The sequence below is a fragment of the Protomyctophum parallelum genome, assembly GCF_964188405.1.
Source record: "Protomyctophum parallelum genome assembly, chromosome: 9".
Lineage (NCBI taxonomy): Eukaryota > Metazoa > Chordata > Actinopteri > Myctophiformes > Myctophidae > Protomyctophum > Protomyctophum parallelum.
The window spans coordinates 15,043,345-15,109,198 of NC_139706.1; the positions used below are offsets into that span (position 1 = coordinate 15,043,345).

General features: G+C 42.7%; 4 protein-coding genes across 4 annotated transcripts; 2 read left to right on the plus strand and 2 right to left on the minus strand.

Annotated features, from left to right (window-relative positions):
* The first annotated feature begins 3,539 nt into the window (after positions 1 to 3,539).
* On the plus strand, positions 3,540 to 4,996 carry LOC310864667 (N-acetyllactosaminide beta-1,3-N-acetylglucosaminyltransferase 2-like). The gene has a single exon (XM_083773370.1). It carries the CDS (start codon positions 3,601 to 3,603, stop codon positions 4,990 to 4,992), a length of 1,392 nt encoding a protein of 463 aa, XP_083629496.1. The 5' UTR covers positions 3,540 to 3,600; the 3' UTR covers positions 4,993 to 4,996.
* A 5,169-nt stretch (positions 4,997 to 10,165) lies between these two features.
* bckdha (branched chain keto acid dehydrogenase E1 subunit alpha) lies at positions 10,166 to 25,988 on the minus strand. Its single transcript, XM_083773996.1, has 8 exons — positions 25,669 to 25,988; positions 22,290 to 22,466; positions 16,691 to 16,777; positions 15,901 to 16,009; positions 15,201 to 15,362; positions 14,559 to 14,765; positions 12,814 to 12,955; positions 10,166 to 10,720 (listed from the first exon to the last, which is right to left on the minus strand). The coding sequence occupies exons 1-8, from the start codon at positions 25,792 to 25,794 to the stop codon at positions 10,360 to 10,362; spliced, it is 1,371 nt and encodes a 456-aa protein (XP_083630122.1). The 5' UTR covers positions 25,795 to 25,988; the 3' UTR covers positions 10,166 to 10,359.
* A 1,943-nt stretch (positions 25,989 to 27,931) lies between these two features.
* exosc5 (exosome component 5) lies at positions 27,932 to 34,734 on the plus strand. Its single transcript, XM_083773544.1, has 6 exons — positions 27,932 to 28,060; positions 30,686 to 30,799; positions 31,272 to 31,393; positions 32,661 to 32,801; positions 33,652 to 33,741; positions 34,537 to 34,734. Exons 1-6 carry the CDS (start codon positions 27,934 to 27,936, stop codon positions 34,630 to 34,632), a joined length of 690 nt encoding a protein of 229 aa, XP_083629670.1. The 5' UTR covers positions 27,932 to 27,933; the 3' UTR covers positions 34,633 to 34,734.
* A 6,203-nt stretch (positions 34,735 to 40,937) lies between these two features.
* On the minus strand, positions 40,938 to 56,189 carry tmem91 (transmembrane protein 91; the record flags this gene model as incomplete). The annotated part of the gene is made up of 3 exons (XM_083773130.1): positions 40,938 to 41,093; positions 45,740 to 45,892; positions 55,626 to 56,189. 3 exons carry the CDS (start codon positions 56,187 to 56,189, stop codon positions 40,938 to 40,940), a joined length of 873 nt encoding a protein of 290 aa, XP_083629256.1.
* Positions 56,190 to 65,854: the final 9,665 nt, after the last annotated feature.

Genomic DNA, 65,854 nt, shown 5'->3' on the forward strand with positions numbered 1-65,854 from the left:
CCAGAGTTTGACTTCACCATGTATAGTCCAGCATCAGCAAGTCCTCCTTAATGTGCCTATTAAGTTTGCTTGGTTTTCACAATTTCCTTCCTATATCAAAATGTGCTTGCTCATACCGCAACAGCAATATAACAATATAATTATACACTATACATTTCCTCTTCTCCAGGTGGGTGAGGGCGGTGCTGATTGTTGTTGTGTGGCTACGCTGTCATCCGTGGACCTGTTTTGCCGGTAAGGCAAAACAGGAGGGTATGGGCGGTAACTATAACGCTACTGTATATATGCATACATTAGATCCTTCACAATGCTTCTCAAAACATTTGCTCAATATGGGAGTCCATATTTAAACATGTCACCTTGCTTTTAACTTTTGATTTATTTTTGTATGATCTGAAGCAGCCTAGTATTAGGTACTTATGCACACACAGGGAAAGGGAGAGGGTGTGCCATGAAGTTGCCATATGCAAATGTGCACGCTCTCACTCTCATCACCTGCACATGGCTGGAATGCTGTCTTACATGCGTGGCTTTGCGGGGTGTCGTTGACATGAAGGTCGTCTCTGATTGGTCTGGAGACCGATGATGACGACTGATACCGGTTCGGTCTCTGTGAAGTCTTGGAGGTCACTTATAAGAGCAGTGCTGGTAGCTGTGGACGTGTGTGTGTGAAGCATCGTATGCTGTCGTTGACCTTTGGGCATTCTCTCCTGATACAGCAGGTAAGACGTTTGTAACTTTTGTTTTCTGCTGGTGAAATAGTTCATTTTAGTAGTTAATCGCAGGTGTTATCTGCTTCATCGTTAGTATGCTGGTCAATGTATTCCGCATCACTTTCAGCTTCATCATGTAGGTTAGGGTTAGCTTGCTTCAGCAATTATTTAAATTTTGAGTACTTTAATTCTGCTCAACTGTAGTACAGTACAGTAGTGCATTGTTATGGTTACAATGACTGGTCCAACGTGTTATATCCTCATTCCATGTAACCACTTGAACCCCATGGTGTCTCTATTCTAGGCATGTCATATTGTAATTATGCAAACATCTGGCACAAATAGCAGATCTATTACCTCGTAGATGTCACAGTACGCTCCTCTGCCCTTGGACTTTGTCCGTGTTTTAGGACTTATTACTTGTATTTGTGTTCTGTACCTTATTTTGTAGTAGTGTTCTGCGATTTCCTGTCTGCCTTGTTTTGTGTCTCCTGCCTCGTCTCACCAGTCTGCTTTGTAATTGTATTTCACCTGTGTCCAGTTTACGTGTCAGCCAATCATGTGTTGTTTGTAGTTATGTTGCACCTGGGTCTAGTTAGTCTTTGTGTCTATTTAAGCCTCTGTGTATTCAGTGTTCACTTGACAGTTTGTAGTTTATGTTAAGGTGTGTATAAAGCCCGTCCGTGTATGTCCTGTGTTAGCCTATAAATATCATTTGAACTTCATCTGCCTGCCTTCCTGTGGTCCGTTCTGCACCTGAGTCCTACATCTCCAAAACCACATCGTGACAGTAGGTCAGTTTATACTGTCACGATGGAGATGTAGGACTCAGAATGCCTCAGAAGGTGCAGAATACAAGTAATAAGTCCTAAAACACAGACAAAGTCCAAGGGCAGATCGAGCGTACCGTGACAGTAGATTTGCTATTTTCGGTGAAGATATTGTGTACAGAGTGGGGGGGAAAGGAGTTTAGACCCCCCTGGGGGACCACAATGGACTAATTATATATATAGGGACATTATGCGAAAATAGCTGATCTACAAGCTCACAATGTCCCATTGTCCTCATGCAGTTTACTAATCCTATCCTCGCCCATTGTTTACTCACTAACTGTATCGCATATCCTCTTTACTGTAAATGATGGTTGCCTAGCTTCCTCATTGCTCCATAGTGTACGGTGTACTGTAAGGTGTCATCACAACCTGAACCTGGTCATCATTCTCAGGTCACGGGGGCATGAGTTCAGTTCACATTACTTGTCCTTCAAAGGACACTTTGGCCACCTCGTAAGGCTATATATTTTCATAAATGGTACTGTATAGGCGGCCGTATATTATCTACTTTTATAGCTACTTTTCTCCAGCAAACACGCATATATATATATATATATAAGTATATTTTTAATATCTCAATATCAAATATTTGTATGTTGTGTATCAGAAATGTACATGCGTATCAAACACAACATAAATCACCCCAGCATGCAGGTTCATATAGGACAGCTGTTTTCTGGGTCAGAGCCATATAGAGTAAAAGATTTACGCAAACTCCGTTCACATTTGTACATGAACCACGTGACCGGGCTGTTTTCTGCCCCCTCAATATCGTAACTCTTCTATTAGATGGCTCTGGCCTGGGTTATCCTCAGATCGTGTAAATCAAATAAGAGCTAAACCATCTACATTAGTTAATTGTTAAAGGACAGGTTTTGATATTCCCTCATAAAAATATTAATACATTTACATTAACAGACTCTCCAAACAAGCCAGAAACAGGATGCCAGGCTGCAGAGGCAGAACAGGTCTGGGGTCCCCAGATAAAATAGGCATATCAGAGTCTAGACTATAGAACACTGTACACAATTTAAACAATTCAGGTGGAATTTGTTCTATAGTAAGGGTAAAATGGATGACAATAGGGCTTGTTTTGTTTTTTTCTAAGGAACACAATGTGCTAAGTGTAACTCAGGCTTTAGCCATTCACTATCGAAGGTATGCAGATACGGTATGTGGGTGGGATGAAACCGGTCATGTTACCTGTCAGAAGCGTTTGACAATGACGATGACACAACTAGTATTTAGCTAAATTGCCACGTATGCAGATACACAGGTTTGATAATAATCCACCCTAGGACAGAGTCAGGCTCATCGATGAGGGAGAGGAGTTAAACCCGTTTTACTTGATATTTCATTTCCATGATGAATCCGTGAGAATCTGGCCGAGTTGCTTCAGAGTGCAAGTTCGATTCAGACTACAGTCTCTCTCAAGACAGACTATTACATTCAAAGGGAAAAGAGCACACTGTTTTTTCCTTTATTTTTTGACGATGGGTTCTCAGATTGGATTCAGTGGACAAAATCGACAAAAGAGATAAAGGTCACGGCCATCAGCGGCTGACTGCTTAACCACAAGAACCCTAACACGGTGACGGGCACATTTCGTAAAACTAGGCAAACATTTGGCAAAAGTAACAGATCTACAAGCTCACATGTCAGTCACCTTGTAGCTTGTGGCTTATAAATTATTCTTTCTCTGTGAAGAGGTTTGGTGTAGTTCGGGCAAAGGAGGGGGGAAGACCTGCACGGTTTTAGTTGTTCCCCGTTCATTTTCCTCATAGACTTTCATAAAGTAATTTATTTAAAGACGTTTACGCTGCGGACAAAGCCAACTATTGTGACAAATCATGACAATAAACACAATGTTTTGGACAGATCAAATAATTAGTAAGAAGGGGAAAAAGGCAGGGTAGACACTTTCTGCTTCTTACTTACTTCTTACTTACTTGCATAATATATTTAAATGTTTTTCTTTTGTTTTTCTCACACCCAAAGGGCCACTGGTTTGCTGGGGACTCCACATCTGGTGACAACTGAAGACAGCTCTCTGGATGTTATCCAGAGTCTGGATCACCTCTTTGTCTGGATCACCTCGCTGGATGTTGTCTCCCAATTTGTTCAATTCACTACTTGGCATTGGCAATATGTTGTCAAAGAGGCGCCTTAAAATGGCCGTTGCCATAGCAATCCTGACTGGTTTGTTTTGGTACGTAGTCACTCCCATCCTCAACCAGCAAATGGTCTACAGTCATTACAGTCGCAATGCTCCAGCCGAAGATGTCACAATATGGCACAATGACACCCCCACCACCAGTCACACCAGTCACGCGACTCACACCCCAGCAACGCCGAAGGTGGTGAGGAGGGACTACCTGCCGGACGTGCTCAATTTGTCCATCTCTGACGCCTTCATAAAGGCGATTCCCCAGAACGGAGCTTACTGGAACCGCCTGTTCCACACCATTCTCAAGGGAATGGCCGAGGGGGAAAACAAAATCAGAAATCAGAGTTGGCCCCATTGCAGGGAATCGAGTCACGAGGTCCTGCTGACCAACGTGCACGACTTCAATGCCTACACGGAAGTGGCAAAGGACTTTGTGCGGGGCATGGACTGCAAATCTCCCCCCATCCTGATGGATCAGCCCGACAAGTGCAGGTCGGGGGACGGGAAGACCTTCCTCCTCTTCGCCATCAAGTCGTCTCCTTCCAACTTTGCCCGGAGACAGACCGTGCGGGAGACCTGGGGCAAAGAGGGGGTCTACGAGGGTGGACTGAGAGTGCGCACGGTGTTTCTCCTGGGCAGCTCGTCGTCGCTCGACGACCCCGACCTCAGACAACTGCTGGCGTTCGAGGCACGGGTCTTCAGAGACGTGCTTCAGTGGGATTTCAACGACTCTCTTTTCAACCTGGCCCTGAAACAACACATGTTCTTCAAATGGACGCAGATGAACTGTCCTCACGTCTCGTTTGTGTTCGACGGGGACGACGACGTGTTTGTCCACACCCGACAAATACTCGAGCACGTAAAGTCTTTGGACCCTACTCAGGCCCCTCGTGCCTATATCGGACAAGTTCTCACTGGCGCCTGGCCAATTCGGGACCCTAAATCTAAATACTATGTTCCTATTAGCTTCTATGACGGCCCGTACCTTCCTTATGCAGGAGGAGGTGGCTTCCTGTTTTCGGGTGCCTTGCTAGAATCCTTGTATAATGTTTCATATGCCATCCCTTTCTTTCCCATCGACGACGTCTTCATTGGAATGTGCTTCAGCGCAATAGGAGTCTCGGGCGTGAGACATAACGCCTTCCGGACCTTTGATATCAGGGTGGAAGATCGCGAGAACATCTGTGTGCACAAAGAACTGCTTTTGGTTCACCAGCGCAGCACACAGCAGATTAAGAAGCTGTGGAGGGGCATTAACAACCCAGATTTGAGATGTTGACCGTGACCTTGCAATGATGCTGAAATGTTGTTACACCCGCGTTGGGGACAATTAATGCAGACAGTGCTAAACCAGCTAACTCCACCAGAGGGGTGGAGTTAGCTGGTTTTTGCCTTCTCCCCTGGCAGAGCGGCTTGACGATTCATTGTCAGCTGTTCTTATATCAAAACTTAGATGCAAAACCTCCTAACTCCACTTGAGCTGAATTGGGATAAAAGTGGGGATAATAATAATATAGTAATGACTATAATGACAATAAGTACCTGACAATATATAAAGTCACAATACCAACTTTGATGATGCAGTATTTCCTTGTGGTTTTCTTAATTTCATGAAGAAGAAAAAATGTTTTCATGAAAAATAATCATTTTGTGGAATGATTCTGACCTCAGGAACAGCAGGAAGACCACTGCTATTGATAATAATACATTATAAAAACATAATTATCAGTATTACCATTGTCATATGTTACATTTTTGATGATGCCAATTTTTTTCTTTTATATTTATAGTTCCCTTTCACTTCTGGCTCCTTTGAGGGACAATTCAATGCAGCTGTGTATGATATGTTGTCCTGCAAAACTCAATCACGGACGGTACTCCCAACATCTGAATTCTCTGTATATGTATATATATATATACACATTTATATATATTTTAACCATCATTTTATTCCATCCATGTCTAATTCTACTGTAAGATAGTCTACTGTATAGGTCTGAGAACAATGGCAGATATCATCTGACACAGTATACACTAGCATAATCACTTTGCAGCTGTTAGCTGAATGACATTCAGCATTATAGCATTATGCTATAATTTAGCTATTGAAAAATAGCAGAACTACAAGCTCGTAGTGCCGCACTATGAGCTTGTAGATCTGCTATTTTTGAAAAATCGTGAAAATGTGGCGCAAATCTTTGAATATAAATTATTTCAGAGCAAACTCAAATCTTTGCTTCTGGGAGGTCCCTGGAAAAACAAGTTTTCAGATGGGGGTCCGTGGCCAAAAACAGATAATTCTGTTTATTTATTTATTTATTTAGAAGCCTTTTTTTAAATCGACCTCAGTCCAAATTGGTAAATCCATATTTATACTTATATATATAAAACGGTGCCGCGCAAAAGTCATTGCTGTGAGCTTGTAGATCTGATGTTGCCTATTTCTGATACCAGGTTGAGCTGAGGAGGTGTGTTCAATTGATGCCAAGTCAATGATTCAGTTCAAAGTTATGCACACAGTTATGCACTATTCAAAAGAAAATATGAAATGTATTCTATCTACTGTAGCCTATGTGATATTTGTAACAGATGTAGCCTAACTACTGCAGGTACTGAGTCACTGCATCATGCGGCGGGTGTGTAAGGCTAGGGAAGGCTTTAGCCTTCCCAAATATTATGCTTGGTATTTTTTAAATATATATAATATATGTGCGCAGCATTATATAGAAGGCTATTGTGTGTGTGTGTGTGTGTGTGTGTGTGTGTGTGTGTGTGTGTGTTGTTGTTGCTCCCTGGTGATCGCTGATCGGGTAGGTAGGCTATACAGCAACTGGCCTAATCAGCATATGATTGGCTACTATTGGTATGTTTGTAAACCTCGTCCTTCCAGTCGCTTTGTAGCAAACAGTAGCGCGCGCTGGTTTGTTTTGGGAAACAGCAAACGCAAAATGTATTTTTCAAGGCAAAGATAAAGTAATTCAGAAGAAGAAGCTGTGACTCCTGTGAGTCGGCTGTCAGAACTCAGCACCACCAGTTCCCGCACGGTTCACAGTTCACACCACTGCAGCAACACGACACGTTCAGCGGAGTGGCTGCTGTCTCTGTGCCGTCTGTGAAGAGCCATGAGCCGGGACTCCCGGGAGGGGCAGCAACACCCCCGGGTAATCTACAGTACACACAGTTTTTGACCACATATACACACACAGAATGACAAAGGAAATACGTTTTTGTATTGTTTTTTTTCATTTTTTGATCAAAGTAAGAACTTTTTTTTGTACAATACTGTGAAGAACTCCTTTTGTGCGTCAAGCTTTTGCCCTAGCCATAGACTGCTACATTTAAGTGTGCAAACTTAAAGAAGAGGAAGTTTGCCACTACAATTACATTTGATTTACAGTAGCAATGCTCCAGCCGAAGACAAGGGGAATGTCATTGTCACGGGCCCAATATGGCACAATGACACCCCCACCACCACCAGTCACGCGACTCACACCACAGCACCGCCGAAGGTGGTGAAGAGGGAGTACCTTCCTCCGGAGTCCGGACGTGCTCAATTTGTCCATCTCTGACACCTTTATGAGCTCCATTCCCCAGAACGGAGCTTACTGGAACCGCCTGTTGACCTGTTCCACACCATTCTCAAGGGAATGGCCGAGGGGGAAAACAGAGTCGGCCCCATTGCAGGGAGTCGAGTCACGAGGTCTTGCTAACCAATGTGCACGACTATCTTAGGTATGTTAATAATAGCATACCATACCAAACACTGTCCCTTGTTTGTTTTGTTTTTTTCTGGGAATGCATGTATTTATTGCTTCATTTGTACAGTAGATGATCTTCGTTTGTTGCTTGATATTTTGTTTTAATAAAAAGGGAAGATATTTTACATTAGTTTCGTTTTATTGACTTTGAAAAGACCATTTCTTTATTTTTAGATTTTAATTTTTTGCACAAAACACCAAACATTAGATGATGTATCAGAATCAGTATAACAGTTGAATGCATTACAGTATACTGTAGCATCAGTTTACAAATCCAACCCTCCAAAATGTGGGCAGGTATACATACTAAGTCTTAAAAAAAAAGTAACCTCTCCAAAATGAAAAGGATAATAACATCCACCTTACACTGGGTGAATAGTGGGGGGAAAGCCGGGAAACGCCACAAACTGCTGCAGAGGACAGTTACTGAACTCTCCTGGTTGTCCCTACAGTACTATAGTCAAAGGAGAAGAGAGGGAAGAGAGAGATTCACCTGAAGGGAGACAGAAAGAGAGAGCGAGAGAGGCGCACTTGCAAGTCGACCCAAGGTCACCCAGAAGGTCACTGTCTGCATGTTCAAAATATACTTTCATTACAGCATTGATTTACAATCGGTGTGCATGATTCATGCTATAACTGGGCCAACTATTTCGTATGACTCGTTACTGCACTAGGGGAAGAAAAAAACAAACATACATGTATTGTACATACCGGTACCGGTATGTACATTAACAACCTCCCCCGAGGGAGCGAGGTACAGGAATTGCAATGATGTTAATGCTGGCAGCTCATTCTAGTGCCCAATCTCTCATCTTCGGGCAGTAATACCAATTTTCTGAATGTGTTTTTTCTTTTTTTTTAAGTAACTTTTTTTCTTTCTTTGCAACTGAATGGCTGTAAATTAAGAAATAAACTTTAATAATTAAAGCCATTTTTGGGGGTCCCCAGCCCAAAGGGTTGAGAATCCCTTTGGGGCTACACCAGGGTCTAAAATGTCCAAGTGCGTCCACTGCGAAGATCAGGGAAGATTACCTCCAACCACTGCACACCATGTACTGGTTATATAACTTATATTTCATTAACATTCTCTACATACAGATTGGTTGGAAATAACATTTAATTCCCGGACTGTAGCTTTAAATCCTGTTATAGACAAATAAGACAATATAGGTAAAAATCACAGTAAGCCTACTTTACACAAGAATTCAAACTACCGGTATCTGTCATTCTCTCCAACGTAAGGCACAAAACCCAGAGGTACAGTATGATCCGAATCCAGCTCATCCTTCCCCTCCCCATTATTATTGTGCAGAAAAGACTTACCAAGTCATATCAAAACTATAATTCTTATGCAAATATGAGATGGAAGATTCTCACTCACTGCCTTCACAGTAAAATCCCAGTGTTACTTCAACCACTCACTATGTTATGCTTTACCGTATAACGGTAGTGTGTGGAAACAGCAGCTCTACAAGCTCGCAACACATCAGGTGTTTAGCACAAATTTCTGACTATAATTACATGCCCCAGATATTAGGGACAGACAGGTTAAAAGTGGTTAACTCTATGAGAGTATACTAATGTACTGTATATACTGTAGGGTTGGGATTCTTTGGGATTTTCATTCCCTCTTAAACCAATTTAGACCAGAGGACGATTCTACAAATGTCTCTAAATAAATGACAGTTTTCTGTCAACCTCAACCTCATGTTTCTATGTCAGTGGTTCTCTGCATTTTCATGTCAAGGACCCCCAAAAATTATATGTATTTGGCCGCCGACCCCCATCTGAAAATATGTTGTTTCAGGGACCCCTCCCAGAAGCAAAGATTTGAGTAAAAAACATTTATCTGAGAGAATATATATATATTCAAAGATTTGGGCCCCATTTTCAGGATTTTTCAAAAATAGCAGACCTACAAGTTTATAGCTTGTAGATCTGCTATTTTTCAATATCTAGACTAGAGTATAACATAATGCTTTAAAACACCAAAAGGCCCAAAATGGGTTAACGGTCCAATTCCATCAGGGGTTGGAAATAAGACCATTATGGGTCTGTAACTCTGAGAGGGTACAAATGGAACCCAAAATGTTTTCCCTGAGGGTCAATTACGGTGGTCCTTGAAATGTAAAAAAGTTTGAGAACCATCAGTAGAAATAATGTATATAAGCAGACATGGGGGGCTCCATTTTCGTCACCGCTAAACCCCTTATTCCTAAACTTCTTTGCCTTTGTCCAGCTTGCAATGTCCGTGTGCCTGTTTGTTACTTTGTTTGTGTGTGTGTCTGTGTGAGCATGGAACGAGAGAAGTATGTGACATGGCTGCCACCTGCTGGACGCACGGGAGTTGCACCACTTGGTTCACACTGGTGTGATTTTTAAATTATTTTAGCTTTTTTCTTTTACTATTTTTAAAAACATTTTCAACTAGCCAATCTACATTGACACACTGTGAGCTTGTAGACTGGCCATTTTAACTATTCAAAAATGTTTAGCAAAATAAAGAATAAAAAGGCAAAGGGCCGATTCATACTCCTATTTTAGGGCCAAATAAAAGTCGGTTCGGCGCTGTAGAGCCTACAATGTGACGTCATTTGAGGTTCGGGAGGGCGGGTACCGTCCTAAAGTCGGCTCTTCGGTGCTACTGAAAGTTTCTGACTACAGCGCCGAAACAGCGGTAAAATAGGAGTATGAATCGGCCCAAAGAAGTTTAGGGATAAGGGGTTTAGCGGTGACGAAAACGGAGCCCATGAAGTCCACAAACTAGCTCCAAATGTGACCACCCCCCAACCCTACTAATGCATCCTAAACATTTGTAAACTCTCTGGAGCTATAAAGTAGTAACACTACAGGGGGATTTGACCGTGCTTCGTGTTTCCCAACAGATCTCAGTAGTTGGTATTTTTCTCATACAGGTCCAGGGGGTAGTGCTCCTTGTACTGCTGCAAGTGTCTGTGCATGTCCTCCATCTGCCTTTTCAGGGCGGGCGTCATCTCCTCGTAGACGTCGGAGAACATCAGGTCGATGTTGGGCTTGTGGCGCTTCTCCGCCTTCTCGAAGGCCTCCATGACCATCTTGCGGGTCTCCTTGCGCCAGCTGCGCTCGTCCTCCTCGCTCCACCAGTCGCGGCCGGGCGCCGTCATGTAGTGGCGGAGGCGCGATATGGGGTGGTCCTGCTTGTCCCAGTAGTTCACCTCGTCCACGGAGCGGTACGCCGAGCTGTCGTCGCTGGTGCTGTGGTGGCCGATTCTGTCGGAAAACGGGAGTGTCGTTTAAGTTAATTATTATATCCCCACGTTAAACCCATTTAGACCTGAGTTAATTATATCCCTACATTAAACCCATTTAGACCCGAGTTAAAAACATTCACTTTGAAAGAATATATATTCAAAGATTTGCACCACATTTTTACGATTTTTCAAAAATAGCAGACCTACAAGCTCATAGCGCGCCACTCGGTGGTCCAATCACAGCTAAGCAAGACAAACCTCTCCACCAATAGTTTTCCTATATGATAAAACATCGTCTTAAAAAATAAATGTCACGCACATATTTTTCCAGTGCATATTTTCAGTGTTAGCAACACTGAAGCGTCCAACACAGATACAATTAATTACTCACCTACTGCTGCAGGTTCCATGTTTAAGTAAAGTAACTCCAGTGTTGTTCAAGTGACAGATGCATGGTTTTCACATTGTAAATATGGTTGCGTGGTTTAGCGACTATAGCGCTATGACAGGAGCACCGTAAACTTTGGGAAAGTGTCATAGTAGCTTGTTTACAACTGAAACGGACTTCCTGTGCTTTGACTTCCTCTTCAAAATAAGAGTCACGTGTAAAGATTAGTCAACACTATAGTTTTATTTCTAAGTCTACTTACAGGACGTTAACTTTTTTTGAATGCCTGTCAGATTCTCTACAGCAGGGGGTTTCAACTGATTATGAACCTGGGGACCACCACCCTGACTGAGAATCAACCTGGGGACCACTGTTGTGTTGGGAGGGGGGATATGGGCGTGGTGTGGGGGGAAAATTAACCTCACATAATTAAACTCATGTTGCTGTTCATTGTAACTTACTGTATGTATGAGCGAGCAGACACATGCAATTAATGACGGGCACAATTCCTTATAATGGTGACTCAAGCAGGCAAACCGGTACGGTTTCCCTTGAGACGTCCGACTTCCCAGTAACTGAGAACATCGATCGAGCGTCATCGTATGTCACCACGTCATTTGATTTACTGCACTGTTTCTCAACTTGTGGTCAATAGAATAAATTAAAATACAAATCTTCCCTTTCCTACATTACTAAATGCATGGTCAGGGACCACATGCAATACCTTCACGGACCACCAGTGGTCCACGGACCACCTGTTGAAAACCCATGCTCTACAGTACATAACTGTCTCAGCTGTTGGTGCGCAAATGCGCCTCACATGCCTTTGATCTACCGCGCAAGAAAACATTTTGACGACGCATGCATGCGCACTGGTTGTGTGCAGGCCTGTGTACTGTATAGACACTCTGCCAAAAAAAGATGTGCTGTGGTGCATTCGAACCACTAGACTCCATGGTGGTGGACAGGTACATTAACCCCTGCGACACCCGAGCCCACAAATAAGTGTGTAGCTATCCCAGCAATGGGTATTTTGTAATATTCAATTTTATTGCTTACCTTTCTGAAAATGTATAATATATGAACATTACCGTATATGTATGTTTATGTGGGTACATTGTATTTGAATGCTGTGTGTGGTGCCTGGTCCTTTATTGCTGTTCATTAGGACGTAGAAGGAGCAGTGCCCTGTGATTAGAGTGAGGCAGCATTGATTGCACCTGTGTGAGCTGAACTCAGTCAGAACAAGCTGTGTTTCAGTGGTTTAAGGAGCTCTTCCCAAGTCTTAAAAGAGTGTCCTTAAATAAAGAATATAAGAGAAGATAACGTAGCTCTCCTAAAATAATCTGCAGAAGGCGCACACGGTGTGTTACATGTTGTTGTTTTCTTTGTTTGTAAACAGTGTTGTAATTCTGTCGATCGTTTAATTGTTTGTGTACATCTCATTGTGTTTGTTTATACATTACGGACATTTCATGATTCATGGACACTTTAAAAGGACATCGTGATTGACTGACAACAAGGACATTCATATTTCATGTTTAATTGTGTTTAAAAGAACATCGTTATGTTTTGTGTTGCAGTTTTTCACGTTGTCTTGGGGAAATAAATAACCTCGAGATATCAGTTGGCGCTTTTGTTATTCTGCTGGATAGGAGCGGTTACACAGTGGTTTTCATTTTATACCCCCCAACCCCACCTGGGCTGCCCCAACAAAAACCAACCTGTAGGTCATGGCCTCGATGAGAAAGGGCTGGTTCTCTGCCACGGCTCTGCGCCGCGCTTCCTTTGTGGCGTTGTACACCGCGAACACGTCGTTGCCGTCCACACGGATGGACATCATGCCGTAACCTGGCCCCCGAGCAGCTGTGGGGAAACATACACAGACAGCAAGTGTGTGTTAGCTGGACACAGAGGAACGACTGCGACATATAATATTCAGATCTTAACCCGTTTTGGACTGAGGTCGATTAAAAAAAAAGGCTTCAAAATCCTTAATTATTTTTGGAAAAACCCATGTTTCTGTCAGTGGACCCCTTTTTCATGTCAAGGACCCCCAGAACTATCTGTATTGGGCCATGGACCCCCATCTCAAAATATGTAGTTCCAGGGACCTCCCCCAGAAGCCAATATTTTAGTTAAAAATGTTCGCTCTGAAAAATATATTCAAAGATTTGTGACACATTTTCACAACTTTTCAAAAATAGCAGACCTACAAGCTTGTAGCGCGCCACTCGGTGGCGCGCTATGAGCTTGTAGGTCTGCAAAATGGGTTAACACCCTGAGCGCACAGGATGAAGTTCTCCGCCTGTTCAATTAGTAACGCCCATCGCTCAAGACGGAGATTGATCAAAAAGACAAGAGATTATTGATATCAAAACCGATCGCATCGCTCCACAGGCTGGGAGCGTCTGTTGCGCAACACTCAATGTTATTTTCCGGTGGGACGTCATCGAAAATGATCCCGCCCATTTTAGCCGACAAGATGGAAAATCTTAAAACGTGAATAACTCTTGATCTAAATCATTCCGTCCAATTCTAAGAGAAGATCATGTGTTAGACGGCCCACCGCGGTCCCGTCGTGATAGAATTAATCATACCTCCCATTGTTGTCGATCGCCTCAAGAGTGTTTTGGTTACATCTACATCTACATCTAGCTACTTCAGCCATAACTGTGGAATGCACTTCCCATTGCAGTCAGAACTGCAGCATCACTCCCAATCTTCCGCCGTAGTCTGAAAACCCACCTTTTCAGACTATCATGGCCCGTAGCACTTACCCTACCCCCTTAGATAGCATTTATGTAGACTTAGATAGCATTTGATACAGACTTATAGCATGTTATGTAGACAGCACTATAATTGCATTGAATGTACCGGTAGTCATAGCACGCCATAGTACATATGTATAGCATAGTAGTATATATGTATAGTTTATATGTATAGTTTCATTATATAGATATTCCACTGTTACTTTCTTAGCTTACGCATGTTTCATGATAAATGCTTTTATGTGATGTATTCCCATGCTTTTTTGTATTGCTTAATGTAAATCGCTCTGGATTAAGAGCGTCTGCTAAATGCCTAAATTGTATATCCGGGATAACATCCCGGATATACGTGCCCCCGCTGCTATTAAATCGCTGGGTGCTATGATTTAATAATTTAAGTCTCTGCCGGGCGGCTGGCGTAGTGGTCCATGAGGCACCTTGGCTGGTAATCCAGTATGGCAGTGTGCCGCGGGTTCGACTCACGATCCCGACGGCCTTTACTGCATGTCACCAGCCCAACATATTTTCAAATGTAGGTCGGCGGCCAATTACATAATAATCTTAGGGGACGTCCTTGACATGAAAATGTTTGAGAACGACTGACAGAAACATAGGGTTTTTCAGAAAAAACGATTTAGAAGACATTTTGTAGAATCGTTCCCAGGTCAAAACGGGTTTAAAACAAGACGGTCTCTTACCGATGCCGTCGCCTCTGTACTGCTCGTTAGTCGGGGTAGAGATGGCGTAGCCGTTGTTGCGACAGAAGAAGATGAGCGGGCACTCCAGCGTGGCGGAGAAGTTGAAACCGGCGTGCGCGTCGCCCTCGCTGGCTGCTCCCTCTCCGAAGTAGCAGATGACGGCACGGTTGGCATTCAGCCTTTTAACGGCGTACGCAGCCCCGGCCGCTAAAAAAAAACAAGAAAACACATTATAATTATATTACATGTCGTCAACGCTGTAGTGACTAACAGCTGTTGTTAACGGCTATTCTCAAAGTTGCATGGAACGTCACATTCTGTACGCGCCCACCTATCAATAAACACAGGGGTCCTGGGCACTACGTGCGGTAATTCCTAGGACGTCTTTCTGTGGACGTTTTCTACGTAGGTCTGCTATTTTTTTTTTATCGAAGAACGACTGACATAGAAACATAGCTTTTCCAGAAAACTGTCAGGATGTAGAAGACAATTTTAGAATCTGATCTCAGGTCAAAATGGGTTAACAGTCATCTGCACAATATATTCACAATATCAATATTCAGGCAATTGGTGATACGATGGAGATACAACATTGTGATATTTGTGTTGTCCCCTATCGCCCAGTCCTAGATAAAAACATACCCTGGGGAATCTGTGTGGCCAGAGGAGAAGAGATGGTGATGAAGTTCAGGTCTTTGCTGCCATAGTGCACCGGCATCTGTCGACCCTTTCCAAGGTCGTCGGCGTTGGCGTAGCACTGAGCCATGAACATGTCCAGTGGAAAGCCGCGGTACATCAGCACTCCTGCAGGGGGCAGCGACAGAGCAGGTTTGAGGGTCTTTTTAGTGAAATGACTCACCAGACAAAGAGGGGAATCCACCAATAATCCTTACCAGTGTTGCTTTCGTGACGAAAACTAAATGAAAACTAAGCTATGATGACTAAAACTAAGACTAAATATACGGACAATTTCGTCAACAAGTAAAAACTAGACTAAAATGTTAGGAAGGTTATAGTGGACAAGGGAGCATAAGTCATTTTACAATTAGTTGCATGCTGAAAATAGACGATCTACAAGCTCACAACGCGTCGCAGTGGGCTTGTAGAACGGCTATTTTCAGCAAGTGATTAAGACGGCATCAAGGCCCACCAAAATAAAATTTGTTCGACTAAATCAACTGTAGATTTAGTCGACTAAAATTGTATGATATTTAGTCTACTAAAACTAGACTAACACTAAAACATTCCAGGTGACTAAAATGTGACTAAAACTCAATTTAAACCCATTCAAGAGACAAAAAAAATCTAAATTTGCTGCCAAAAAACAACACCTAATCCTTACCAGCTTCTCTGTACTGGCCGAAGACGAGGTCACTGGGGTCGAGGGCTGCAGCGCTGCCAATGTGTGTCCCCTCTTCTCCGTAGTTGGTCATATAAAAAGAGATCCGACCCTACAGAAAAAGGACCCCATTTTGACATCCTGACAGTTTTCTGAAAAAGCTGTTTCTATGTCAGTCGTTCTTCGATAAAAAAAAAATAGCAGACCTCATAACTATGTTGTTAGTTTGTTCCATACATTGTTGTCATATCTCACTGAGCTATAAAGTTTTGTTCAGAGCAAATTTGGTGAATCGTAAGAAATATATATTTTGGTGTCAGCAGATTATATTCAATTCTCAAAAACAAAAATACTATAAAAAGTTAGGGGCCATTATCATCATATCATATCATACTATAATTCAGTCAATGTCTGTCTGAATGTCTGAGTGTCTGTCTGTCAGAAACACCGCCGTATCTCCTCACCGCCTGCACCAATCGCTCCCACTTTTCACACAGGCATTGACCATAATAATATGGAGGTCTTAACAAATTATAAATTAATAATGAATTTATTAGTTAAGGAGTTAGTTACAGTTAAGGACAAAATATATATAAAAACAATAAACTGAATATACACAGTAAGCTCTCAAGAATATTGATGAAAGTGAATAAAGATAAAGAATGAAAACTAACTATATATATATATATATCAAAATAAATGTTAAAAAGGCAGAAAACTATGGTTATGTAAATAACCACAAACATGGCAATACATCATGCACTGCACTAGACTGCAAGAGAAATACACTCACCTGTCTCTGAGACTCGTACAGAATCCTGTCCATGGTATTGAGCATGGTCATCTTCTTATAAAACTGTAATACAGTCTCTTTGGACAACTGGTTGGAAGGAACAGAACACCAAAAACCATTAACCCCTTGCCATTGTATCAGTACATGTGCCAAACACAATAATTCTATGTATCAAATGTATTACGCCGCTTTTATCAGAGTTAAAAGGACCACATTGCAATGAAATGCGATTAAAAGGCCTTTGAACATGCCCATACAGAAATATCACAGTGTTAATTTAACTGTAGAGATGGAACCAAACTGTGGACTTTTACGGGTGTGTAACTCTGAGCGTTTTCAAATGGAGCCAAACGGCACCCAATTTGGTTCCATCTGCACGGTTTCAGAGAAGCCCAGCAATGGGGGGGGGGGGGGGGGGGGGGGACATTAGCCAAAAATCACACTGGTGTGAAGTGAGAGGCTCCTTTGGTATTTATATTGTACCACATGACGTCACATGATGTTTACGGCTGTGAACAAACATTGAATAGAATCCCGCTCTAAACAAGCAACCATTTTGGGGCGGGAACCCCTTTTGGTGTTTTAAGCATTATGTTATACTTTAGCTGTTGAAAAATAGCAGATCTGAAAAATCGTGAAAATGTGGCGTAAATCTATGAATATATATTCTTTGAGAGCGTTTTTTATTTATTTATTAAATCGTTGCTTCTGGGGGGGGTCCCTGCAGGAACAATATATATAATATATATATATGTGTGTGTTTTATATTCACAATTTTAAATATATAGGCCTAGATTTTGAAGGTGCGTTTTACCATGTGGTAATACATAAATTGGCCTCGCTCTGCGCACATTCGTATTATGAAAGGCATATCGGCCCGTGTTGAACGCACTCGGCCCGTGTTGAACGCACACACATTATGGCATACGGCGTTCCTGAATATTTTAGCATTGTGGGAGTGTCCATATGTTAATTATTTTCGCTTTGCGCAATTTGCTATTAAGCCCCTTGACCTAAAGACACTCAGCGCATAACGATTAGACGTGGGTCTGACCACCTCATAAACGCAACAAGCACTGTTTGATTTTACACTTGAGCGGCTCTGGGAGGCTGGTAGAGTGTTGCCATGTCTGTTTATTATAAGCGGCTTCTTTTTCTGTAAAGTTGCTTGTAAATATTGGTAGTTGTACTATTTTGTGGTTGCTTTTCTTGTTTCTAAAGTGGTTATTTGGGCTTTTCTCCTAATGTTGTTTAAACCAGTGATCCTCACACAGCACATTCCCATGTCAAGGATCCCCAGATGAATGCATTTGCCGGCTAATCCAAAAATTAAATAAAATAAATCCAAGATTACTTTTGAAAATAGCAGATCTATACCAGCTCACAATGCATCACATTCATTCATTAAAACTATGAACTCGGACTGCAGGCAGTGCAGGGGGATATATATAATGATCATTATAACAATGTGCAAGAACATATTTAAAAATAAGGAAGAACTTTATATTTGTGGACAATCAAAATATGTTTTTTTATTTTAATGTGGTGTCATTAAAATTAATCTGGATATGGCAGACTCACTATCTAGAAAATAAAAACATGGCACTTCATTTAAAATAGGTTGCAGACCCCTGTTATATGCGCTTATTTTTATAGACCTATTTACCTGTTTCTATGAGACATGGCAACAGCCTTTTGCTTTTGTAAAATGTTGAGATTAGAAACGGTCATAATTCTTTCATTTCTCAACCTTAAAAATAAATAAAAACATCTCCATAATCCTTGGGAGGTTTGCTTTCATATGCTGTATCACACCCGATTCAAGTCTTCTTCAATAAAATGCTACGAGCGAAGACCATATAACATCGGGGCCACAGGCACAGCATTAAGCAGCAACATTCAACTCATTCCTTCATCATGACTTGAATGAAATAAAATATAATACACGTTATTTTACTGGTGTTTTTCAATAGAAACAAATTATTTTGAGGCATAAAGGTGACAGCATGCAGTGCAATAGGAATAATTAACCCAAATGTGACAAAGTCATGTCATGTCTTCTATGGTGCCAGCCTGAAGAAATGTAATACCACGATCCCCAAAGTGTGCATTCCGTATGTGACATCAGCTGACTGGTAAAGAGAATAGTACGGACATGTTGATTGGGTACGTCTCAAACACGCCTTAAACACACCCATGACTAATTAAAGGCCGTTTTTGCGCAATCCACGGGGTGTCGAAAGCGCTTCTTAACATGCCCAAAATTGCAATATGACATACCACACGCCCCCAGCTCTAAAAACTGTAATATGATATGTAATATTATTGGAACTGGTTAATCGACCCGATAGTGTCAGGATGACATGCTCATTAATATGTTGCAGGAGATTTGTGGTATTGTATGCGATATCGGTACCACAATTGTCATGGTATGTGTGCATGACCACAGTGGAAAAGGCATGACATAATTGTTAAAGAGGGCAGAACAAGTATAGTTATATTTAATTGACACCGCAATTATTTAAACTACGTTGACAAACACAAAACTAGTTTCGCTTGTAGAACTCCCTGTCTCCTCATGTTCCCAAGAAGTATACTGCACACACATTCACCTTTGCAGCTAAGTGTCCCTTTCTCGGACTGCAACTGTACTTACTGTACAAGACCCATTTATTGAAATCCCAAACATGGAATATACTTGGACCATGTATTATATGCCACATATAAATGCCTGTCTCAGGACGGCCACCTGCCAGTATACAGTGGATAACTTCCCAGTCTTGCTGGGTAAGTTGGGTAACTATATAGCTAACTACTTTAACCCTGACATCCCAATTTTGGGCATGTCATTATAGGCGAAGAAGAAAGGACAAATGCTGATCTACAAGGTCACAACATGCCGTAATGTGTTGTGAGCTTGTAGATCGGCTTTCCCCCAAAAATAAGTTTTGATAAGTGACTTATTTTAAAATGTGTAGCGCAATGGAATAGAGTAGACACTATGACACGTCCATTAGTCAATTAGTACTGTAGGCTATACATTTGTGTTCTGTAAATATCATTGATCACTTGTTTTGCATGTCCGTGGCAAAAATAAAACATTAATGGAAATGTCCATTATGACATTCACAAGCTGGCATAGTGATGCCCCCGGGTGCAGATAGCTCATAGCTGCTGTACTATCATGGTTATTGGTGGTGGCGGCAATACTAATAATTTTAGTCTGGATATATCAAATCCTGTGTTGAGGTCGATCACACAAGAATAACATGCACTTCATGAACCTCTGCTTGAGGTGTAATAGGAGACAATGGCACTGGTACATATCTGAACTCATCTTCTCCTACAGTGCGTGTCAACCACATCAATCCCCATAGCCGACACTGGCGCCATGGCCCTGCCGCCCTTCTCAGCTTCAATTATGCTTTTCATACCAATCGTTACACACCCATGGTACTGTGCCAAATCAAAACAAACGCACGCACACGCAGTCAAGTTGTCTACCGATGTTAACCATCTCAAACCCTCACCCTAACCTAACCTCCCACGGGGCAGCACACCTAAACCTAACCTTAACCCTCTCCCAACCCTTAACGCACCCCTCACCAACCTTAATCCGGTCGTTTTAACGCACCCCTCACCAACCTTAATCCGGTCGTTTTAACGCACCCCTCACCAACCTTAATCCGGTCGTTTTAACGCACCCCTCACCAACTTTAATCCGGTCGTTTTAACGCACCCCTCACCAACCTTAATCCGGTGTTAGTCTTTCTCTGCCCCAAAAGGCAAGAATTTAAAACCCGCAAAACGGATATTTGTCTCTTTCTTTTTGTTATTTTAATCCATTGGATGATATGCCCCAATCTCTTAACTTAATTCTTTCGTCCACGGACATGGAGAAAACGGATTAGAAAGTAAAGAATAAACTTCATTCATTAATTTAAAATGTATCCACTGCAGAGGAGCTGCCATTGGTCAAAAGCCAGTGCACCTCACGGGGCCAGAGGGCTGAGCAGAGCCTTCTATAGACTCTGGGGCTGACAAATATTAGCACCGCCAGGAGAGTGTGACCTAACTGAATGTGTTTGAAGAGTCCGTTTAATTATTTAATAATTTCGGTTCATGAATGTTTACATGTAATACTGTGAATTAATTGCACTAGCAAAGCGTAACATGCAGTGAGGACGGAACGTTTGTTCTAGCCCAGGTTCTCTGGGGTCCTAATATAAGGAGCGCAGCTTCCGGTTCCCCCTCAGTTACATTCTGGAAAGAATGAGGTACTCAGCAGCCCTGAGACCCGTAACAGAGGCTTGTCATGTGACATGTCAGCTGTCAATCACTCAACTCAATGAAAAAACAATCTGCCCATTTTGCTGCCTCCATTATGTGCACATTCAAAACAGGTGGTACGCATGGGCCGTTGAGTGATAGTCAACGAGCAATTCCAAACTCCAGCACAAATTCATCTGCAAGGAAATTATTGACAGGAAGTAGCTCATAAAATGTCTACGGTGGATTTTTATGAAACAAACACTTTACAGATTGAAAGAGGATAATTCAAGCTTTCCCTGCAGCTGCAATGTTGGTGATTTTGACGTTGTTTAATATAGTTAGAGAGGACTTTTCCGTTTGGATGAATGGGCTGTCTATGGGAAGTGTCACCTAGGTATCACTTTGCTGGCAAGATGGCTGCGGTCTGAATATGGAGAATAGAAAGCACAGGTGGACCCCAGGCTAGTTTAAGTCTAGACTGGAGGGTTTAAGTGGTTATTAACACATTTAGACCTGAGGACGGTTCTACAAATGTCTTCTAAATCCTCACCGTTTTCTGAAAAACCTCATGTTTCTATGTCAGTCGTTCTCAAACATTTTCATGCCAAGGAAGGACCCCCAAATATATATGAAATTGGCCACCGACCCCCGTCTGAAAATATGTTGTTCCAGGCAGGGACCTCCCAGAAGCAAAGATTTGAGTTAAAAACATTCGCTCTGAAAGAATATATTCAAACATTTGGGCCACATTTTCACGATTCTTCAAAAACAGTGTCAGGATGACATGCTCATTAATATGTTGCATGAGATTTGTGGTATTGTATGCGATATCGGTACCACAATTGTCATGGCATGTGTGCATGACCACAGTGGAAAAGAACATGGCATGACATAATTGTTAAAGAGGGCAGAACAAGTATAGTTATATTTAATTGACACCACAACTATTTAAACTACGTTGACAAACACAAAACTAATTTAGCTTGTAGAACTCCCTGTCTCCTCATGTTCCCAAGAAGTATACTGCGCACACACTCATTATATATATATTGTACCAAATATATATGAAATTGGCCACCGACCCCCGTCTGAAAATATGTTGTTCCAGGCAGGGACCTCCCAGAAGCAAAGATTTGAGTTAAAAACATTCGCTCTGAAAGAATATATTCAAACATTTGGGCCACATTTTCACGATTCTTCAAAAACAGCAGACCTACAAGCTCGTGAGCTTGTAGATAAACAGCTAAAGTACAACATAATGCTTAAAACACCAAAAAGGGGTTCCCGCCCCAAAATGGGTTAACACTCAGGGCTTTACGCAGCGCACCTGTGGATCTTCAGAAGGGTTGATGATCTGGCCCTGGCGGTCCATCACACGGTACACTGGGATACCAGAGATGACGTTGGGCTCAATGAACTGCAACGTGTCCACAAACTCTGCCGAGGCTCCAGGGAACTGAGGCTTATCAATGGCGTTGTCAAAGGGCTCTTGACGGTGCACCGACTGAAAAGAGAGAGAGAGAGAAAACAAAAGATATGTCAACAAACAGTGACTTTTTATCTATATTTTTTACTATTACAGTTTTTTTGTACTCTGTGTATGTGTGTGCTTACTGTGCTATCCTATTTCTCTATATGCATTTTGTGCATTATATACTCTATTCTTGCATCTGTTTGCTGTCTCTGGACGGGGGGAGGGGTGGGGTACAGGGGAAAAAAAGAAAAATTAACTGTTTTGACTGAATCGCCTGTCTGCCTATATTGACCTGTAAAAAGGGAAAAAAACAAAGTAAACACAAAACAAACAGTGATGTCACAAACCGCCCCCTAAGGTCTTCCACTGCTGGCCTGCTCACTTTGCCTAAAAAAATGGCAACTAAAAAATACGGGGAAGCAGCTTTTTTGCTTCTACGGGCCGACGGCATGGAACAAACTCCCACTGTACCTTCGACAGGCAGCCTCTGTAGACATTTTTAAAGCTCAGCTCAAGACCCACTTCTACACCCTTGCTTTTAATTGATCTTTCATTTTGTGTTATTCATGTCCTCACTGTATTGCATTACTGCTCTTGTTTTTTAATGTTTATGCCTTGCTTCTTTTTTTTTTTTTCCATTGCTCTGTAAAGCACTTTGAGCTGCATTTCATGTCATGAAAGGTGCTATACAAATAAAGTTTTATTATTTATTATTATTATTAACCATATGCTGTGGCAACTCAGCAGCTACATTGAGGGGATGAAGTATGATATTGATGAACAGTGGTCTGTATATATGTCTCCCAAATAGCAAGAGAACACAACACGATGGTGAAATAAGACAATTAAAACACACAGTAAAATGTAGCATAACTGTATCATCATGCATAAACTGGTTGGAATAACGTGTTTCTTCCACGCGCTACGTCCAACCAGGGAAACTCCCCCTGTCAGGTGTAAAGGAGCAACTTGGACACTCAGGCATGAAGGAAGCATGAGTTCAAGTCCGTTGCTCTCCCCATGTCCCCCATATATGGGGACTAGGTTGGTGGAGGGTGTGTAGAGCCCAGGATCACATTAGATAATTGACACAGGGGTGAAAAATTGGTTACAAAATCGTGGGATAAAAGATATATTAAAAAAAATATATATAAATAAAAAAAAAAATAAAAAAAAAAGAGAACACAACACGATGGTGAAATAAGACAATTAAAACACATAAAATGTAGCATAACTGTATCATCATGAATAAACAGAATTTTTATTTTCCTAATTATGGAACAACTTGGGCCTTGAACTTGGAGTTATAAATATCACACATTCAAAATGTATATCATCACTACATACAGTACATTACATGCATCAGATACATGCATTTGTATCTACTTTTAACAGAGTAGATGTAATTTCCGTGGGAGGTTAGGGTGAGGGTTTGAGATAGCTGGTTGTAGCCTAGTTGTAGGACTAATGACTGGTCTAACCAATGACTAGTCTAAACCAAAAACTGTCTAAACTAATACTGCACCCGTAATTTCCTGTGTTCTGGTGAATTTGGGGAGTTTGATACTTTTATCATATTTGCTTTCCTAGCATTGGAAAATGATGGCCATTAAAACGCAAAAAAGTAGGCCTATATAAATTAATTTGATGACTGCAATGCAAGACCCATCTTAAATAATTCATTCATTACGTGGACATCCCTAGTGTATGATTGCATGCACATTGCACTGCCCACACTGGTGTAGGCCCTACACCAGTGTGGGCAGTGCAATGTGCATGCAATGTGCATGTATGTTAAAAGGTTTCTAGCGTAGGACCCCCTACACTGTAGGGGGTCCTACGCTAGAAACCTTTTAACATACATAATGTCCTGTGTTCTGGTGAATTTGGGGAGTTTGATACCAACTCTAGGAGAAATGACAATCCACGAGCAGTGACGTATTTACAACTAGAAAAAGTGCCCTTCTGGGCACAGGTGCTGTGCAAAAACTTGTTTTGCACAAAGCGGCCTCCTGGTGGCGCTATAACAGGCCGTTCTGGAAAGTTTGGGGCAGAGGTTCATCGTTGGCATCCAGGGAGTGTGTGTGCAAAATTTGGCATCGACCGGGTTAACGGTGGCCGAGATTAGCTGGTAACGGACGGACACACACACACACACACACACACACACACACACACACACACACACACACACACACACACACACACACACACACACGGACGGACGGACGGACGGACGGAGTGCAAAACATACTCTCTCCCCATGCCTTCGGCCTGGTGGAGACAATAAGGCTAGGACAGGTATTCGGACAGGTAACGGATTGGGCACGACCCTCCCGTTGGGGTGCAAATGCAGGCCTTTCAGCCTTTGTATCCTACTCGTCTGGCAGAAGCACCTTGCCTGCCCAAAATGTAATTCCTGGAAACGAGTCCACGAGTCCGCCAGGAGAGCGACTCCTGCAGGATCCAGATGGGTTGTCAGCCCTGCACTAACGTGTACCTCTCCTCTCGTTACACTGGTTTACAATAGGGCCCACCATTAATGTCTCTGATCATCAGAATAAGCATGCTTATTTGGCAATACAATACAGGCAACCATTCAATTAATATACATTGTCAATTATCTGTAAAGCTTTTAATTTGTTTTCGTTCATTCGCCACACACCCCTGAGTCTGGCCAATCATAATATAGCAATGTCGTATTGTCGTTAGCTTAGCTATGGCTAAAACTAGCTTAGGCTACTAGCTTTAAAACCATTACATCGCAACACTATTTGATAAGGTTATGGTTGGTGTCAAAACATTCATTTGTTTAACAATCAATAACGCAAACAAGTGTTTACGTTTAGCTTGCCGGAGAATCCGTTACACTGAAATTGGTTAGTATATCGACCTCTGTGACGCCAGGGGCCGCTGTTGTGAAATTGTCGGGATTATTTCTGCCGGGTGCACATTATTTAACATAAAATAACCACATTGACATGTTTAAAACTATTTATGCATGGACATTACAACGTGCAATGCTAAAAATGTAAAGTCATGTAATAAAAAGGGGTCCGTTGTTTCCTGCTGCTGTTCCTTCTATATATACAACAGCGACCTCTGGAGTCACAGGAATCAATATATCACCAATGTCGGTTAAACGCTGTCAGCCAGGCGACCTTACATGTTATCTAAAGCGAATAAATAAAGGGTTCTCTTTACAAAAACGCACACATACAGTACAACTCACATTGACTCTGAAGGCCCTGTGCTGCAGCAGTCTTGCAGCCCGCAGCCCTGCCGTCTGACGGATCGCGTGGAAACACGACCCGTACATTTTAATCATCATGCTACCGCTCCGCACGGCCGTCGCCATCTGTCCGTCTCACTGTCACTCTTGTGACTGTTGCGCTGTGATCGCAGAAGATGAGAGAACAGCTCGTAGACTTTATAAGTGTCTTCTCTTGTCAACTGGAGTGTGGAGTCAGACACCACGACGGAAGGGTCGGTGATGTGATGGGACGATTGCAACGATCACCTCTCTCTCTCAGGAAGGAGACGGTCGATGATGCGATGATCTTGCCCTTGGTGAAGGCAAGGGAGCGTCGGGGGCAGTATAATGGGACGCAGCCCGACGCCATGCACCCTCCTCACTACTGAGTGCTCATCTCCTGCCTCCTGGTGGATGAAGTAGGCCTACTCAGATAGCAATAATACCACAATATTCAAATACCTAAAATACCTATAAATAAAAGACCTAGACCTATTTATTTTTTAGGTTGAGTTTCCAATTACCTTTTATTTCTACTCCACTATACATCTCAGATGAAAATGTTGTACTTTTACTCCACTACATATATTTATTTGAAAACTTATTTTCTTTTTTATGACTTTATTTGGATATTTTTTACAAATAGACAGAAAAAACAAACACAAGCAGCAACAACAACAGAATATGTATGCAGGAGCATTATGGATAGACAAGATAAACAAATAAAAATAAAAATGAAACATTTTTTTTTTTTTAATTTTAAATGAGTTTACATGACCAAACACATAGCATCATCAACCGTATCAGACAGTGAACAATCAAAGGGCACTGCCTGACCATGGATCACATCAAGGGCCTGCAACATGACTGAGGAACACGTTCCACTTCGAATCATATTGATCTAACTGATCCTAAAAGATAACTTCTCCAAAGCAGCCACAATACCAAGCTGAGTGAACCATTCATGTGCTGGAGGCAAATCCTCAGACTTCCATTCCTTAACAATGATTTTCCTGCACACCATGTATGAATCCAGTCAGCTAGAGGTGCGGAAGGGGATGTTTTAATGGCGATGGATGACCCAGAATAAACAGAGCCGGTGTATAAGGAATATCCTTATATAGTTTGTGATTTGCATTATATTCTCATGAATAGCGTACTACTTTGTAGATTTTGATTATTATTATTACTAACGTGCCTACTAGTACCTACCTACAGTCACATTTCACATTGTACAAAATGAGAATATTTGATCCACACTGAGAGTTTTTCCACACTGAAAGTACTGACATGTTTGAAAACAGCAGATCTACAAGGTCACAATGCGTTGTGACTTGTGACACATTGTGACCTTGTAGGTACTACTACAATTACAATTTAGGCATTTAGCAGACGCTCTTAATCCAGACTGACTTACAATAAGCAAGAACAAAAGCATGGGAATACATCACAAAAAAGACATGCGTAAGCTAAGAAAATAACAGTGGAATATCTATATTATGAGACTATACATATAAATTATATATATATACTACTATGCTATACAATACTACATATCATATAGGCTATAATATCGCTAAAGTGGTTAATGTTTAGACCATTGACTATATTATAGGCTACTTTTACCTCTAAGCCAGTGGTTCCCAAACTTATTCATGTCAAGGACCCCCAAATTGACACTATAGTGACATGAAGTTTGACTTGAATTAGTCTACGGACCCCCATTTAATGGTATTTCTATGATTGGGACACCCAATTTATATTGTAAAATCAATGTTAATTTAACTCTGAGATTGTACAAATGGAACCAAATGGACCTGTTAGTTAGGGTCCATTTGGTTCCATTTGAGTTACAGACCCATAAGGGTCCATTTGGTTCCAAAATATAATTTAGCTGGGGACCCCCTGGAACCCCATCAATGACCCCTGGGGGTCCCCGGACCCCACTTTGGGAACCACTGTCCTATTAAGCTATATTATTTTTTTTCGATTTTGGCCTTATTTGAACAGAAATAATGAAATATTATATTTTAAATTTAAGTCAAAACAAAAAGTGGAAACTCAAAATACTTTCATATACTCTTTTATAACTGACTGTGAACTCAAATAAGTACAATATTCGCCAGAAGCGACAAGGGAAAGGTTGCAGTGAAAAGGATTGGGACGCAGCCATATGAAAAAAATGCATTACGCGTCATCAGAAAAACACAAACGTAGTCGTACGTCACACAGGAGCGACGGTCCATGCCTTGGTCAACAGAACAGAACATCACGATGGAGAAGCCGGAGCTTCATCATGTTAAACTGAGGGAGTTTGGCTGCGAGCAGAGCTTACTGTCCCGACCCGACGGCTCTGCCTCCTTCACCCAAGGTCTTTTTTGATTATTGATTGATTGATCGATCGATTGATTGATTGATACAATGTGGACCCTCTTGTAAACAAGTGTAATGCTTAATTGGGTCGTCCACTCACAGTTGACAGTCTTTGTATTGAATTTGTGCTTAAAATGTACTGTAAATTCTACAAACTGTTAATAAATATTTCAATCAATCAATCAATAGGTAAACACTTGAGTAGCAGATTTGTTATCGTACCCCAACTCTGATCATTATCATGGTGTCGCTTGCCTACAACAACAACAGATTCGTTGCTGTACGGTTTATTTTCACAATTCAATTATTTTTTACAACTGCTAACGTTTGAGATTATTTCACGTGCTGTTGGGTATCGTTGCATTATTTATCAGTTATGTTTTTGTCATATCTGCTAAGTAATAAAGCTATTGCCTTAGATGTAGTGGAGTTGGGAAGTGTGAAATCACTCCTGTGTGAAGTGAGGGGCGCTCTTATCATTATCTCATCCAATCCAAGCCAATCAGAATTTGCGTCCTCCTCACCCGCCTAGGCCATTAAAACAAGGCTCCAGACTTCCCAAAACAAACTGGTCAGGTTCCTAGTACTTGGCCTCACTCCCCGAACCCACCTCACCCCTGCCCACTTTGACAGGCTGGAATGGCTTAGGGTCTACAACAGATTACAGCATCTTGCAATGGGTCTGGTCCACAAGATTCGATACAGCACCAAGATACCCATGTACCTGTCTAAATACTTCCTTAATGTAAACGAAGTCCACACCCACAACACCAGAAGGATTTCAACAAACAATGTGCAACCCAGATTCAGCTCAAACAAGGGACTAAATTAATTTCGCTCCTATGCCACCAAAATGTGGAACGCCCTACCAACAGTCAATTAAGACATGTAAATCCCTTGACTCCTTCAAAACTGCTCTCAAAGGACACCTACGGACGGCAGCAATTCGAAACTGGCCCCCGTAAAATCTGAATCCCCCCGTTATTTACCCCCTCTATGATGATTTCCTGTTTTTGTCTCTATAGAAGTGTATATTTGTACGTCTCTATATGTTATAATTGAACAAGGTGGACCCTCTTGTAAACAAGTGTAATGCTTTTTTGCGTCGTCCACTCACAGTTGACAGTTTTTGTATTGAGTTGTGCTTGAAATGTACTGTGATTCTGCAAACTGTTAATAATAATAATACTTCGATCAATCAATCAATGTTTGTGTTACGCAATGTTTGTGTTTACACAAACGCTCAAAATTGTCCGCTCATTGTCAATGACATTTAATGTTTGTGTAGGACAAAGTCTGTGCGCACACACACCAAAAGCTGGACATATAAGGGGCTAGCGCCCCTCAAAAATAATATAAAAAGTAAGTAAATGTACCTAAAATGATGTTCTTGAAAGATGTTCTGTACTACCCACCAGTGCACAACAGTACACCAACAGATCTAAGCATTGTGTAATATATTATACAATTTCTCTCTTTACAAAGCTTGAACAATCCCCTATTTATTTATATACCGCTGTGGTTTTGTGACATTATTGAAATACGCTATACAAAAGATGTTTTACTACATTCCGCAAAACATAGGCAAATCCTAAAAGAAAAAAAAAGAAAAAACATATGACAACATTGTGAAAATGCCAGATCTTGTACATGGGCTATTTTAGAAAATGTTTGAAAATACGAAATGGTTAAGCTTCTTATTTGACGTTACCTACTGAGTAATAAGACATGTTATAGACTATAGACTATAGAGGCATGGATAATTGGGATTATCAATACAGGTGTTCTTTGAGATTCTGATTTGCGCTTTAGTTTGATGTGCCTTGGGCACCAAAAAGTTAGAAACCCAGTGGCCACTGATAATAATATGTATCTGTCCTGTCCTTGCAGTGGCACTGTCGGGATGTAAAAAGTGGGGGGGGGGGGGACAATATTCAAGATGGAGAGTTGAGACTATATAGAGAATAGAGAGCAACTGCAGTTACTGCACGTAGGGTAGGCTATATAGCCAGAATGGTCATTGCGGCGAGAGCCTAGGCAAGCATGCAGTGGCAGCCAATACACAATGACGATTGCGCAAAACAAAATGGGAACGGTGCTAGAGAGGTCGGCAAAAAAAAAGCCCCCCAATAGAGGGGGGAATTTTCCTCATAGACATTTCAAAAAGTATTCATTTAAAGACCTTTTAAGCCTCGTACGAAGCCAACTCTTGTAGTGTCAAATCATGACAACAAACACAATTCTTTGGGTCGAACAAATAATTAGAAAGAAGGAAAAAGAAAACAGCAGGTTAAAACACTTTTTTGCTGTTTTTCTTCTTTGAAATTATTTGTTTGGTCCTGAGTTGGCCATGAGTTGTCACAACACGAGTTGGCTTTGTCTGCGTCGATGTGACCGTCTTTAAATAAATACTTTTTGAAATGTCTATGGGGAAAAATGCATTGGGAAATATTTCCTGGGCCTGGCGTCATCATGAAAGGGGGCGGGACTGCGACGCTCTATAGTGCGGGGGGCATTCAGACCCATTATGACCCCCTTCCGGCGCCTATGTCTCCTTGTCTCTGTATACTGTAACATGATGCAACACCTGACTGTCCTGTGCTCTTTGTGTCTGTGTGTGAAGGAGACACCAGCATGTTGGCAGCCGCGTACGGCCCAGCAGAGGTCAAAGTCAGCAAGGAGATCTATGACCGTGCAACGTTGGAGGTCGTGATACAGCCCAAAGTGGGACTGCCAGGTGAATGAGGCTTGACGTGTCTTGATCTGCAAGCTCAGCCAAACTCATTGCCAGTTGCAATGCGACCCTCGTGAGCTCGTATTTCAGCTGTTTTGTTTTCGTCACACCGTCAAAGGGGTATGAAATAGTCCATTTAGGCCTGACGTCGAAATAATATTTTTTTGCAGTTTTCTGAAAAACCTTATGTTTCTGTATCAGTGGTGCTCAATATTTCACGTCAAGGACCCCAGAAATTATATGTAATTGGCCTCCACCCCCCCCCCTATCTGAAAATATGTCGTTCCAGGGACCTCCCCAGAAGCAAAGATTTGAGTCAAAATGTTCACAATTTTTCAAAAAATAGCAGACCTACAAGTTTATAGCGCGGCACACTATTTTTCTATAGCATTTGCTTTAGCAAAAGCTAATGCTTTAATGAAAACACCTTTGCTAATCCTTTAAAACATCAAAAGAGGTTCTGTTCCGTCCTCAGGTGTCCAAGAGCGAGCGCGAGAGCAGTGCGTGCGTGAGACGTGCGAGGCGGCTCTGCTGTCTTCCCTCCACCCTCGCTCGTCCCTCACTCTCATCCTCCAGGTGGTGCACGATGACGGCTCGGTATCCTTTTTTTTTGTTGTACAAATTCACTTTTATGTACATTTTTGAATCATTTCGTGGGATCGGTTTAACTTTACAGTTTACAACAACAAGGTCGTTGCTGTCGGGAGGAAACCTCATAACTCCATTTTTGAGGTTTTAGATTTTTTTTTTTGCATAAATCAGTGCTATTGAACACCCTTTACGTCTGTGTGTTGTTTCGAAAATATTGAACCGATGGAAAGTAGTAAAAAGTGCTTGGGACAAAACCTCTTAACTCCATTGGACTCAAAATGTCTGCTAAAGCAACTAACTCCACCACCTCTGATCTCTCCCTGGAAGTAATTGACAATATATAAAGTCACAACACCAACTTTGATGTGGCTGTACTGCTTTGTTTCCAAAATATATCGTTTTCTTAATTTATTTCCTGAAAATGTTATATTCTTCATTTCCTGAAAAATGAACATTTTGGAGTTATGAGGTTTCCTCCACGACAGCAGAGAAGTGCAAGCCCAGAGCAAGCTTCAGCTACTGTGCTGTCAACATTACAAAGGAGCAAAAGCACAAGAGTTCAAACAATGTTCCTCCTCTATTGTTACAATTCCAGGTGAACTTGGAGAGGGTTTTTTATGCTCCGGTGATGTTCAGACACACTTAAGTGCGATCTTCATTCAGGCTTGTTCAGATGTTTCATGTGCAAAGGTTTCTCACATGCAAAAATAGTGCTTTTCTAAGAGTTTTCTCATTACCATTTTCTCATCCTGAATATTCTAGTTATTTGTAGCCCTTCCACAAGTCATACATCTATAGATATAAGATCACTTACACTTTCATTTGTGTTTTTTATTATTATTGCTACAGTCAATTTGAGCTTTGAAGTACATGCGAATAATAATTATGGTTGAAAAGGAAATCAGGCTCACAATGTCTAACTCCCAGGAGGCTGCTATTTGTTATGGAAAATATTTGCCTGCTCAGAATCTCAGGGTCAATGCAGGCAATGTGCACTAAATCATTCTACCAGTAGATGTCACCATTGAGCCACTTCTAGGGCATGCAACATTAGTGCACTGTAATTGCACGCTTGCTTGACTGACCAGGAATTTTACATTTAAGCAAACGCAACAGAGTAATTTAGACTTAGAGTTGTCACCCTTTATTTACTTCTTCATCTTTTATGATTTATGCATTGACAAAGAGATTTGTCATACTATAGTTCAATACGAGTTGTGTTCTGACATTCAGAATTGTTGTCGCCAAGTGTTCTTCCTTATCCAGGACGCAGCTTCTGTCTTGCTGCTTGAACGCTGCGTGCATGGCTTTGATGGACGCAGGCATGGCCATGAGCTGCCTGTTCTCTGGAGTCACCTGTGCCATCGACACCGACGGTCAGATCATCACTGACCCCACTGCAGCTCAGGAGAAGGTAACCTCGCGTCGCCAAGGCTTTCCACCTCGGAGGAAAGCCCTGGTCTGTGTTACAAAAGTGCCGTGTGTGAAGCGGTCTGGAGCGGATGATGATATCGTTACGTCATGTTGTAGTCATTGTTTTGTAGTCATCGGGCAGGAAGAATCACCCGGAACTTCCTTTTCCCTCAAACCGGAAGAATGACAGTAAAAGTTCTCGTAGCCTGCAGCTTTTATTGAGAAAAATCGGTTTGAGGGAAAAGGAAGTTCCCGGATGATTGTTGACTACAAAACAATACTACAACATGACGTAGCCGATATCATCCGCTCCCGACCGGATCGTAAACCCGAAGGGAGGCATACTTTGGTTCGACATGTCATTGGTTGGAAGGAGCATTGGTCCGAGGTGCGTTAAGGGTTGGGGAGAGGGTTATGTTTAGGTTTAGGTGTGCTGCCCCGTGGGAGGTTAGGGTTTGAGATAGGTTGTGGTTATCGGACCAATGGTATGTCGGACAAAACGCATGCACCCAAACCCCGTAAAGGAATGCTGCCCAGGCTAGGAAAAGGTAAATGGATCACAATTGGAGCATATTGTTTTTTTATTTATTAACAAAGTCGCTTTTGACATGCGTGGGGCCACTTTCCCCCCAATCTACATGGGGGGAAAAGGTGTTAATGTAACTTGGTTAACAGTTAGGTTCCATTTTGTTCCTAAATATCATTTATCTGGAACCCCAAGTTGGAGAGAAGTTGGAGTGTGCTAGGTTCTAGGGCGCTGTGAATATCGATTCTGTGTACAATGGGTTTCGGAAAACGTCCTACAGTTGAATATGTTAACCGAGTCCCGCCCCTTTTTGCTGACCTCACAGGAAAGTCGAGCTCTGATGACCTTCGCCATAGACAGTACGGAGCGCAGGGTGATGATGTCATCAACCAAAGGATCGTTTTCAGTCCATGAGGTCAGTTGTTCAGGAGCGATGTGTTCGAATGGTAGGACATAAAACTAGACTGTATCCGTCTGACGGGGGATATATTGGACATAATTAGATTTTTTTTACTACACCGGTATACAATTCTACGCAGCGGATGTGTTCCAAGCAGTACACGTAGGTGAACAATTACAAACATTTTCAAAAATAGCATATCTACAAGCTCACATTGTAGATCGGCTTTTAGAGACGCTATTTATTTTTGCTGACGGGTCGGCGCGTGCATGCAACTGAAACGGTGGTCGAGCGCACGTGTGTGTGTGTGACGTGACGCTGACAGGTCGTGCGCATGTGTGTGTGTGTGTGTGTGTGTGTGTGTGTGTGTGTGTGTAACGTCCGCTGACAGGTCTCGTGCGTGCGTGTGCACGACATGTGTGTGTGTGTGTGTGTGTGTGTGTCAGTGTGTGCAACCGCAACGACGGCTCGCTCGCACGCGTGTGTGGGATAAATGGCAACGACAGGGCTGTGTGTGGGGGTGTGTGGAAAGAGACGTCTATGAGTCCAACCGTTAACACGTTAAAAGTAAAGTAAAGGCAAAAAAATATATATATAAATATATATGAAATTAAAGAGAGAATATTTACGTTCTTTCACACGTTCTGGGTGTGGCGATTAAAACGCGTTCTTGGCATACTTTGTGTTAAATCACATCACCCACACATAATTTGGTGTTCACATATTCGAACGGGTAAGGACTAGTACCTAAAAGTCATGTATTGCACCTTTTTTAAAGTACACGTCTCTCTCTGTATTTTGTCCACACAGCTGCAGCAGTGTATAGCCGTCAGTCAGAATGCGTCGGAGAAGATCTTCCAGTTCTACAGAGATTCCGTCAGGCGGCGATATTCCAAAACGCTCTGAAGAAGAAGAATCTCATGGAGTCTCATTCCTTGTTTTGATTTGTCTTTTTGTTTTACCGACCATACAAGTCTGTTCATATTAATAAATGTTTGATTTGTTTAATTTGGAGTGGTGTGCAGTGGTGTCATAACCTGACGCTGCCAGATCCAAGAAGCTTGCTACACAAATTTGTTCCACAGCTTATTGGGATCTGGGATCTCGGAAGCAAATTCGATGACGGGGCTGTTCCTTTTTTTCAAGATACTTGGTAGATTATTGGATGGGACCGTCTGTCTGTCACCGTGTGGGCGTGCAAACACAACCAATCATATTGACGTGTCTATATAGCTTCACATCCGGTTTCACACATATCCCGCCCTTAGCTCACGCTGATTGGTTCGAACCACGGAGCGGTTCGGTGTTAGCTCAACTCCCTGAGAGATCCCAGATGGTTGCTGTGTTGGGGAACATGGTTACCCAATACCGCCCCCATCTGGCAGAGTCAGGTTAGTGGTGTCATGCATGCTCGTAGAAGGCAGTACCACGCCGTGGTACCAGTAATTTTATGACGCGCAGGGACGGAACGGTGCGTCTTCAAAAGAAGACGAAGTAGGCTACTGCCTGCTGCTGTGTGGTGTTTTGCACACAAGAAGAATGCCTCCTCCATCAAAGAACAGATTCATTCGTCCAAAGCAAACTTTTTAGTTTTGCTAGTGTGCAGTAAAGATGTTTGTCTGGCTATTTTTAAGTCTACTTTTGTGTTTGTGTCTAAAACTCTCATACACTATTTAACAATAGGCGTAGGCTATATCGGCTGTTCTGTGTGCATGACGTGATGCAGCATCACGGCACACAGAACAGCCGATCACTGATGCGCACGTGACATCATTAAAACGCCATGGTACCAGTAAAAAAAGTCACACCCGTGTGAACTGAGTGGTGCAACTCCCCCCCCACCCCCCCACCTCTCTTAGCAGGCAACAGTGCAGCACGATCCCTCTCTGTTTCTGGCAAAACAGCGCCCCTACTGGTACTCATAGTCATATACAGGTGCTCATTAACCAACACATAGGCACATAGGTGGGTGAACACGGACATTGCTGTTCCTTGGAGTGGTTGCACCACTCAAAAAAACACCATGACACCACTGGTGTGGTTTGTGTGTGTGTGTGGGAGTGAGAGAGTGCTTGGGTGACAGAGGAAGGGCGGCACAGAGTGTAAAATAAGCTATTTGCTGGAGTTCAAACATTATTTGTTCATTTGTTGTGAGATGGTGCCCATTGGTGTCACTAATTTTGATTTTAGTTTCAGTCATAGTCTCTTCAATAGTTTTCATTTGGTTTCAGTCACATTTTAGTCACCTGGAATGCTGTAGTCGACTAAATATAAGATTTCAGTCGACTAGATCTACAGTTGATTTAGTCGACTAAAATGTATTTTGCCGTCGTAATGACTGTTTTCTACACTAGTTCCTTCCTAGCATTTTAGTCTAGTTTTTTATTTTGTTGACAAAATCGTCAGTATATTTAGTCTCAGTTTTAGTCATCATAGCTTAGTTTCCATTTTGTTTTCGTCAGTGGAAAAAAGGTAGTCGACGAACATTTTTGGTCTTGATTTTAGTCGACAAAAACAACACTGCTTGCTTCAAATGACCAATGAACCACCTGACACCAGCTGGGTCTAATTGGTATCTAGTATCATGGAGATCACCGGCAACCATAATACCCGTACTCTACCATACAGATTCGTTAAAATAACCATTTATTCATTAGAATAAGTCCTGAATTGTAACCTCGCCTCACCAGGCTTTCCACCACCTCAGAGGCAAGCCTGGTCTCTGTTTCAAAAGTCCGTATGATCCTGTCGGGAGCGGATGATATCGTTACGTCATTTTGTAGTATTGTTTTGTAGTCGACAGGCAGGAACAACAGGCGGCAACTTTATTGAGGGAAAAAGAAGGTTCCTTCCTTTTCCCTCAATAAAAGCTCTCGTAGCCTGTAGCTTTTATTTTATTGAGAAAAAAGGAAGGAACCTTCCTTTTCCCTCAATAAAGTTGCCGCCTGTTGTTCCTGCCTGTCGACTTCAAAACAATACTACAACATGACGTAACGATATCATCCGCTCCCGACCGGATCATATACCGAAATTAAATGGTGCCCATGAGGCTAGCAGTCGAAAGCAAAAAAATGTCATTCATGCACATACTGCATGCACAAGATAAGACCTCTGACCAACATATCGCTGTTGTCAAGGAGAAACCAGCTAACTCCAAAATGTAATGAAGAAAACCATATTATTTTTTTAAACGGCAATACTGCCAGTGCCTCTTCAAAGTTGGTATTGAGACTATATTAGGGTCAGATACTTGCATGAGAGGGGGTGCAGTTTAGCAGACAGTTTGAGGGTCCAATGGAGTTAGCTGGTTTTGTCTACTCTTTAATACTTCAGTGGTTCAATATTGTTTTTAACCAACACACAGATGTAAAGGGTGGGAAATATGGGGGGGAAAAGAAAAAGTGGAGTTAGCTGGCTTCTGCCAGACGGCGACGATATGGCATGACGAGAGTGATGATGAATGTAGAATCAGGTGCACTTTTTTTTCCAAATTTCCATCCTTTTTTACTTTTATTTTTTTATTTACATATAATGTAACAAGAACGTCGGGGGAATGTACAGCATATCTGACATACTCTCTCATTTGATACAATTAATCTTTATTGAAGAGACAGGATCATTGTTCCTTCGCTGAAAATAGCAGATCTACAAGCGCATAGCGCGTCGCGCTGCGACAGTTTGCAATGACTTATACTGGATATCTTGTCCACTATTCCCTTCCTAATATTCTTGTCTAGTTTTTATGTGTTGACGAAATTGTGAGTATATTTCGTATAGTTTTAGTCGTCATAGCTTAATTTTTGTGTAGTTTCCATTTAGTTTTCGTCAGTGGAAAACGGTAGTCGACGAACATTTTTCGTCTTAGTTTTAGTCGACGAAATCAACACTGCTCTTCACACTAAAAATAATATTGACAAGACATTTTAATTTTTGTCATATTTGATGGTTATGCAACAAAGTCACGTCATTTGTTTAGCATTATTAACCTTAATAACCTATACAGTGGAGTTTGCAAGGAGTTGGTCAATAGAGGTGGTAGAATTACACATAAAAATATATCCGTATATCAATTCAACGATGCAATAACATTTAAATGAAAATATATAAATGATTATTAATAATATTAGTTAAAATATTAGAGCTTAGAGCAGTGGTTCTCAAACATTGTTGGGTCAGGTCACCCCTGTAAACATTATTTTGTTACTTCAACCTTACATTTATGTCATATTACGAAATAGCCTATGTAAATATTTTCCCTCTGATACAATAGGCCTACTGTATGTCACGAGGGGAACTTGAGAGAGCATTACAACAGATTGAAAATAACTTCATACTTGACATTTAACCACTTTGAACCCCAGCATCCTTATTCTGGGGGCAACATTCACCACAAATGGCTCGAGCCACAAATAAACAAGCTCACAACGCGTCGCAACGTGAAGCGCTGTGAGCTTGTAGATTGGCTATTTTTGGCAAGGAGGTTTGGTGGTCCGTCTTACTAAGTATAGAGGGTTTAAGTAAGTGAAACGTTGCCGTTTAAGATCCTTTTTGTGCTAGTAGACGGATCCTTCTTTTGTTTTTCACTTGTTATTGTGAGTGTTCTTCAGTACCACCTGGTATGGATGTTTGTCTGTAGCCTTAAAGTCACAAACTACTGCAACTTTTGTTCAAAGATTGTTGGACATGCACTTGAGAGACTATAGCCTACTGTACATCCACGTATGATAACAGCATCCTAAAGGTTAGCAAGGAATATCACCTCTAATACTAGCCATGTTTTATATGGAGAGTAGCCTATAGGATGCTGCCGTCAGGAAGGAGATATGGTGTTCCAGCATACAATAAGGTCAGACTGAAGAGGTCTTTTGTTCATCAGTCGACATTGAGGCTTAATCAGGATTTTGGCCAGGACTAGACTGAGCTGTGGACATTGCTCTCTGCCCTTATGTTTCTATGTATGTAACTGTATTTTCTTTTCTGTTTTGTGTCATGTCAAATGTGTGTATATGTGTTGCATACAAGGCCGCTGCAGTCGCAAGACACATTTCAGTGCAAACTGACAATACAGTACTTTATCATATCAGTATCCGGCAGCACCCCTGGACTTGCGGCACGGCACCGACTTTGAGAACCACTGGATTGTAGGCCTAATATGTGGCCTTGTCTTGAGCCAACACTGACCCTCACCAGAACCCAAAACATTTACTGAATTAGGAAATAAAATACATAATTATAGCATACTCAACTCTGGTCTCCACTGTTTAAAACTAAATACAAATGGAAAATGTTGAGACCTTCCTTTTCCTCTTCTTTTACCGCATGAGATTTCCCTCGAAGATCAACATTTTCTCTATGGCACGAGCAAGCAGATCCCAGAGCGGTTGTATCAAGTCTATTCATAGGATTGTTTTGATATGAGGGAAGGAAGGCGGAGAGTCTAAAGCTTGTAGCAGGTTTACTGTGACAAAGTGCAAACTCACGATGCAGGGCTTTCGGAATGATCGCTGTCAAAAAATGAAAACTGGACAGACTCATGCATCAGCGGGGTCATATATAGGTATCATACCAAACTCTGTCACTTCCTGTCCAGACAACCTAGTACCGCGGTACGTCTTGGTTTTCATTTTAGAAGCCCCAATATGGAACTAATGGATCGTTTTCACAGCAACCGTTTAAACACTATAGTCGGGCATGCGTTTCATTTAGGTGCTATTCAGTTATTGTGTGCCAGCATGGATAGGTCCTGTAGAGTTAACGATGCATGAGCCACAACATAGAAACACCGAAATGAAACGCAACAGCAATGAACATAATTTCCTTCGGTTGCAGCTTCAAAGGTCCATTTCAGACCCCGGGACAAAGAATGAGTGTAATTTAGTATAGCGGGCGGCATTAGGCAACTAGCAGCAGTATGGATAACCAGTACCAGAGTTGAGAACCAGTTAACTAGCTGGTTAGAATAAGAATACCACACACAAACACCGTCACATCGTCAGCGTATTGCTTGTAGCATTTTGTCCGATCCTCTCCTTAGAAATTCATGACAAAGACGGGCAAACAGAGCCTGTCTATCACGTTATAGAGTTCATGTTAGAGTGCTGACTGTGTGGGTACTTTTTGAGTGGGGGAAAGTATGTCAACTGGGGATTATTGAAAGCAAGGTATCTCACAGACACAGAGTTTGTTGTGCAGTCCCTTCAGTGGCGCCATAATTGGAGGAGAAAATACAATGGTTCTATATTTAGAGGAAAGAGTTGCCTCCCTTCATGTGGAGTGGAATAAGTCATGGAATAATACGTTTACCGCGGCACATTTGTTTGTTCTGTTCTACTCTGGTACGTGCTGAAGAAAAGTCCTCTCCAATCTAGCCCTGGTCCAAGGCTTACAGCGAGTCTCTCTCTGACGCCTTGTGGAAGTACCTTCCACAGCCCTCTGGTCATATTTCCATTCCCGTGCGCTGTTTTTTGTAATACCAGCAAATAAACAAAACGACGTAACCACACCAATAAAGCCTGCTAGAGCTTGGTAAAAGTCTATTCTCGTAACTGGGAAGCGTCTCAGGTCCCCAGTTTCTCTCTAAAATGCACGTTACCGTAGTTAAATTCAGGGTACATTGCGTTATTAAAATGGCACAAAGTGCATTTTAGAGAGACCTCTCAGTCAGAGGGTGCCATGTTGTACCAAAGACACACACACAACACAGACTCCAGGGAAGGTGCATGTCCCTTATGTCTTCCATTTAAGGTTTAGGGTTATGGGCATACTTTTGAAATGTCCACATTGATAATTCTGTCCACCATATTTAGGAAAAAGCACTGTCTTTACAAACGGTTGATACAAAACCCAAAACAAGTCAGAGTAGAGTAAAGGATTATAAGAAACCTTATAGTTGACAAAATGCAGAGAGGATCCAATTCTGTTTTTTTTAGGAGAATGATAGCTATGGGCCTATAAACTTAATTAGTTACAAACAGGAAAATACTGAAATAAGGTCAGTATATTACTTCACAGTCATTCAACGGGTTCAAGGGAGAGAAATTGTGTGAGATCATGGTCTTGTCCCAGGTATCCGTTTAGTGTGTGTGTGTGTGTGTGTGTGTGTGTGTGTGTGTGTGTGTGTGTGTGTGTGTGTGTGTGTGTGTGTGTGTGTGTGTGTGTGTGTGTGTGAGAGAGAGAGGTAGGAAAGGGGGGGGGGGTGTGGGGGCGTGCTTTTATGGTGGTTTTCCAGACAGGTAGGAGATGAGCGCCGCAATAGCACAGATGTACGTAATAATTCCAAACACGATGGACAGCACGGACAGCCACAGAGCCTGGCGGGACGCTGCGTTAGCGCCCTGGAAATCGCCCTCGGCCGACGCCTTGTTGGTCTAACAAACAAAGAGAAGAGAAGAGAATTAACCCATTTTAGCATTACGTTATGCTTTAGCTATTGAAAAATAGCAGATCTACAAGCTCATAGCGCGCCACCGAGTGGCGCGCTACGAGCTTGTAGGTCTGCTATTTTTGAAAAATCGAAGAACGGCTGACATGGAAACATGGCTTTTTCAGAAAACTGTCATTTTCAAACAAACATTTTTAGAATCTGATCTCAGGTCAAAATGGGATAATGACATATCTCTGCCGTCCGGAGGAAAACCTCATAACTCCAAAATGTTCTTTTTTTTTCAGGAAATTAAGAAAACCTTGTGTGTTTAAAACAAAGCCTCATCAAAGTTGGTGTTGTAACTTTGTATATTGTCAATATTACTTCCATGAGAGGGGGAGTTAGTTGCTTTAGCAGACATTTTGAGGGTCCAATGGAGTTAAGAGGTTTTGTCCAAAGCACGTTTTACTACTTTCCGTTGGTTCAATACTTTCGAAACAACACACAGACGTAAAGGGTGTTCAATAGCACTGATTTATGCCACGAAAAAAATAAAATCAAAAACCTAAAAAATGGAGTTACAGTATGTATACCTATTTAACAAAAGCATATTTTTTTAGCTACACTAGTGGTTTTACCTCTAGGCTCTATCTGCCCTCATGTTTTGTTTCCATTTTTTTGATGTTTTTAGTGGTGTGATGATTCTGCTTTTTATTTATTTGCTAAAAATGTGACACGATGGACAACCAGCAAGCATTGTATACATTTTAGTATGTTTATTTATACACGGTATACTGTATAATTGTATATGTACTGTATAGTACATTTTATGTTTACAGTACTATACACAATACAATGTGTGTATACAATGAATGTATACACACAGTACTGTATGTACGACATTGTACGTATACTGTATAACACGTGTGTGCGTGCGTGTGCGCATATGTGTGCACGCTCACTCGCGCATGTGTGTGTGTGTGTGTGTGTGTGTGTGTGTAATACTGTAAGACTTTAGCCATCATTTGTCGCTGCCCTTCCTAGTTAATTTTCCCAGCCACTCTATTCACATTCTAAGCTTATTATCTCAACTAATGCTACCTCACACAGCTGTTTGTCCCTCATTCATCAGGTAATGCTACCTCACACAGCTGTTTGTCCCTCATTCATCAGGTAATGCTACCTCACACAGCTGTTTGTCCCTCATTCATCAGGTAATGTTACCTCACACAGCTGTTTGTCCCTCATTCATCAGGTAATGCTACCTCACACAGCTGTTTGTCCCTCATTCATCAGGTAATGCTACCTCACACAGCTGTTTGTCCCTCATTCATCAGGTAATGCTACCTCACACAGCTGTTTGTCCCTTATTCATCAGGTAATGCTACCTCACACAGCTGTCTGTCCCTCATTCATCAGGTAATGCTACCTCACACAGCTGTCTGTCCCTCATTCATCAACTAATGCTACCTCACACAGCTGTCTGTCCCTCATTCATCAGGTAATGCTACCTCACACAGCTGTCTGTCCCTCATTCATCAGGTAATGCTACCTCACACAGCTGTTTGTCCCTCATTCATCAGGTAATGCTACCTCACACAGCTGTCTGTCCCTCATTCATCAGGTAATGCTACCTCACACAGCTGTTTGTCCCTCATTCATCAGGTAATGCTACCTCACACAGCTGTTTGTCCCTCATTCATCACACAGCTGTTTGTCCCTCATTCATCACACAGCTGTTTGTCCCTCATTCATCACACAGCTGTTTGTCCCTCATTCATCACACAGCTGTTTGTCCCTCATTCATCACACAGCTGTTTGTCCCTCATTCATCACACAGCTGTTTGTCCCTCATTCATCACACAGCTGTTTGTCCCTCATTCATCACACAGCTGTTTGTCCCTCATTCATCACACAGCTGTTTGTCCCTCATTCATCACACAGCTGTTTGTCCCTCATTCATCACACAGCTGTTTGTCCCTCATTCATCACACAGCTGTTTGTCCCTCATTCATCAGCGCCTCCTCCCGTTCTCATCCTGCATCAGGGACGTGTACACATAGACATCAAAGGGGGCTTGCCTCGAGCCCCTGCCCTTTTACAACGGCCCTTTCCAGAACATGAATGCAGCATTTTACTACGGTGAAAGAGATGCAAAATGCCACTCCTTTTCCATGCCATGCCGGGCAGGAGGCAGCATTCAGGAGAATAGCTTTTTTCCGAAGTCTCCTGAACTTGGAAAGCAGCATTTTGCGTTGAACACATTTCTTTAGAAATCCATGTCGTACCTGCAGGTCTCTAAACTCTACCTCCCCCTGGCCATCCGGGGCGGCCTGTTGGGAGGGGAAAGGAACTGGTCGGAATAACGTGTTCCTTCCACGCGCTATACGTCCGGCCGGGGAAACTCTCCCCATGTCAGGTGAAAAGAAGCAGCTTGGACTCCTCATGCATAGAAGGAAGCATGAGGTCAGTCCGCTGCCCCCCCCAGGTTGGCAGAGGATGTGTAGCGCCCAGGATTGCATTAGATAATTGACACTGGGTGAAAAAAATCTGTTACAAAATCGTGGGATAAAAATGTAGGAAAAAAAAAGAGAAATCGATGCCGTTACACACCGCATCTCCAGTAGATAAAGAGTGCTGGGTTTGCGCCCCGAAAATAGCTGATCTACAAGCTCTCAACGCGTCGCAGCGCGACGCGTTGAGAGCTTGTAGATCAGCTATTTTCTCTATTTGTTTTGTCCAAAACTACCCTATAGCTCTTACGGGATTTCAGCCCCTGCCTCTCTTAACACTTGCGTGCTTTATGTTATAATTTAGCTATTGAAAAATAGCAGATCTACAAGCTCATAGCGCACCACCGAGTGCCGCGCTATGAACTTGTAGGTCTGCTGTTTTTGAAAAATCATTAAAATGTGCCTCAAATCTTTCCGAAAATTGTCATGATTTAGAAAACTTTTTTTTTTAAATTTCGACGTCAGACCTGAATGGGTTAACACTCTCTGCACATTCCCTGTCCTGTCGTCTTTGACTCTGACCCCTGGTACAGCTATAGGTAGAGCACTCAGTGCAATTGGAAATCCATCACCTTGGAGCATGCTTGTTATGACTCTAATTAAACGGTCAGAAAGGACATTGATCGGGGACAATAGGGCCTTTTTGCTGCTCACTTTGTGCCTCGTCGGTTAATGGAATTTTCGTCCGCGCCCGCACGTATACAGTACAGGACGCTTATTATTATTATGAGAAGTCTGTTGGCTGTACTCCGGTGGAGTACAGCCGAACACTATACTGTAGCCTCTATCACTGTAACCCACCTGGCTCACCATTATTATTTTCACCACCTTCTGTATACCCATAGAGGTACTATAGTGTGTACACTGCACAGTATAACCCTTGCAAACTACATAACCTAAAGGGATATAGTTCAGTTTTTTTTGTGGCTTTCGCCTTTATTATTATTATTTTTTAATGGAGGGACAGACAGTAAGTAGGCTGACAGGAAATGGGGAGAGAGATGGGGGGGGAGACATGCAGTAAAGGCCGTCGGGATCGGGAGTCGAACCCGCGGCACACTGCCAGACTGGATTACCAGCCAAGGTGCCTGGACCACTGAGCCACGGCCCAGGCCACGTTCCTTTAACTTAAGCTGTATGAAATACTTGCCATTAATATAGTGGTTGCAAAGTCTATTAATTGATTGCCAGAGTGCCGTGGTGGGAGTTCTGCTCTGGTTTTGGTCAATATTAAGTTGTTCCGGTCATTTTGCACTGGGGCCATGCGGTAAAAGTAAATTAATTCACAAAACTAATGTCATTTGTAATGTTGACCTATTTCTAAAATATTAGCGCAACTTTCATTCAACTTTGACCCATCTATCACGGGACTATGTTTTGGTCGTAGTGATATGGACACAAAAAACATAGTTCCGTCAAAAATAAACGAAAGTTGCACTAATATTTTAGAAATAGGTCAACAATACAAATGACGTTAGTTTTGTGGATAAATTTACTTTTACTGCGTGGCCCCCTGTGCCCCCCCCCCCCCCCCCACAAAATGACCGGAACTACTTAATATTGACCAAAACCAGAGCAGAACTCCCACCACAGGACTCGGGCAATCAATGAATACAGTTGCAACCACTATATTAATGGCAAGTATTTCATACAGCCAAAGCCAATCAGTCCAATCTTGTACTCAAGACGCCATCACCTGTTGTGATGGCGTGACATATTGCAGCGAGAGAGGAAAAAAGAGGCAGAACTCACACTTGATTGTCAATACCATCAGAGGATCATCTTCCAACAGAGAATATAAGCTCCATATAGTCAACTCATGGACAACCAATCCTAAAAAAAAAACCTACTACAGGCATACATTATATAACATAAGAGACAATTTATATAATCACCTGACCTTATAATAGGCTACTTACTGTCTGGTACGTTGCCAGTTCAAGAAAGAACTGTGTGTGTGTGTGTGTGTGTGTGTGTGTGTGTGTGTGTGTGTGTGTGTGTGTGTGTGTGTGTGTGTGTGTGTGTGTGTGTGTGTGTGTGTGTGTGTGTGTGTGTGTGTGTGTGTGCGTGCATGTGTGCGGCATGCGCATATACTGTACATATGTGCATACATCATGTGCGTGTGTACTGTACATACCTTCTGGGACAGGTAAAAGGCAGCGATGCCCAGGGGCCAGAAGCAGCAGAGCATGGAGAAGAACGCCAGGCCGAGGTAATCCTGAGGGATCATGAGAGGGAAGTTGCTCTCGCTGTCGGTATCGCTGAAGTCATCGTCACTCGACGACGAGTCCTGGGGGGGGGGGGGGTAACACGGGGGAGACACCGTCACACAGTCAGGGTTTAACGCTGGCAGAGCAGCCATGTTCCTCTCTAACAGAACCAAGATTATGCTTTTATAACTCTGAAAACCCTGAGGCGAAATGGACATAGTGGCCGAATTTGATATTGCAGCCTGGCCCCAAACACATGAACGCGCTGGTCCGTTGACTATCATTGTGCACGTTCACGACGGCAGCACGCTCGTGCGCGTTCGTGCACGTTCAACGGCAGCGCGTTCATGTGTTTGGGGCAAATCCATCCCAGAATGCACTCTGTTCCTACCCGGAAAGAGGAGTGAAATCGCCTCATGAAGCTTTTGAGCAACTTAATGCAAGTGGATGGAAGGAGACCTCGGATGCCGTCTCTATTCATATATACTCTAAGGGGTTAATTCCCCCAGAAGCAAAGATTTGAGTTGAAAACGTTCGCTCTGAAAGAATATATATATTCAAAGATTTGTGTCACATTTTCACGATTTTTCAAAAATAGCAGACCTACAAGCTTGTAGATCTTCTGTTTTTCAATAGCTAAAGTACAACATAATGCTTAAAACACCAAAAGGGGTCCAGAATGGTTTAATTACACTTTTTTTATGCACCACAGAGCATGGACCCTCTTGTAAACAAGTGTGATGCTTTATGGTGTCGGCCACTCACAGTTAACAGTTTTTGTATTGAGTTGTGCTTGAAATGTACTGTAATTCTGCAAACTGTAAATAAATACTTCAATCAATCAATCAATAAAATCAAACATATGGTATATGATTTTAATCAACCACACGAGCCCCTGGCATCCCATTCTTGTCACAGTGTTTACAGACGAAAGGCCTCTCTCCGGTATGGATACGCTGGTGGCGCGTGAGATTGCTTAACATAGTAAAACTCTTGCCACACTGTTTACAACAGAAGGGTCTTTCCACATATGGACACGCTGGTGTGTCCTGAGGATCCATAACTGGCTAAAACTCTTGTCACACTGTTCACATACAAATGGCCTCTCTCCTGTGTGGATACGTTGGTGTGTCTTGAGGCCACCTATCAAACTAAAACTCGCGTCACACTCTTTACAGCTGAACGTTTTTTCTCCAGTGTGGATATGCTGGTGGCGCTTGAGGCTATCTAGCACAGAGAAACTCTTTCCACACTGTTTACAACAGAAGGGCTTTTCTCCAGAGTGGACACGCTGGTGTGTCTTCAGGTTACCAAGGCAACTGAAACTCTTGACACACTGTTTACAGTGAAAAGGTTTTTCTCCAGTGTGGACACGCTGGTGTATCTTCAGGTTACCAAGGCAACTGAAACTCTTGTCACAATGTTTACAGACGAAAGGCCTCTCTCCTGTGTGGACACGCTGTGTGGACACGCTGGTGTACTCTCTCTGTCTCCCTATTATCCTCTCTTCTGTCTCCTTATGGACAATTTATTTATCCTCTCTTTGACTCCCAACATGTCTTCTATCTCCTTCTCTCACGGCACTTGAGCACAGCCGGCTAAAACCCCTGGTCTCTGTGGAATGAAGTGGAATTGAATTTCTTTAATAATTATAATACAGAGCAGAGTTCTGATCTGACCTCACTCGCAACACAACCGGTTGCCGTGCATGCCTGACTACACCGATGTGCGCATGCACCCCTCCATATTTGGGCAAGAATGACGTCATCTATATCACATCACCACCATGCCAATTAGAAATGATGGCAAATTATTGCTCCCTATAACCATATTCACATTTACTGTTTATCAGAGCTTGCAATCGGTACTTTGTGATATCTTTATGCCTGTTTGACCCCGTCTTATAACTGCTTGCAGCTATATTTACTTGTGCAAGCAGAGCGCGCAAGTGATAGTTTTCGTCCAGGACGATGTTTGATGCGCCGTTCCAGTGTATGACTACTTGTGCCTGATACGGCGGTGGTGCCAGATTACATACATGTATACATTACCTTTATTCCTCCCGACACTAAAATCGTCATCATTGAGAGCTAGTTATACCAGTTATACCCTGACGTCATATGTTGGCACGATACATACGCATCAAACGGGGCGCAAAGTAACCACAGTATACCGCTAATCAACTTACAAATGACATAATTATACATAGAGGCATTTCCTTTAATCCACCCGACACTGATCGACTATATACATCACCATCGAAAGCCGTCACTCATGCGTGTATGTTGCTTGTTTGTTGCTAGTGCACAAGCAGAGCGCGCAAGTACTGTCCAGTACTTGCGCGCTCTGTCAAATCTCAGCAGAGAAGCTGAGTTTTGACAGTTTGTCAACAGTACTTGCACGCCCTGCTTGCACACTAGTATGCGGCCTACTTGTGTGTGCAACAAGCAAGTAGGCACTCGACAGAGTGCAGTTCTAGTTTCGATATCGGTTGATACTGATATTGCATTTTTACGGCAGATATTGCAGATACAGATCATGCATCCCTAGTATCATGTATGTAGTAGAGCTGTAGTTCACCTTGACTTGATATGAATTGATATAAATATAAATCGGTTTAGCGGTTTGCGAGATTCACTCTGGACTGGACTCTCCCTCTCTCACACGCACACACACACACACACACACACACACACACACACACACACACACACACACACACACACACACACACACACACACACACACACACACACACACATATTGTCTTTTTAGATTAATATTTGGTGTAACTATAGTACATCTACAACGTGTCACGTTGCAGCACAGCATGAAACTTGTAGATCGGGGCTATACTCTCGGCGAAGAGATTTGGGGTATATAGGGAAAAGAAGAAGGGGATAAAGTATATATACAAGTATATTTAGTTGTGTTGTTTTACGTCCTTCAGAACAATAGGACGACTTTGCTGGTAGCGAGTAAGAGGATATGACTGAATGAGGTTATCCGTAACATGCACACTAAGTTCACTAACCGCGGGCTATTCATGATTCATGCTGTATGTGTGTGTGTGTGTGTGTGTGTGTGTGTGTGTGTGTGTGTGTGTGTGTGTGTGTGTGTGTGTCTGTTTTTAAGGGAAGCGCATATTTAATCTGATGTCCTCTCCTTAGTCTGACCCTGTCGGATTACTTTGAATATTTTCCGTGCAAAAACAATAATTGCGAAAGACGTGCCCCGCAATGACTGTTTCACCTCCCGTGATCTTTCAGTGAATTTCCCACTGTCGACTGAAAAACGCTTTTCTTTGGTCTTTTCATTGGACGCAAAACATCTGCACAAAACATTGTGTTTATTGTCACGATTTGTCACGATCCGAGTTGGCTTTGTCCGCGGCGTATAAACCGTCTTTAAATAAATACTTTTTGAAAAGTCTATGAGGAAAAGGAACGGGAAATTATTTCCTCGGTCCTCATAGGGGGCACGGGGACTCTAGTCTATGCTCTATGCTCTAGTGAGTCTAGTCTATGCTCACGACACTAAACTGTGAAAAGTCTGTTGCAAAGCAGTCGGAAAGTGGGATATGGTGGACTGGACACACCAAAGGCACACAGGAATGAGGGCTCACCCATGTCACCCTGGAGGACATTTTATTTGTACCTTGTGTACAGATACATAACGAGCCGGGTTTGTCCCTATGAGGGCTTGAGAACCTAAGCTTGAGAAGTGAACCAGACGAATGAGGTATACCACGTCTGTCTTTGAGGTCACCCTGTGTGCAATGCATGTTACACTGCCAGAGGAATGAACCCTCACGCCCCATTTATAGTTTGTCAACGGAAATAGAAGGTCTACATTAAGGTCGCAACACGTCACATCATCATGACACACATAGTCAGGATGTGCAGTATGCAATGCAAACACACACACACACACACACACACACACACACACACACACACACACACACACACACACACACACACACACACACACACACACAGTGAAATTAAATGAGGCACCCAGCAGCAGCACACAGATATAGCCTCAGCATTATTCATAATATTTCAATAAACACACTGTATTTGTCATGATATGTCTGTTGTGTACTTGTATTTTGTAGTGATGTCTTAGTGTTTCCTGTTTTCTCTAGTTACTATTTCCTGTGTTGTCTCACCTCCCTGTGATTACTAGCTTTCTCCACCTGTGTCCTGTTAGTCTCCCAGCCTATCCCAGTGTTGATTGTTAGTTCTGTTCACCTGTGTATTGTTTTCCCTGTGTCTACTTATATACCCTCAGTTCCTTGTGTTGAATGTGTTCCCTGCTTGAATATAGTTTATGTTATGGTGTGTCCAGCCCATGTATGTCCTGTGTTGGTATTGGTAAATAAATCGTCATTTAAACTTCACCTGCCTGCCTTCCTGTGGTTCTTCATTTCGGTCCAACACCTGTCTCATACCGTGACAGTATTGTAGATCGGCTATTTTCAAAAGGCCAAAATGTATAGGGTTGAAGTGGTTAATGTATGTTTTCTAGTCAAAATTAAAATCTCCAAAGTAACTAAAGTTTTCAAATAATTGCAGCGGAGTAAAAGTACAAATTGTGGCTCTGAGATCTGAGTAGAAGTACAAGTACTGAAAATTGGAAATACTCAAGTGAAGTACAAATACCTCACACGGTACACAGTACAGTACTAAAGTAAAAAGTACTTTCCACCATTGATTGAGAGGACCAGACAGTTGTCCACACTCCACAGAGACGACAAGGCCAGACGAGATGACATGCAGTTAAAGTGCTTATTTGATTTTAATTGATTAGATTTGTGTGATTTGATTAGATGTATTAGACGTTATGTGCTTCTCACAGGAACTAATAAAACCACCAGTGTGGTCCTTGGGTCCTTGGGGACAAACCAGGGTCAGATGCTACAGCCTTGGTAGTTATAATGCCCTGGTGGGTGAATCACCAGGGCATCCTAAACAATGGGATCTTCTATACCAGTGTTGTTTTTGGCAGCAAATTTCTATTTTAGTTTTAGTCAGTCTGTTGAATATAGTTTTCATTTAGTTTCAATTACATTTTAGTCACCTGCTGGATTGAACGCTTTAGTGTTTAGTTTTAGTCGACTAAATATCATAAGATTTTAGTCGACTAAATCTACAGTTGATTTGGTCGACTAAAATTAATTTTAGCAGGGGCTTGTTGCCGTAATGACTGATTTTACACTTGCTGAAAATAGCCGATCTACAAGCTCACGAAGTGTCGCACTGCGACTCATTGTGAGCTTGTAATCTGCAATTTTCAGCATGCAACCAAGTGTAAAATGACTTATACTGGATCTCTTGTCCGCTAGTCCCTTCCTAACATTTTAGTCTAGTTTTTATTTGTTGACAAAATTGTCAATATATTTAGTCTTAGTTTTAGTCTATGGCCATGGCTTATAGTTTTTATTTAGTTTCCATTTCGTTTTCGTCAGTGAAAAAAGGTAGTCGACGAACATTTTTGCGTCTTCGTTTTTAGTCGACGAAATCAACACAGCTTCCTCCCCAGGGTTCCAGTACCATATGGAGTCATAGAACAGGTATTTGGACCGTTTAGTGGTCTATAGATGACATAGTAAGGGAGTTTTAGTATGTAGTTGTAGCTTTAGCCTGGCTGCTATAGTAACTACAACCCATTCTTCAAATCTCTGATGCACCAGTGTGTCCTGGAGAAAGTTAAAACAAAGTAAGGATTTTCTTCTTTGATCATACTCAGGGAAATCCATTCCACACTTAAAGAGCGTTACATGAAATTAATCAGACGTATTCCAGAACATACAGAAACAAATAGCACAGGCGTGGTTGTAAATGAACACCTACGTGCTCATGCAGGCAGTCATTTTAAGTCCCTCGCAATGAGAACAGCATGAACTATAAGCTCCTTATTAAAAAGCATTCTAAGGCTCATTCCTTCAGACACTGCGACTTACAATAAGTGCTATATTCTCTAACACGATTCTTCCTATAGTGCTCTTCCTCTCTAATCTGGTATTCCTTTCGGGGCTATACTGTATGTGGGCAGAATCTTTCCACAAGATAATACTGTTGTTCACAAGGAAAATAGTCTGTATAAAAACATGGAGTGGATCTAAACATGTGTGGGTGCTTGTAAGATGAAGTATAGACATGTTACGTAATGGTTGAAAAGTTCAATTCCGAGGTCTTTTCCATTCCATCCATTCCATGTGCGTGTGTCAATGAACTCTTTGACATATCCCGATATGATATCCAACAACATGGACCACCTAACTGTGATCAGTGGTGGAAAGTAACTAAGTACTTTTACTTAAGTACTGTACTTTTTTGAGGTATTGTACTTTACTTGAGTATTTCCAATGTCCAATACTTTTACTTTGGAGATTTTAATTTTGATTAGTAAACATACATTAACCACTTCAACTCTATACATACCTATATATATATATATATATATATATATATATATAATATATGGTTTCTGCACGACAGCAGAGATGTGATTGGTTCCCGTCCGCAGCCCATATATAAAATCGAGTTGGAGTGAAATTGAACACATATAGCTTAGCTCTTTCCTATATGTTTCGGACATGCTCACTCCACACGCAACAACCAGATAAAGTAAGGTCTCCTCTCTAAACCCCATATTAAAGTCTAAATCAGGTTATGGCATGCTTTCAGTCACAATAATGGTCCCACTCTGTATAATTCTATACCAGTTGATCTTCTGAGGTCTGCTACAACACTGTCCTATTTCAAAGCAGACTAAAACGCCTATCTATTTCCACAAGCCATAGGTTTGAAGTGTGCAGTTTCACTTTTTTTTTTTTTCATTCTTATGTTATGTAATCATGTGTATTTTGTGTCATTGTTGAATTTAGTTTTTATTTTGAAGCACATTGAGTGAATACATTTGACTTGACTAAAATGAACTGCTGCCCTAGAGACCAAAGAGGTATTTTTGTTCATTCAGTCCCTTTATAATTGTTTCAGATCACCATCAAGGTGGCAGATACTGACAAAGAAGGTTAACATAACTGCTGCTAATAAGAATGCATTCCTTGTCAACTTGAATGGTTAAATAATCAGGTTGGGTTTCAACAATCCAATGAAGTCTTGACATCTCCTGTGTGTAACAGTATATCCACAGCACCTGAATCCATTTTGTGTTGAATTGTAATTACAGCAATAAGCCAAATGAACTAATTAACAATAATGGCCACTTTTGTATAAGCCTATAATGGACATTTTGATGATGCAGCCAAGCACGTTCAGATATTCCACTCCATATTTGGGCATGGTTCTAGCCTGATTCGACCGCCATTGACTTGTTGCGACTGAAGGTCACACTATGAAAACGTACGTGTGACGTCCCTGCCCCCTCTGCCTCTGCACAGTAGGCTGTCTGGCAGCCTGGGTGATTAGGGCAGAGTGGAGCAGGCCGTCATGAGGCCAACTGTGTACACCTGAGTGGGGTGTGGTCTGGGAGAGTATATAAGGGCCTCTCCTTCCATGCTCTCAAGCCAGCTCTCTTACCTTCCTTTCAAGCAGTTGCACCCCTTCTACAACACTCACACACAGCACACTCCATACATCCATACACTGCATGGTACATGACTGATTACTGACATTGTCACATCTCATACCAGTTTATTTGATGATTGCTTAACTTATTTTAATTTAGAATAATAAATAATATAATATAAAAGGTTTGCCTTGTGTGTGGACTCCCTTTTTGTCATGTATTGCCCTAGAGTGCATGACAGACGCTGGTGCATAACTAATCGGGGGCTTTTAGGCCAACAACCCCACAATTTAATTTCCCAAACAGCATGCAGAGGCTCCAGGTCGATGAACATTCATCAACTTTGCCATAAAGTAGGCCTATACTTGTCTTACACTCAAGGACAAATTAGCCATTGGGGCCGCGCAGTACTAGGTTTGACACACTGAAAAGGACTCCTAGGGGTCCTTCATAGGCTGTTGATGTATACAAATTTAGGTCAAAAACATGATAAAACATGTTAAAAAAAACAAAAAAAACGCGCTATGGGGGCCCTGCAAACATTACCGGCCCAGGGGCCCTCGTGGGGGTTAATCCGTCCCTGCTTTTAATGTTGTTAATGTAACTGTTCAGTGCTTGTTGCCATGGTGATTGACTGTACCTCGTTTGTCAGTTTGGCCATATGTGACCAGATTTGACTGAGAGCCTGCCATCGCGCAAACCAAAATGAGTTAATATACATATGAAGACTCTTCACACTCTTCATACACATCGAGCATGTCTGAAATAACAAGTCGCTGTTTGCTGCAAGACATTACACAATATGTCAATTTGAAGCAATGATTCCCTGCTTTCATATGACATAAAAAAAAATGAAAAAAAAAAAAAAATCCAATGGCAGTCCCTCAGTCACATATAGTCACTTAGTCATTTAGTCACGTATAGTAAAGTAATAAAAGGTATTTTGTTTGGTGTTGGCGCTTCTGTTGTGAGTGATTGTAGTAGTACATAATGGGCCGTGCCATACTGCACCCCAGGGTTTGATTTGTTGGGGGTTCTTTACCCTGAAGAAGGCAACCTGTTTGTCGAAACTTTGGTAAATAAAAAGTATTTTGGCATTCGGGACTATACGAGTTGTGCGACCTCTCCTTTCTATTTGAAAGCTTTCTATACATAAATTAAATGATGCTGGGAGTCTGGACGAATACCAGACGAGTCGCCCCTTTACCAACTCGCCCGGGGCGTACAGCCGGCGGAACTGGCCTGGTATTCCTAAAGTAACCTAAGTAAATGATGCTTAAACGGTTAAACCTAACCTTATTCCTAACCTTAACCTCAGTAAAACTATGCCTAAACCTAACCCTATTCCTAAACTTAACTCCAGTAAAATGATGCCTAAAGGGCAGTCCATACTGTCTCCGACCATCAAACTTTTCGTCGGAAAGCTCCGATACAACTACAACATGACGTCACTCGCAACTTCTGAAACGCATTCCTCCGAATGTTTGTTCTGAAAGCTGCACTCCCAGATGTTGTGACTCGCCGAACTCTACTTCGGAGAAAAAATTTAAGTCTGATCTTTTCCGATGAAAAGTTCGGTGGTCGGAGACAGTATGGACTGCGCCCTTGACCCTAAACTTATTTCTAACCTTATTCTCAGTAAAAAAATAAATAAAAAAGAAATACAAGAACCCGCCGCACCGAGCTGTCGGCGTGAGGTCGGCGGGGAAAAAGCTGGGGGCGGGATGGAATTGGGGCGACCGGGACCTGTTATACCTGTCATGGTCTGTCGCTCTACAGACCATGTCTCCACATCAGCCACTCCCATTCTCCATTCCCTCTCTCAGTCCTTGTCACACACCTGTTTCCGCCCCCACTCCAGCCCATTCCACACCTGAGAACACTTCTGCAATCACCCTGCTCCCTATAAGACTGGACTCATTTCACAAACACACTGTCAGTACATACTTCCCTGTTCCAGTGTTCTGCCTTGGACTCCTCGTGTGTGTTTTTGGGCTTCTAAGAGGTATTTGTGTTTTGCATAGCTTTAAAGCTTTTGGACTCTTGCTTTTTAAAGTATTGCATTTTTTGGAATTCCTAGTTTACTCCTTGCATTTCCCTATTTTTGTTGTAAACTATTTCTGCCTTAATAAATAAGTTTATTTGATACATCTTCTGCTTTTGGCTCTGCAATTGGGTTCAGTCATTCCTGCAAACCATGACAAAACCGTCTGGACCCCCTGCCACGCAGCACGGTGTGGCGCATGCACGCACGGCCCCCGCCGGCCGGCTTACCTCAAAGTCCGGCAGCAGGTCGTCCTCGTCGTCCATGCTGCAGTAGGACCCCGCGCTGTGCAAGTCCTGCTGCGCCGCCTCGGCCAGCAGCTTCCTCTCCAGCGTGGAGCCCGGGCGGATGTCCACAAACGTGGTCTCCAGGTAGTCCTTATTGCTCTGCAGCAGGGAGTCCGCTGCTGCTGCTGTGTGGTGGTGGTGTTGGTGGTGGTGGTGGGGGGGCCCCCATGTGATGGGGGGGGGGCCCCCCCCGGGGTAGAAGGACTCCAGCGTGCGCGGTAAGGCGCAGGGATCCAGAACTTGCTGCTGGGGTGGGCCTCCGCAGTAGGTGCCACCGCCGCCGCCCCACGGCAGCGGAGGGTAGGCCCTGTCCTCCTCGCACCGCACCAAGATGCCCTTGAACAGGCCCGGCGGAGGAGCACCGCCGCCCACTGGCCCTGCAGCGCCGGCTACGTGGCGCGGCGGCGGCGGCGGCACTCGCCCCACCCCGCTGTTTTTGGGGCTGTTGTTGTTGTCCTGTTGTCCCTCCGCCAGCAGAGGGTGCTCCAACTCGTCCAGGTTCTCCATGCAAACGCACCCCGACTACGGTAACGCCAGCTGCTGCATCGGCAGCCAAAAAAAGCAATCGTTATAGGGGGAGCCTATATATATATACGACGAGTTAATCTCCCCCTTAAAGAGCCACGACCGCTTTGGAATCTTTTTTTACACAAAAGCGGCTGCTGCGCCGGCCTTTGTCGCGCCGCGGCGATAATCTGCCCTTAATCCTATTCGTTTAATTTCGCTCTTATTATTATAGGCCTTGTTCTCGAGCTCAACAAGGACACATGCCAGGATCATTGTGGTAGTGATGCCCTTCGCTCCGTCAGTGCCACAGCTCGAGTGATGGACGGGTGCCGGAGAGACGTAAGCGAGACGTAGGCGAGACCTAGGCTCCTGCGGGGCCTGTTGTCTCCGAGCTTACTTTTCTCTTCATGTGCCACAAGTTATCTGTGTCACAGTCGACGACGTGGCACCTTTGTGTCTCCCATTTCACCTGCTCGCCGCATGTGAGTCGTGGTGGTTCATGAATAATGTCGAATGCGCACTCCCCTCTCGCGTTTGACGTGGAAATGTAAATGAATGACGGTTCTGGGTGTTGATTAGCACGGGTTATATGAAAAGGGGTTGTGAAAAATGTTTTGGCTTTCCAGAATCAATCCTTTATCCTTTTATACGCGATGCCGTGGGGTTACGGTTGAATGTTTTCCACTTCTGACATCCCTTTCAAGTATTAAAAAAAGAAATGACTCTGTGGTCTGGAAACAATAATTGTGATCGGGAAAGAAAAATCACAGAGAAGATTGAGATTAACTTTTTCTCAGCCTCAAATTAAGTGTACAAAAAAAGGACACACTATAAAAACCAAACCAAAAATGTATAGGGCTGCATCTGCTATAGCTCTAATAGCAGCAGCATTGATCTATATGTATCCACCTAAGAAAGCAGAGAGGAGGAGATCCAGAGTTTGAAAGCAAACAAACATGTGCTTCTGCAGACAGTATAAACTGCGACCGTGAGTGTTCCGAATCTGTTGTTTGGCTGACTGGTAATTGATTTATGTTTGTGAGTCCACAGCATCTATATTCTCCCTCTCCTCTCGACAGCAGTCAGCAGTCAGCAGTCTCCGGCAGAACTCCTGCGGGACGTGTATTCTTAAAGTTGCCGTGAGGTCCGTTCTCATTCGGGGTTTTTTTACTGAGGTGCAGTCCAGCAGTCGGGTGACAGCGCGAGTCCGCTGGGCTGCACTGGTACAGTACTGGTACAGTGCTGCCAAGAGAGAGAGAGAGAGAGAGAGAGAGAAGGTCACACACAATAATAGTTAGACTCTGCAGTTCTGTCCACAGAAGATGGAAGTGCCTGTTAAGACATATAGAGCGTCGCAGTCCCGCCAACTTTCATGACGACGCCAGGCAGAGGAAATGAATCCCAATGCATTTTTCCCCATAGACATTTCAAAAGGTATTCATTTAAAGACGGTTACTACGCCGCGGACAAAGCCAACTCGAGTCGTGACGACTCATGACAACAAACACAATATTTTGGACCAAACTAATAATTACAAAGAAGAAAAACAACAAAAAAAGTGCAGTTTTTTTCTTCTTTCTAATTATTTTTTCGGCCCAATTTATTTGTGTTTGTTGTCATGATTTGTCACGACAAGAGTTGGCTTTGTCCGCGGCGTAAACGTCTTTAAATGAATACTTTTTTAAATGTCTATGAGGAAAATGAAAGGAGAATCATTTCCTGGGCCCTGGTGTATATATATATATAGTGTTGGGAATTAACCGATGACATGACGTAATGGAGTTTAGTTAGTTGAAATGTCATGATTGAGCAACCTGCTCAGTCATTTGAAACGCTCTGGAAGAAAGGCTTAATGTCAATGTACGTAAGTATGTAGAGTCCCTTAACGTCACCATCTTGTAAAATGACTATGTAGGGTGACAAGATGTCCCCCTTTGTGTGAGACAGTCCCTCATTTCCAAGACTTTTTACAGGCATCCCACAACAAAATTGAGACCCTGTCCCACATTGTGACTGGCAGGCGTCAGTGTTCAAATGTCCTAATAGCTATAGTCCCCTGATAGTTAGCGTTCTAATCTGTTGTAAAGCTCTCTCGTTGTCTCTTTTCCTCCAAGATGTGTTTTTATTAAGCCTGTTAAAATAACATGAGAAATATCCCCTGGGCTACAGTATCAAGTCGGCCATACCACCCGTGACGATAATTATCATTTTAGAGCAAAATGTGAGATGCCAGAGAGATTTAATAACAAAATGACAAGCAATATTAGGCCCATGGTCGAATATGACATCAAGGCATTTGGCAGTTGGCGTTGGCTAGACCTCTCTCTCGTATAGCAACTAACAAATTGCAACTTAAGTAATGCGTTGATAACCCCGTCCTTTCCCACTTGTCCCACACAAGCGATACTCAAAAGAACAGTTTGGATCTGATATATTCATATTGTTTCTGGACACTAGGACAATGCTAGTATAAACGTGTACACACGCGCGCACGCAGTTGCGCATGCACGCGTGCACACACACACACGCACACGCACACGCACACGCACACGCACACACACACACACAGGGAGGTGAGGTAAACGTCACAGTAACATAAGGGCTATGCATTTCAATGGAAAAGTACAGTCTTGCGTTGCCAGACTGTTGCCTCTCGCAATTTTCAAATGCTATATATATATACTATTAGCATTCGTAGATTGTGGAATTATAGTTGTCTGGCTACGCGAGACTAATGGAAAAGTGCAGCCAAGTGCACTTAATATCTGGCAAGAGCCTGTGGGAATGACAGGCCTGACTCACTGCCACAGAGAGCCTACAGCACCGGGTCCTGTTGGTATGGAACCAAAATGTTCTCTGCAGTGCAGGCGTGCAGACAGACAGACAGGCAGGCAGACAGACAGGCAGGCAGACAGACAGACAGACAGACAGACAGACAGACAGACAGGTTTGCTGAGATATAACCGTTTATACTTTAACCCCATTTACACATGTTGGCAGTTTCCTTTTTAATTTAATAAAGGCGTTCCACATTTGTTTTACTTTGAGTGCCCGGGTCCTCTCTTTTTATCCATGTCTTGATCCCGTTTCTGATCCGTGTGAGCACCTTTTTATCATTATCACGGATTCACGTTGTGCTATACCTTTTTATCATTATCACGTTGTGCTATACCTTTTTATCATTATCACGTTGTGCTATACCTTTTTATCATTATCACGTTGTGCTATACCTTTTTATCATTATCACGTTGTGCTATACCTTTTTATCATTATCACGTTATATCTCCGTTGAGCACCATGGTTAGTTCCTCTTTTTCTCAGTCTGATCTCTGATTGGTGTTTGAGGTATAGGTAACCCAGTGCGGCTACATTCCCGCATGCAACAATTCTATGATTCTAATAAGTCTCCCTCATCTGACAGCATACCACAGTAAAGCTACAGTGAGGGTCCTGAACAGTGTTGTTTTTGGCAGCAAATTTTGATTTTAGTCTCTTCAAATAGTTTTCATTTAGTTTTAGTCACATGTTAGTCACCTGGAATGTTTTAGTGTTAGTCTAGTTTTAGTCGACTAAATCTATAGTTGATTTAGTCAAACAAAATGTGTTTTGGCGGGCCTTGATGCCGTCGTAATGACAGTTTTTTTCACTTGCTGAAAATAGTCGATCTACAAGCCCACAACACGTCGCTGTCACAGTCTGTGACTTGTGTTATGTTTTCTTGGGTACCCTGTTTCATGGTTTTAGTTAGTGTTTTACCTTGTTACTGTGATGTTGTACTCTGTATTTTTCCTTGTTTCTTAGTTGCAGTTTTGCTTTACACTGTGAACCGTTATTTTGTAGTCTTGTTTTGTGCCTTCCTGTCTGCCCCTGTAGTTCTGTTCCTGTCTTGTCTCACTAGTCCTGTGATTGTCAGTGTTTCCACCTGTGTCCCCTTAGTTCCCCAGCCTATCCCAGTGTTGATTGTCAGTGGTGTTCACCTGTGTCTAGTTATCCCATGTCTATAAGTTTGCCCTTGTGTGTTCAGTTCCTTGTTCGTTCGTAAAATGTTGTCAGTGGTTTGTTGTTCCTGGTGATTTTCCATGTTCCTAGTGTTTTGCCTTGCTCCTAGTGTTTTCCTCGTGCTCCAGTGTATGTACCTGCCTTTGTCTGCACTTGGGTCCAACACCTGCCTGTCCTGAACTGTGACAGACGCGTTGTGGGCTTGTAGATCGTCTATACTGGATCTCTTGTCCACTAGTCCCTTCCTAACATTTTAATCTAGTTTTTATTTGTTGACAATTCTCAGTATATTTAGTCTTAGTTTTAGCTTAGTTTTTTATTTAGTTTCCATTTAGTTTTCGTCAGTGGAAAAAGGTAGTAGACGGACAGTTTTCGTCCTAGCTTTAATCGACGAAATCAACACTGATCCTGAATCATATAATATATAGCTTTCGGTTGAGAAAGTCATGTTCATCAGCTCTATCAATTCAGCTCCAAAACTGCAAACACAGCACCGCGCGGTCTCCAAGCACTTAACAGATCATAGGCGGCCTTGAACACTGGACACAGTAGCTACACTGTAAGTCAGTATAGCCAGAAATCTTCAGGGAATTCACGCAGACATGCACACATACTGTACACGCACGCACGCACGCACGCGCACACACACACACACACACACACACACACACACACACACACACACACACACACACACACACACACACACACACACACACGCACAACATATAACAAAACATGCGGCTGTATAACATTAAAGGACCACTTCACCACTTTTCAACCTATATCTTCATATAATCGGTCCTCACTAATGGTCATGATAAAATGCCGCATTTTTTTCTACCCGGTCTGTGTCTCCTTGGGAGGGCAGTGGGCAGTTCAGAAACCTGTCCACCAGTGACATCATCGATGGGGAATCCAAGCTAATACAAACGGCAGGCTTTCTATTCCTGAAAGGTTGCAATGCGATAAAGGAAGCCATCGTTTTGGAAAGAAATCAGAATCTGCCTATAACGATGATGTCACTGGTGGACGGAAGTAGGAAAAAATGGTTTTATTTTATCAGGAACATTAGTGAGGACCTATTATATATGAATATAAGTTGAAAAGTGGTGAAGTGGTCCTTTAATATAATAGCATACCGGTATCTAGATTGATCAACGGCAAGATTACACGGAGCGTGCGAGAGAAACATTAATGTATGCTGTACTGTAATGGTCTCACATTGCAGGTGAGCTTAGCTTATAGGCAGGCTATCCATTCCGTACACATTAGGATGAACTTCATGGGAAGTTGTATAAAGGCAGTTTCGGGAGAAGAGACCTCCTTCAGCTTGACCTTAACCACTTCTCCCTCATTATCAACAACTCCTCCCTCATTATCAACAACTCCTCCCTCCTTATCCAACTCACCTGCCTTACATTATCACCCAGCCAATCCCCTGGATGCAATCACCACAGTATAAATACACCTGCGATCTCTCAACCAAGTTGTTTGTTTGTTGTTTGTTGTTAAATCCATAAAAAAGTACCACACAACTGAAAAGTATCGCGACTGTGACCGCAAGTTAGAAACGTGTGTGGCTATAACGATGCACAGCTGTTTACAATGCGATGCAAAATTAACAGCGGGGGTTTTGCTTTAGGTCTGGATAGATGAATTGCACAGGTTTCTCAAGCTTTTTTGGACTGGAACGTATGACACGAGCAAAACCTTTGTGAAATGTAAATGGAAGGCTGTTACTCCACTTAAAACAACGGGTCTGGGAAGGGAGTGCATTGCAGGAACCAGTATTCCTCAACATCCCGCCTGCCAATCGCTGTGCTTTTTTTTGTTGCGTTAATGCGATAAAAAAATGAGTGCCGTTAATAAGGTGTTGCGTTAACGCATTAATAATGCGTTAACTTTGACAGCATTAAAAATTATCAATCAATCAATCAAATGTTCATTAACCCATTTTGGGCGGGAACCCCTTTTGGTGTTGCATTATGTTGTGCTTTCGCTATTTTTGAAAAATCGAAGAAGTCTGACATAGAAACATTTCAGAAAACTGTCAGGATGTAGCAAATTGAGTAAACTATCGCTTCTCGTGCATGAGAAAATGTAATAATTTCAGCCACTGCTTCACAGATGATTCTGATTGATATAACAAACATGTCCTCCTTCCTTGTCCCAAACATAAGCCTGTCATGCCGGGCTGATATAGTACAGTCACCGTGATGGAAACATGCATCGTCACGGGCGCCCGCTGGCCTAGCGGTCCCGGACACACGTGCCACATAATATGCTCTAGCCTGGCAGCGCGTCGCGTGTTCGAGTCCCGTTTATGGCGACCTTTGCTGCGTGTCTCTGCCCTTCTCTCTCTCCTTTCCGACTTCACTGTATAACTATCAATAAAAGGCACAAAAGCCAAAAAACAATCATAAAAAAACCAAAAACCAAAAAAACATGCACTTATATTGACATTAGGGGTGAAATTATGACCGATATCCGATCTCCGATTATTTGCAGGGTCACATATCTGCCGATGCCGATTCTGACCGATTCCGATATGATACAGAAGAGGACCACATAAGCCTATAGGCCCTATAGGGGGCTTATTGGCCCAAAGCCTGTTAACCCATTCTGACCTGAGATCAGATTCATACGAGGTTTCCACTGGACACACACTGGTCTGATTAACCCATTCTGACCTGAGATCAGATTCTAAAAATGTCAGTCGTTCTTCGATTTTTCAAAAATAGCAGACCTACAAGCACAACTGCATGACTATACTGAATGAGATAAGTACACAAATTAAATGTGGAATTGTTAAAAGAGAAAGAAATGCTGGTGAAAAGCGATTAAATAATCTGTATTATTTTGAGTCCCCTCTGATTCCCTTTCCGATTATGCTAGCGATGAATCGTGCGTCCCTATAATTGACATGACGTCACACCCTTCCAGCCCCCCATGCAGCGATCATCAGGGCCCCGCAAACACAGTCGCTTTGTTCCTGTTCGCAGATCAATCAGCACCTGGCTCGCTGAAAACAAACAAGGGACTAAATTATTTTCACTCTATATGCCACCAAAATGTGGAACGCCCTACCAACAGTCATTAAGACATGTGAATCCCTTGACTCCTTCAAAACCGCTCTCAAAGGGCACCTATACGGACGGCTGCAATTCAATAACTGATGGCCCCCGTAAAATCTGAATCCCCTCCACCGCCCCCCCCCCCCCCCCCCCACCCCCTTTTCCCCCCTCACTGTATACGTTTCTTTTCCCTTTTTGCTTCCTTTATGATGAATTCCTGTTCTGTTCTTTAACTATATAGAAGTGTCTATCTGTGTACGTCTCTAAATGTTTTGATGAATTGAACATGGTGGACCCTCTTGTAAACAAGTGTAATGCTTAATTGGGTCGTCCACTCACAGTTAACAGTCTTTGCATTGAGTTTGTGCTTGAAATGTACTGTAATTCTGCAAACTGTTAATTTCAATCAATCAATTGGAAAGTGATTGTTGGGCTGCCGGGGGCGTGTGATGCTATGAGGGGGCTGCATGCATTCAGCTCACGTTGGAAGCTGGAGAGAGAGAGAGAGAGAGAGAGTGGTGGTGGAATGTGTTCCCATCCCACCACCACGTACCACGTCTCTCTCTCTCTCTCTCTCTCTCTCTCTCTCTCTCTCTCTCTGTCTCCCTCCTCCCTGCCTCCTCTTCCATTATAGAACGCTGCTACTAGCGCTCATACCGAACAAGCTGCTGATCACTCAACACACTCACTGACGTCAATGAGAGCGCCAAACGTATACTTATAGCTGCCGGAAGACCCGCTCCTCCTCCTCCTCCTCCTCCTACACTGACACACACGCACGCACGCACCTAAACCCCCACACACACACAAAACGTGCACATGCAGAGAGACATTATACAGTAGCACATGCTGACATACATGCATACCAACACAGAACACATACACACACACACACACACACACACGCTCCCATACACTCACTCTCATTAAGTCACTTCACTAACACACACATGCACCAAATGTAACACCTCGTTGCCCCCCTGCACCCCCCCCCCCCCCCCCCCACCAGATTCATTCCAGGAGAGATGCACTCAGCTTTATTGTATACGCTATATCCCCACCCAGCCAGCTCCGCTCCACTCCCCCCCCCCCCCCCCCCCCCCTCCCCAACAACCACCACTCCACCCCCACCCACTCCATCCACCGTCACCCTGGATACCCAGCATGTTGCCATAAAAAGGACTTCTGTCGGCCATTACTATATAAGGCTGCCTTCCTTCCACCTCCTCCTCGGATTCTGTTTGCTCGTAAAGCATCCAGAGGGGGGGAAAAGACTGCAAGGACAGAGCCACAAATCACCGGCTGACACTTTTATAGACAACTTCTCTTCCTATATTCTCTCTCTCTCTCTCTCTCTCTCTAAAGTCGGTATCTTTTTCCTACACAGAACCAAACAAAGCTGCCCCTGTTGCGTACGTGTGTGCTTTTTCATGGCATCCCCGGCAGGCATCATATCATGTCCAGAGTCAGACTCAGAGGCATGGCATAAAGTATAGCCTGGTTTGACTGCGGAGGAGGAGGAGGAGGAGGATCCTCGACATTATTAAATAAACAGACTCTTACTCTTTACTACGACATGTAAAACAACCACAGCATCGCGCCGCATCAAGTGTTACACCGTGCTCTTTACGATGATGACAGCCGTATATATTTTATGGCACTAGGAGCATGTTATTGTGCATGTAAAATTGTAAATTACCGGATACGAAAGTCATATGGGCTCTATAGACCAGCTCACTTGAAGGCCAGTCTGGAGCTATATGTGGAAACACTGTACTTGGCATGAAGGCTATAGCTATATACTACAGCAGCATAAACAACAGCAATATGACTGACACACTGACAGATACACCTTTTGTCATGATCTTTTATCATCATGGTGTGCTCCCCTGCTCCCTTCAGTCCTTGTTTCCAACCTCCATGTCATTTATGCTGGCTCGATTCCTCTCAGTTTTGGCTATGGACTATGCTGGACATTTAGTTGTATCCTCTGTCCATGTTCCTTGTTTGTAGTTTGGTACTAGTTTTCCCAGGTGTTGTGTATCTTATTTTCTAGGTCCATGTGCTTCCTGTCTGTTCTTGTTGCTGTTACCTATCTTGTCTATAACCACAACTCCTGTGATTTGCCAGTGTTGCGACTATTTAAAAAAAAATATATAGATGCCTCATTGGTCACTGCACTTTCGTTGGAGAGACCTGTCTCCAATGGGAGGAGGGAAGTCAAGCGGAATCTCGGAAGGCAAGCAAGTGCTGCTGGGAAAGAGGGAGGAGTCGCGCCTCTGATTGGCCTACCGGTATGTCCCCTATACCGTTCTTCCGTTTTGCTTCCGCTATGCTTCGCAAGGAATCTCTTGCCAACACAATCCAATCACGCGTCGCCATTGCCTCCCGCATGCCTCCATGTTGCCTTACAGACGCCCCAGAGACAGAAAAGAGGCGTCGCCGTCTACCTTTATATGCAGGGCTGGACTGGGACAAAAAAATCGGCCCGGTCATTTTCGCGCGAATTTGGCCCAGACCAGCCCACCACAATCAGTGCGCATGAAACTCTACCGCCCGCTCCGTCGAGGCACACACAACAACAAACAA

Excerpts from the sequence above, each read along its gene's own strand:
- LOC310864667 (XM_083773370.1), top strand. The coding sequence starts at position 3,601 with ATGTTATCCAGAGTCTGGATCACCTCTTTGTCTGGATCACCTCGCTGG.
- bckdha (XM_083773996.1), bottom strand. The coding sequence starts at position 25,794 with ATGGCGACGGCCGTGCGGAGCGGTAGCATGATGATTAAAATGTACGGG. Across the intron at positions 15,363-15,900 it reads CGGCCAGTACAGAGAAGCTG|GAGTGCTGATGTACCGCGGC; the intron begins GTAAGGATTAGG and ends TGCCCCCTGCAG. Across the intron at positions 10,721-12,813 it reads ATCGAGGCCATGACCTACAG|AATCGGCCACCACAGCACCA; the intron begins GTTGGTTTTTGT and ends GTTTTCCGACAG.
- exosc5 (XM_083773544.1), top strand. The coding sequence starts at position 27,934 with ATGCCTTGGTCAACAGAACAGAACATCACGATGGAGAAGCCGGAGCTT. Across the intron at positions 28,061-30,685 it reads CTCTGCCTCCTTCACCCAAG|GAGACACCAGCATGTTGGCA; the intron begins GTCTTTTTTGAT and ends CTGTGTGTGAAG. Across the intron at positions 30,800-31,271 it reads GCCCAAAGTGGGACTGCCAG|GTGTCCAAGAGCGAGCGCGA; the intron begins GTGAATGAGGCT and ends TTCCGTCCTCAG.